The sequence below is a fragment of the Piliocolobus tephrosceles genome, chromosome 9, assembly GCF_002776525.5.
Source record: "Piliocolobus tephrosceles isolate RC106 chromosome 9, ASM277652v3, whole genome shotgun sequence".
Lineage (NCBI taxonomy): Eukaryota > Metazoa > Chordata > Mammalia > Primates > Cercopithecidae > Piliocolobus > Piliocolobus tephrosceles.
Genome location: NC_045442.1, coordinates 5,455,840 through 5,527,928, shown reverse-complemented (window position 1 = coordinate 5,527,928; position 72,089 = coordinate 5,455,840). Strand labels below are relative to the sequence as shown.

The 72,089-nt window shown below is 46.2% G+C and overlaps 1 long non-coding RNA gene across 1 annotated transcript; it reads left to right on the top strand.

Annotated features, from left to right (window-relative positions):
- The first annotated feature begins 24,224 nt into the window (after nt 1–24,224).
- LOC113225203 lies at nt 24,225–44,948 on the top strand. Its single transcript, XR_003309853.1, has 3 exons — nt 24,225–24,299; nt 25,903–26,093; nt 44,702–44,948. It is a non-coding gene; the product is annotated as an uncharacterized LOC113225203 (long non-coding RNA).
- The last annotated feature ends 27,141 nt before the right edge of the window (nt 44,949–72,089 follow it).

The window sequence follows — 72,089 nt, the reverse complement described above, 5'->3', positions numbered from 1 at the left end:
TTTTTTTCTAAGAGCTGAGTGACTGCATTCAAACTGCCTGTGGTTTTGGGTGGAATGATTTTATAGGGTTCATATGGGCGTCTCTGGGAGCAGGAGGAGGAGGAGTAACCAGGCTGGTGGAGAAAGTACTCTCCAAGGCCTGTGATTCTTATGTGGGTCTCTCAGGTGCGTTAGCCTGAGCTTAGATCCTTCCGGGCCTGACTGTTTCCCAATCTCTCTTTAATTGGACCGAGCTGTGTCTCGGTGGCTAAGGATGGCTGGGTGATAACCCTCTGTGGGACTTGGCTTTCTAGCACCTGGTAGGAAAGTATTAGATGCCTTTGGGTGCATGAGATTGGCGGTGGGGTTGAGACTCAGACCCACTGGCTGGGTCTCAGGAAGCAAGGAGTAGCAGAGGTTAAGACAATGATCCAGATAATCCTAATTCTCTCCCCTGTACGGAGGCCAAATGTGTCTTGGTTGTAGAATTAACCAGGTCTTTGTGAGCACCTCCATCTCTCCCCATTGACAGAGATGTGACTGGAGGGTCCTGGTGGTCACTTTGGATCAAGCCTGGCGACCTGTTGGTCGGTGAGCATGGCAGGCGGGGACAAACCTGTTGCCTTTTGTAGGAATTTCTCCTATGTTTTGTTTTCTATGAAACAAATAGCTGATAAGAAGACAATGCATTCCCTCACCCCTTCATCCTTTGTCTCATTAACTTGGATCTATTTATATCATGTTAACCAAAGTCTGAGCTATCTTAAAGTGGGATCGTATCACCCAGCCAAGTCGTAAGTGCAAGGGGGGGGGGGGGGGGTCTTCCAGAGGGCCATTGCATTGAGAAAGAAACACTCACTCATGTCAAGATTTATTTTTTAGAAAACCCCTCTGGCCAGGTGCAGTGGCTCACTCCTATAATCCCAGCACTTTGGGCAGCTGAGGCTGGAGGATCACTTGAGGTCTGGCGTTCGAGACCAGCCTTGGGAACATAGTGAGACCTCATCTCTCCAAAAAAATACAAAAATTAGCCAGGCAGGATGGTGCGTACCTATGGTCCCAGGTATATGGGAGGCTGAGATAGGAGGATTGCTGGAGTCCAGGAGGTAGAGGCTGCAGTGAGCCACAATTGCGCCACTGCACTCCAGCCTGGGCCGTAGGGCAAGACCTTGTCTCAAAAACAATAACAACAACGACAACAACAACAAATGCTTCTGATACTTTACCACGGCAAACCACCTGGTTTTAGTTAGGAATCTGTCTCTGAGAGGAGTTGCTGCACCCAGGCCTCGTCTGCTGTTGGTCGGGCGCAGGCTGTGTAGTTCTGGGCTCCCCTCTGGTGATGTGCCTAAGGTGAACCTCAGAGTAAAAATCGTGCCTTATGTCTGTCAGATGCTTCGAACTGTTCCAAAGCCTCTCCAGGCCTATTATTTCATTTGATCTTCGTAACATCCCCCAAACAGGGAGCCCCAGATAGGTTAATTGGCCTGCCTGGGGTCGCAGGTGGGAGCTGGGACTAGAACTAGAGTCTCCCCGGTGTTCCTCTCCCCTCATGCCTGGAAGGACTGGGTCATGCCATGTGCTTTGGGGACTCACTGAGACACTTTCTGGTCTTACTGGCTCCACGGCCACTGCAGCCTGGGTCAGGGAGAGGCAGAAAGAGGCCATGATGGGAATCAGCCCCCACAGCTCTGAGGGAGCTCCAAGGTGAGGGCCCACGCTGGACTCGTCAATTCCAGGGGGCCACCTCCAGCTCCCAGCCTTGGCAGGTTTCTGCGGAGCAAATTGCAAGGGCTCCCTGGGCTCGTTCTAGAACCTGGACTGTGCCGTGAAGTCCGTTTCCAGCTGGACTGCCCAGGACCTCTCTCCTCCTCTGTCCCTCTTCTTATTCTCCTACTGCTGGTGGCACCCTTCCTTTTCTGAGCAGAAACGGCTTTTCCTCCTGGAAGTGTTACTATTTTCCCATCCTTGTGTTTTTGCTTGAGTGTAGGAGGGTTTGTGGTCAAGGTCTGGGGCTGTTAAGGCTGGTGGGAAGTGAGCAAGTTTGAGAAAAGCCCACCGGTGAGGGCAGGAGCCAGCAGCACTGGTCCCGGCTGCAGGCAGCATCCCAGTGGGAAAAGTTAGAAAGCGTGAGTGCAAAAATAAAATATGAATGCGAAATGTTAAAAAAAGGGAGAAATTCCCAGGGCCACATTTGCCTAGTATCACACTAATACAGTGAGACAAGCAGGCTGATGGTTCCAAGCCGTCAGAAATGAGCTCTCAACGTTCAGTAGAGCCGAGATCCAGAGAATGATCCGAGCCGTGGGAAGATGGGCCACAGACTGTACCGCCAAGCTCTCCTTCCTGCTCAAATAGGAGCGTGCACGCAGCCACTTCAAAATTTACAGACTGTGTGCATGGAGCAAGGCTGGAAAGGGAAAACGGCTCAAGGACCCGCCACTTGGGGGCAGCAGTTTTGAATATTTCGAACTACAAGCCGTCTGTGGCTGAGACACCAGCATGCAAAACTTGCATATTAACAATAACAAACAATATCTCAAATTTTAAACAGCTTAGGGAAGGAATCTTATTTTATTATTAGTCCAAAGTTTCCATGTATATTAATATTCAAATTTATCTCCAGAAAATAATCCATATAGTTAAGACTCGAGCGAAAGTAATTGATACAGAATAGAAATCACAGTCAGGGTGAAATAACCCTCAGAAAATCACAGTATGTGGCCGATTTTCTGAGTGGATAAAGCTGGGCTTACAGTTTATGCTGGGAGTATTTGAGCTAAATTAAGTCATGAAAGAAGATAATACAATGTACCATCATTTTAAAGTAATTTAATCATGAAAACTAAAAATTTGGAAGAAAACAGATATTTTACTTAATAGAAACCATCTGTACCGTACAGTAGGCAAATTGTATAAAAATGAATAAAACTGTCTCTGGAGGAGAGTGGCTCAGGCACCAGCTCATATAATGAAGATGTATATGTGCCTTTTAGCATTTGCATTGTCTATTAGACGAGGTAAATCGTAGGGAGTATAAGGGAAACAGTTACAAATTTTATTACCATCATATGACTGATGACAAAGTGGCAATAGAAATAATGCATATGAGATGGGGTCTGTTCCTAAGTCCAATAGCTCTCCACTTTGGACCGGTCTTAATGGCTGAATCTCTATTGAGCGAGGGTCACTAGGATGTTTTTGTCTAGTTGCTATTGCTTTAGCGGCTCCTCCCCACAAGAACCATCTTTTAACTTGTTTAGGCTCCAAGTGTGCCATTTGATTTGATATGGCTCCACCAGGGAGGCAGCTAATTTAAACACTTCTGGAGTGGCTTTTGCACTGGACTTTTGGCTGGAAGGATGCAGGCAGATGATCAGTAAAACACCCCCTTTTTCCTGTTGACCTGCATCAAAATGCCTTTTTCTGACAGAATACTTTTGTTCTTGGTAAGAGGGGCTGGCTCGCTCCTCTATGTTGCTGAAGGTCGAGTGCCACATTTTTCAAAACAGACACTTGTTCCTAATCTGCAAATTAACTAAATAATCACAACTGCTAATTATACAGTATCAGGCCTGGAATACATAGGGCTTGAGTAATAATCAGCTTTTTAAATTAAGTTGGTGACAACCGCTATTAGCTGCTGTGATTTAATAATCCCAATAAATGTGCACATTTTAAAAAGGGGCTCTTTGTAATTTTTTTCCCCAGCATTTGCAACTGAATCTGTTAATGAAAAGAGAACACAACAGTTTTATGTTACAAACGATGCCATAATAGGTAAATAAAAGGGCTCCTCTAGACGCTATTAATGATCGATGTGCCGCGAATATGAATTGGAGATGCGAGGCAGAGCGAAATTTGAAATCAAGTTTCTATTTCTGTTTGTTATGATGAATTAAGGCCAGAAAGAGAATCGGATTCCTTTTGTATATTAAGCATTTTTGGGCAATAAGAAACAGATCCCATTAACAAATATGTAAAATAAAAATACCTCCCTTAAGATTTAGACGTTGGCAAATTTAGAACAAATGAGATGCAATTTTCCACCTCGTATGCTCGCGCTGTTTTACCTAATATTATTATAATGCCTTGGCTTCGGCAGCGGACCTGCGCGGGCGGGGAACAGGGGCGCGTGCTTTGGCGACTGGGGGCGCATCGTGGGGACTCGGCCTCTTTTTCCCACCTTCACCCTGGAGGAGCCCCCCACCATGGCATGGGGGAGCGCGTGGGAAGTTGCCCCACGGGGCAGCCGCACATCGCAGAGACCCGCGGGGGGCGCGGGGTACGAGGGGAGAGGTTGATCCAGGTTGGCGGGGGGGGGGGGGGGGGCCCACGGAGGTGGGCGCAGTGTAGCTGGCATCTAGGACCGGGGATCCTGGGAGGCTCCGTCAGGGGCTGGTGAGGACCCTTACCCTGTGGGGGCCAGCCCTCCTTCTACCTCTTTCACCCTGTTCCCTCCGCCCCTGATTGCACCACTTTTCTCTTTTTTTTTTTAGGGGTCAATTGAAATTTTATGGCTAAGTTATTTAAAAGACACTATAGAAGAACGAAACGAGGGAAGGATGATGGAAACACCGCCTTTCTTTTACAATAATTACTCTTGATAGCAATTTGAACTAATTTGCATTAAAAAACACCCATTTAACCAATCTGCTGCAAACGGGGACTTACTGTATACTGTTTTGTTAGACCTCAGGACTCCATTGTACCCTCTAAATTATGGACGGGCTATAGGACGTCATGAATACACACGTCCGCTTCAGCCCAGGTTGGGCTTGTTTTCAACTACCTGAGCAATGATATGATAAGGAATTTCATGACAAAACGGGCTCATTTCTCATCATTGTACCTTTTACATGTACTTTATAAGACAGGAGATGAGGGCAGAGACTGGAGCCAGGATTCCAGGCTGTTCTCTTTTCAGCATGACCTCAGACAAAATCCCTTCATATCCCTGGGTTCTCATGGAAGCAAGAAAGTTCGGAATGAAATACAAGGCCTTCACCCTCCAAGACCTTAGAAATAGATGTGCATATGTGAGTGGATATGATTATTAATGAGGCTTTTGATAAACAATGATAAACTCTGTGGGCGTACGGCCTTTCCATCTATTGCCTGTAACTGATCAATATGCCCTTATTCCACCCCAAAAACTGTGATTGGGGTGAGCTGGGGTGTGGATGGTTTTGTGTGTCAGTAAAGTGACCACAGCCGGCCGGATGGAGACAGCTGCCCTGTCCCCGTCTCTCTCTGCAGTATTTGGTTTCTCTGTACCACAACTGATGTTTTCCTTACATTTTTATTTCAAAAGAAAGATGAAGATCCTCGTCTGGTTACAAAACTATTTGGACCATCAGCGCTTCTCCTTTGGTTTCTTCTTTTCTTCTTTTTTTCCTACTTGAAAACATTTTAATCTAAAATTCAGAGAGGAAAAGAGTTGAAATTCAAAGCAGGCATTTTTGTGAGCCTAGCAGCAAGGTTTGGAGGCTTGGTGTGCGGGAGGGTGAAAGCAGCGTCAGGAGGTCACTGAGGTAGAATCTGATAACCCCCTAAGTCTCTCATTTTACAGATAGGGAAACTGAGGCCCCGAGGGGACGTGTTCACCCAAAACCGGCCAGGTGAAGACTTGGGGCATTTTTCAGTGTTTTCCTTTATCTGTGTCAGTCTCCAGAGGGGCCACATGTTCTGTACTCACAGAACATTCGGAATGAAAGCCAAGTGCAGACCGTGTGTTCATTTTCCTCTGGTTTTGTTCATTCCCCTTCTCTTTCCTTTCTTTCTTTTCCTTCCCCTTTCCTTCCTTTCCCTCCTCCCTTCCTCCCCCCTCCTTTCCTCTCTCCTTCCTTCTCTTCCTTCTTTCTCTCATTCACTCACTGTCTCTTGTTTTCTTGACCACAGTGCAGACCTTTTGGATCCAAGGTAGGGGTTGGGGTGGGGTCGGTGGTGGGGAGCAAGGAGCAGGCCACCCCTGCTGCAGACCCGCCGGGTGGACACAAAGCAAAGCCACCCAGGAGGGGGTGGTGGGAGCAGTCTTGCATGCCCCACCTCAAGCCAGAGAACATTCTGGCTGCAGGGGACCCTGCAGAGGCCACTAAGCCTCACTGGGCGAGAGAAAGAAAGAAGGAAAGAAAGGAGAGAAGGCAGCTCCTTCTGCTCAGCCGCTGGGAAACTGGTGTCCCGCGGTTGCTCCTGTCATGCACAAGATGGCGCTCTTAAGCTTTAAAACGAGCTGGGTGCTCAGGGCTGCGAATCCGCCGCTCCACTCTTCCCGCGGGTTCCTCCCGGAGAGGCTGCAGAGCAGGCGGGAAGAGGGAGGAAAGTTGGGGCCTTCTTTCCTGGCGCCCGCAGCGTGGTGGAGGGAGTCCAGCCTTGTTCTCCCCCTGGGCTATCAGGGCTCCCAGAGACGCCCCTGCCCTTCTGAGTTGCTGCTTTCAAACCTAGGAATTGCCCGTGGGGTCTTCATGGAGTCCCCGTGCAGCTGGACTCTCGAGCTTTGTTTCCTGAACAGGGAAGAAGGAAGCAGGTGGGGCACAGAGCGGCTCTGAGCTGGCTGACACCACCAGACCGCTCAGGCAAAGGGCCTGGGTCCTGCTGTGGGGCCCGGGTCTGAGGGAGCGTCCTGCATTTGCTTACTGGATGTTGGTTCGGAGCTGTGCTGGCGAAGGGGAGGGCGTAGGGAGGACTCTGGGCGTCTGGACAGACCCCTGGTCCTCTGCAGTGGGCTAGCACCCTGAGCACACCTGAGCCCTGTCCTTGGAGGCCTTACCAGGACCAAATGCAGGCAGGAGAGAGTGGCCTCTTGCATGTGGTCACCCCAGACACGATTAGCCACCTGTCTGCCTGTGAACCTCTGAGGGAGGGGACCCGCCAGGGCCAGAGCCAGGTGCACCGGAAAGCAGTGGGGTCAGGTCAGCCCCTTGTGACAAATCGTGTGATTCAAGATCCAAAGTGAAGGGATTTCTGATGACCTGGAGGAGCCGGGGGGGATTAGGAACCCGGGAACCCAGGCTATGGAGGCAAAGGGGGATGGGTCAGGGTGCCCGGTGTCCGCTGCTCAGCAGGACCGCAGTTCAGCTTCTGTTAAAGAAGGTGGAGGACCAACTCATGTTTCAATTTGTGGGTGCCACAGTGAAAGTGAACAGGTAAGAAAATGTGAGAATTCATAGCATGTGGTAAGAATAAGTGCTGTGTCTTGAAACTTTATTTCAGCATATTACACACACATACACACAAGACTGTGTACATATTTGTACATACATGTATATATCAGGCCACAAAGGTGGGCAGTTTGAAGAGCTCCCCCATGCCCAGTGCTGTCTAAGACAGTAGGGGACACTGGAATCAGCTGTGGTTGTATCTGGGTTCTAATATGGGCCCACTACCTGTTTGCTGCTTGACCTTGCATGTGTTGCTTAACCTCTCTGAGCTTACTAGTCAATGGGATGATAAAAGCCCTCCAAGATGCAGTTGGGCAGGTGAATGGTGCTTTGCACAGGGCAAGCGCTGTCAATGCACCTTCCTCCCCTTTCCATCTCTGATGTTTACTGGAACGTTACTAGCCTGGCCTCAGAAATCATTCTGCCCTCGAGTCCCTCTGGTATCCAAGGCCTCCTCCCATGGCACAATAGGGACCCACATCTTTTAGAGACTCATGTGGAGTGAATTAGTGGAAACTGGGGCCCACTGTAAGCCAACTTGTGTGGCTCTTGCTATGTAAGCAAGTTCTGTGGCCAAAGCTCTTGTCAGAGCCTGACTGCCCTGTCAGTTTTCAAGGGGAACCCTGACACACTTGGTGCTTTTTTTTTTTCTGATGGAGTCTTGCTCTGTCACCCAGGCTGGAGTGCAGTGGCACAATCTTGGCTCACTGCAAGCTCCGCCTCCTGGGTTCATGCCATTCTCCTGCCTCAGCCTCCTGAGTAACTGAGACCACAGGTGCCCACCACCATGCCTGGCGAATTTTTTTGTAGTTTTAGTAGAGTTGGGGTTTCACCGCGTTAGCTAGGATGGTCTTGATCTCCTGACCTTGTGATCTGCCCACATCGGCCTCCCATAGTGCTGGGATTACAGGCGTGAGCCACCGTGCCCAGTCACTTGGTGCTCTTAAAGTTACATCTGCTACTGCTAAGGCAGACTCCATGGTGGGTGGGCTCTGTTCGACGGAAGGATCCAGGAGGACAGGGTGTGAGGGGTAAGGATAGAGCAGCAAGGTCATGGCAGAACCAGGCAGGTCCAGTCTGCTCTCCTTCCTGCTCTGAATGTTAATTACATCCCTACTCTGAAAGATGAAATTGACTCCTTCTGTCATCACTCATTGATCATCTCTTGCAAGAGTCTGTATTACTGGTTTGGATAGGGGTGTAGATGTTGTCTTGTTTTGAATAAGCTGGTGTCTCCAAATGAGGCCTGCAGAAGGCATAGTCGTGGAAAGGAGGTGGCACTGCCTTCCTGGTAACCTGCCTCTCAGGCTCACACACAATCTGGATGCTGAGTCTTGAGGTTGACCTCCTGCATCCCTGAACTCTGGTCAGCCTCCTGAGGTTCCCAGCCCATGTTCCCAGTCTGTGTTACCACAGTGAAGAGCTAAAGAGAGCCCAGCTCTGGTCTTGCTGCCTAGAACACCTTGGGCACGTCTGTGCCCTGAGTCTCAGTTTTCTCATCTGAAAAGCAGCAGTTGAATTTACAAAAGCTTTGTTTTGATGATTAGGATTCTGGCTTAGACTCCATTAGCCCCTTTTCCAATCCAATGGAAAATTTTTAACCTTCAAGAATGTCATGCAATTATCTCTCCAGAGTTTCTCTATTAGTTTTATAATCAACTTCACCTGACCAACTAAGAATTGATATTCAGCCCAAATACACTCTTGTCAAACTGCATAATTTTACCTTCTGGTTTGACTACTTTGTTCTATGTTATTATAGATAACATTCAACTAGCTTTGCCTTAATTGTGTTTGCAGAGCATTACTTCTCCAAGGTGTTTGAAGGTGTCTGCAGTCAAGTGGAAAGTTTTCCATAACGCAGTCTATTTTGGGAAGCACAAGTCAAATGCATTTGAATTGATTTCATGAGTGCAGACCTTCTCAGAGCCTTATTTCTACAAAGTGTACAGGGTGGAAGTTCAAAGGCCTGGACTCTTGCAGCTGTGTCTCTGCCCTGCTAAAGGGTTATATGTCCACAGTCACTGCTGCCACAAGAGGTTGAAGTACATCATTGTTGAGGTCGTTTTCAAACTCTGCTGTTTCGTGATTTTTGATTCTGATTTCCACTTCTTCCTAACAAATAATCGAGAAGAATTTCTTGGCCTTTTACAATGTACGAGACACCGATCTATGTGCTATGGGAATACAGAGTGTCTTGGACATGGCCCCTGCCTTCAGGGAGGTTACACCGTCCTCCGGAAGGCAGGACATGCTAAGGGTTACGTAGTGATTCAAGTCCACGGAACCTCCCACATGATGGGTTAGGAGTTCAAGGGAGAAGGACAGTGTCTGGGGTGGTCGGGGGGGTTAATGGATGAAGTTGGGTCTTAAGTGGATATTGTAAGAAGGATCTTTAGGGATTTTTGAGGTGTGAGTTCAGGGCAGAGAAGGGAAAAGCATTTTGGAACAAGGAACAGTGTTTGCAAATGCCTAAGGTCAGGGAATAGGGGATTAGAGATCTGTGAGTGGTTACATCTGGTGGGTCTGCAAGGGTGTCTGGGATGGTCTGGAAGGAAGGGAACTGAGGGTTGTATAGGTCCATTGTGAGGATCTTATATGTCGGGATGGGGAATTTGTATTTCAAACTGTTGATAACATAAGTTTAATCCCCGAGGAGTTACACGAATTCTCTCCTCTTTTCCTCAGCTTTACTAAAACAGAGTCACTTGGGATTATGTGGTTGGGGGTTGCATGTTTATCTGAGGGACTCACTTCTTTGAGAGAATCACCTGTAAACCTTTCAATGGTATATAAGCAACACAGAGTCTCTCACCTCTCCTCACTGCCCCTGGCAAGCCCCATCTGCCCAGAGGAGCGCTTGTTCACAGAGCAGAGCTACCTCAGAATCTCCAACAACTCCTCGCAAAGTGAAGCATAGGATGACCATACGACCTAGCAATTCCACTGCTTGGTATATGTCCTCAAATAATTAAAAATAAGACAGATATTTGTACACAGATGTCCATAGGAGAACTATTCACAATGGCCAAAAGGTGGAAATAACCCGCATGTTTGTCAACAGATGAATGGATAACAAAAAACAGTATATTCATCTGATGGAATATTATTTGACTGTAAAAAGGAATAAAGCACTAGTACATGCTGCAACATGGATGAACCTCTGAAAGGCTGTGCTAAGTGAAAGGAGCCAGACACGAAAGGCCGCAAATTGTATGACTCCATTTATATGAAACATCCAAAATAGGCAAATCCACAGAGACAGAGAGCGGATGAATAGTTGTCAAGGGTTGCAGGGACGGGAAAGGGCCAGCTCCCTGCACCCAGCGTTTTACTCAGGGGTGATGACAATGTTTGGAGTGACAGTTGCACAACATTGAGAATGTAAGCAGTGCCACTGAGCCGCACACTTGAACGTGGTTAATATTATGTTACATGGATTCCACATCCACGAGAAAATAATCCCAATGACATGGTGCTCCCCGGTGGCTCTGCCCTTCGGCTGGCAGAGGGCAGCGTGGCCTCCAGCCCTGGGAAGGGAGGGAAGGGTTGTGCTCCCCGGTGGCTCTGCCCTTCGGCTGGCAGAGGGCAGTGTGGCCTCCAGCCCTGGGAAGGGAGGGAAGGGTTGTGCTCCCCGGTGGCTCTGCCCTTCGGCTGGCAGAGGGCAGTGTGGCCCCCGGCCCTGGGAAGGGAGGGAACCTGTTCACGGGTCCCCGAGAGCCCTCAGGGACCACAGTGCAGGTCTCCTGGGTGGGATCACTCTTTACATTTTCCAGTGGTTATTTCCAAGTGGACCCATTTGACTCTGTAAATCACTTTCTTGAAGGCAAGAGAGTAAAGGGCAAAAGTTACTTCTTTCCTATTCTTTTAATTGCCAGGATCAATAGGCACCATTGATTTGAATTGAGAAATAGTCTCCAGGTAACATTTAGGAAGAATCATTGAGATCGGCACATTGAGAGTGACCGTTTGTTGCCCTCTGAGGGGACCAGTCTTTGAGGTTCTAACCTTCTAACCACCTCGGCGGGCTGTGTGGCCAGAGTCTATGAAGCTGAGGTATCATTTGGAGAGATCGTGGCTGCTTCTGGCCATGAAAGGTCACAATTGGCCAGTCTTGTCCTCAAGCAAGCAGATGAGCCTTCATGCCCTAAACAACACTGAGGGGCAGGAGCTCCGGGAGAGTCTGGATGCAGCCCCCTTCCCTGATGGTCTTGTGCAGGGGAGGTCTTGTCTCTGAACAGTGGTCAGCTCCCAGGAGTGCTGGGGCTGCTCCGGGTCTCCTGCTTGCGTTTGTTTGTCCACCAGAAGCTCAGCTGCAAGGTAGAGCCCAGGTCCCGTGGAGCTCTGGGCTAAGGCCCCTTTCTGAGTGATCTTGCTGCCACCGCTCCTGGGGACACTTGCCTTGGAAGGGACCTGACCCTATCCTTCGAGTCTTTGTCTCTGGCATCAGGCTGAGTGATAAAAGGCAGTGAGGATGCCGTGCTCAGGGCAGTTCACGTGGATGACTCCCTGGCCTGTGTCTTTCTACTACCATTGGGAAGAATAGCTGGTCTCAGAAGAGAAGCCAATTTCCAGCCCAACACTTGCGGAAGGATATTAAAAGGAGAAAAAAAATTATGTTGACTCCAAATATCCTATTTTAGTTAGACAGCACACCAATAGGATTGGGGGACAGCATTGATCTTTTACTTATAATGCAGAACATTCAATGGATGGCAAAAATGCTTTTAAAAGGGGCCCACGGAACACTTTGAAATTATTAATTAGTGTGTTGAAGCATTCTGCATAGCATATCATAGTGAAACTGCTCCAGGGGGTTGCTCGGAATGAATTATTAATAAGAATCCTTCTCTCCCCCATGCTTCACACCCTGATTTTATGGGAGTTGGCATGGGTTGGGGTGTCTGTTAGATTCATTTGCTGCTCATTTCACACAAGTGGGGAGAGGGTTGTGTCATTGGGGTCACCCATGTTTGGGGCTCTTATGCCTGGAAAAGAAGACATACCCCAAAACACCAAAAAGACACCCTGGAGGGGCAAAGGCAAGAAGCAGCCAGTGCTGTCAATGGCTGTGCTGGGCTAGGTACTTTATATTCCAATTGGAAAACAAATGTCGTGGCTGTGGGTGTGAATGTTCCGCTTCCTAAAGATTCAAGTCCGAAGGAGGGTGGCAAAGTCCAGGAAGCAGCAGCTTTTCAGATGAATCAGAAAAAATTCAGAGGCTTCTTTCCTCTCATCCCCACTTTACCTGCACCACCCGTGGAAGAGGTCACCATTCCCTTCCCAGTGGATCTTAACTGTGTTCACTCAGCAACAGCAGGAGTTCACCAGAGCTTACCAAAGTATAACATCCCCTAAACAAGTAAGCTGTCAAACTCTAGGCTGAGTGAAACCTGCTTTTTCCTGTTTTACTAAACATAGATTTGTAGAAATAGAAACATATTAGTAAAGGCATTTTGCTTTAAAATTCTAAACTAATCCAATCAAGGATCCTAGAAACATTTATAGTTGTGCAAAATTGAACAGTGAGGATTGGGGGGTTAATCTAGTTATTATGGGCATTCCTTGCATTGGAAATAAGCCAAAGCATGCATTTACAGGGATGCCTTAGACAGCTCCTAGTTTTTCTGCTTTTGTTCCTTCCCCATCCCCCATTCATTTCACACTTAGAATTTATGGACATCATATTTTTTTCCTCTTTAAAAATAGTGTGCAGATATCTTAGGTTGCTAGGAAAAAAGCAAAAAAAAAAAACCTATTTTTGAAATGATTGAGATTTTCAACATTATGGAAATGTAGGTAATCAGATGAAATAGTAAATTTTCCACTTTAGTTTTATTGGAGTTTACTGTTTTCAGGATGTAAAAGAAATGGCCTTTCCAGTTGAAAAATGAATTAGTAGACTGGACTTCTTTGTGTAATAGGTTTTACTAGGATAACTCTGGTCTACTGGGCCATACAAATGTGTATTTCCCCCCAAAAGTTTGAGGTGTCATATTGGACTCCTTTGTTTTCCCTTCCAGGGAAAACCACAGGCCATAAGCTTAACTGGAATTTTCATGTTGACAACTTGTGCAATTATGAGAGGAGCAGGTCATTAGCAGTTGACTGTGCTCTGGCAGGGAGGGAAGCCAAGAGCTGTGCAAGTCTTCTGAATCAGCCCCAACACTGCCTCTGCTTTTTATGAAGTTAAGAGCATGACAGATCTTCCTGAGGAAACCATCCTCGCACGCTTGCGGACGTTATTGGCGCCACGTCCTCTCCAGTGGGTTCTGTAGCCAACTGATTAATATTTTCAGCATGTAGACGACCTCCAGTCCTTCTGAGGCAAATTTCTCTCTCTCCATCCTCCTTTCCCCATGTCTTCCCATCTTGGAAAAAAACACAAAACAAAAACCACAAGACTTCTTGGCAAAAGGTCTCTATAAAATTTCACATCCCTGGTGCATTATTATTATTTTATTCACTTCATTGCATCAGAATGAAGCCCGGTTTTAAAAAGACAAAAAATGAACTCTGCGAATGGCTGAAACAATATCTGACCTCCTCCCAGTGGCGTCTGATAAGGTTTCTGCTTTTTGGAGAGAGTGACATGGTCGGCCAGTGGGCAGAATCCGCTGTCGAGAGCTGAGCGAGAAAGTGAAGGGAAATGAACCTTGCCATCAGCCGCCACGGCACCCACCCCACACATGGACAAAGGAGTCTGCAGTGAGCAGTGGTGTGTGTCTTGGAAGGGGCCTGCTAGAAATTTGAAGTTTTATTTTTATTTATTGTTTGGTGATGATTTAAATACCCCATGGTGCCAAATCATAAACAGAAAGAAAGCCCACATTTGGCTTTTGTTATCAGCTACGAGAATTAAGGGTATTTTTTTCCTTGACTTTTTTTTTTTTTTTTTGAACAACCCCAGTGCCTTGGCCGGCTTCCAGTTCAGGTAATTACATTCTGTCTTCCTAAATTCCCTGGTAGCTCCAATTGGGCTAGCTGCTCTTCACTCCCTCCTGGAAGCTGATGAGCGGGTGCCTGGCATCGAATGGGGTGGCATTCCCATAGTGGGTCCCAAGGTGTTCTGCTGGAAATGCACTTCGAGCAGATTCTGCATGCAGGGCTTGTGTGCAAATGGAAGTAGGATTATTTATTACTCTTTTCCATCAGCAGCTGCCAACCCGAAACTATCTCTGAATGACATTTTAAATATGAAGGCCAGGGTCATTAGGATTATTACAGACAAGGGTCCATTTTGTTCACCTTTAAAATTACTGGGGAACTGAAATCGGAGTTCGGGAACGAGAGGAAGGGTAACACATCCCATAACAGGGACGCTTCATTTTCCACAAAACGGCACTTTTTTTCCCTAGTTACTTTTTTACTATCTCTTGATTATAATTTAGGATTTTGGGGCTTTTTGTTTTTGCTTTTCAAAGATGAATGGGAACATTTTCCATTTTTAAAAATAAAATTACATCCCTTTTTAAAAAAGTCTGAGATTCGATTCATTTAAAGTTAATCCTTCAAATACTTATTGAGCACCTACCATGCACCAAATGTTGCTGGAGGTTTATTTTGGCAACATAAGCACTTATTGATTTTATCTTTTTCATTTATATTTATTTTAATTATGGATATCAATATGTTTTTCAAAAAACAATGGAAATAATTTCTATAAAATATCATCTGTACTGGTAATCAAAGTATTAAATAACATGCTCTTGTTTATACAGTATGTAATAATGCCTTATGTAGACAGCTGATTTTTACTGAAAAATGCTTCCCAAGATTGAAATCAATATACACCACAAAATAGAATTTAGGATGTATTCTGGAAGACAAAAAAGAAGATCTGATGTATAAAAATCACTTTCATTTTACAGATGAACGTAAGTAAAGTGATCCTTTCTCTAGTTACCATTAGAGATTGAGGAAACTGCTCCTACTGTCAGTTCTGTGTATTTCATAATTTCTACCAAACAAGCCTATGAAGGTTTGGTAGCCTGTGCTTCTGAGAGAGATCAGTTTTGATACCCTGGGCATCTGCCTGGCTTGCAGTCCTATCTGAGTTCTTTCCACATACCTGACAGCAGACAGATCTTCCTAGCACCTTTAATTTTTATTTTCTATTGGCTTTCATTTTTCCAGCTCTGTATTCTTCCACCACTAGGTGCCATAAATTGATAGCACTATCCATTTATGTGGAATGACCGAAGCCACGCCGATGAAAACTACGACCACGCCTGGCGTCCGGTCTTAGCATCCTGTGTTAGATAACAATTTCTTTTTGCCCTTTTACTCCGCTATAGAGCCATTCTTTATAAAGCATCGAGTCAAGGCAGATATTAAACAACAACTCAATCCAGTGCTCTCGTTGGGGCTTGTAACTCTAGCGAACTGCATTTTTTCCTAATTACAGGAAAAATAGCAAATTGGCAAACATCAGGAAGTGGGTACACCTCCTCTGATTTACAAGGAAGAGTGTAAGGTGACTTTATAGCTCAGGAATTCAGTGAAATAAATTTATGGTTAGAAAAATTCATGTTCTTAATGTGATGAAGGTCCTTTAACTTTTAACACGCTTCTCCAGTTAAGCTGAGCAGGACTCACACGGAAATGGCTGTCTACAGCTGCCGCAAATTGATTTATCCCCAGATAATAGTCAGAGCTGCAGACCAAATTGTTGGAAAGAAACAGTTCTTTAATTTCAGTGTTTGGGGCTGTCTATATACTGTTTATTCAGATTCCCGTTGTGTATGAGCAGAGATTTGTGGTGCCCTAACTCTTCCGGGCAGTCAGGGTAATTCTCTCCAGCCCAGAGGGCCCACACTGTTGATGGCAGCCTGCCGTCACCCCACTGGGGAGTGGCCTCTGGACACCTTTCCCGCAGGATTTTGCCGCTTACTTCAACTCCTTCCTTTGTGAATTTCTTCATTTGTGAAATCCTTCAGAGACAAGTGATGTGTGAGAGAAACTGTGGAGTCAGTGTCTATGGCAATACGAATTTGTGTTTGGAAAATTATATCTTGAGAATCTGCTGAAATTGTTTGCATTGTGAGAGGGAAGGATTCACTCCATTTGAGTCACATTCCTGGGATGGCAGAGGCTTTGCCCCAACCTTGGTATTGTCATTGCCTCTCTGGGGCTTCCTGGCCCATCTCTCCAGCTCTGGAAGCTGAGTGAGACACCAGTTAATGTGGAGATGCATTCCTTTCTTCAACAAATATTTCCTGAACCTACTATGTGCAAAGCCAGGAAAATAAAGCAGACAAGTCCTCTGCCCCCTCAGAATTTATAATAGATTGAGAGAGAGAGAATATAAAATAAATGAATGATTGCATAATTAATGACCAGTTGTGATAGGCACACCGAAGGGAAAAATACAAGGAGTTTTAAAAGGGAAAACTGTCGCCTGCTGCAGGGGACTCTTTGGAGGGGGTAACAGGAAAATGATGGCATTCGGCTCCTAGAACTCTCTGCTAAGTTCTCTGGGCCATCCCCTGTTTCTTTCAGCCCAAGGAGTCTTGTGCAGACACTCCTGAAAAGGGGACGGGTCACAGGCTTGTCAGCATGAGGCTCAGCGGGGTTCAGCCCACTCTGAAGCCTGTTCCCCTTCTCAGGCCACCACGTGTCAGCGCTGGTCATCTGGGCTGTCTCCTGCTCCTGGAAAGGACTGGTCATCTGCAGCTGTGCACTCTTTGGGGGGCACCAGACCTCATGTGGAGCTGCCCCTGCCCCCAGGACGCCCCCACCACGATGCTGCTGTTCATCCCAGCTGGTTTCCACCCTCGGGGGTGGGGCGAGACTCGCCTCTTTCCTCGGTAACTAGTTGCCCAAGCTTGGACCCTCTTCTCTGGCTCCTGGCCCAGATGAAGTAATGAACTCCTCTGGTCTCTTGCATGTGAGATTTGATTGTCCACTTTTTTAGAGTTTCAACCCTAGATGTTTGCATCTGATCTTTTTCTGGGTAGTTGGGGCCAGAGGCAGGGAAGTCTAAAATGTTTTCATTTCTTAATATAGCTTTCTCCTAGAGAAAATACTTACACATGCAATCAATACCAAAATAAAAATATATTAACAAATGTGAGTTTCTAATAAAAAGGTAAAAAAAGCAAAAAATTGCTCTAATTGGGAGGCCGAGGCGGGCGGATCACAAGGTCAGGAGATCGAGACCACGGTGAAACCCCGTCTCTACTAAAAATACAAAAAATTAGCTGGGTGCGGTGGCGGGCGCCTGTAGTCCCAGCTGCTCAGAAGGCTGAGGCAGGAGAATGGCGTGAACCCGGGAGGCGGAGCTTGCAGTGAGCCAAGATCGCGCCACCGCACTCCAGCCTGGGGGACAGAGTGAGACTCCATCTCAAAAAAAAAAAAAAAAAAAAAAATTTGCTCTAAAAATAACTGAATTTTATGAATATTTTTCTTCTAATAAAGATTTAAACATTTAAGATAAAAACTCAGACACGTAGACAAATAAGAATTACATGTAACTGAGGAATAAGGAGGCTCTGTCATAAGGGACTAATTTAGTTTTTCTTTCAGTTCAGCAATGTTTATTGAGCATCTACTATGAGACAAGCCCTGTTACCTTTCTCTGTCCCTCGCTTTCCTCGTCTCTCCTTGAAGACCGAGTGGGATTTTACTGGAAGGAAAGCTGGGGAGAAAAGCACTCCAGCTAAGGAGTTGCTGTACCAAATGCTGAGGGCCAGGGTCTGGGATAACTGGGGGACAGTGAGCCGTTTGCCACATGGTTCCCTGGGCAGCCCTTAGAGGCGAATGTTTCTGAAGACTTCCTAGAATCTTCAACACTCACCAGTCCCTTGTATCACTGCCCCTGGGCTCATCTGCTGTAGGCTGGGTGCAGGACAATTCTGTAAAGAAATGCCAGTGCATGTTGGCATCTTCAGGGTGCTGACCACACAGTGACTGTGGCCTTAGATGTAGGAGATGCTTCAGAGCAAGTGACCGTGGTGGCACCTGCCTACCCGCCTTGTATGGGACTGCCCTTCTGCTGGGCACACTTGATCCATGCCTGTACCGGGCAGGGAGCCATCGTGGAGACTCAGCCACTCACTCAGTAAAGGTTTGTGGGACCGCGTATGACCATGGAAGACACATCACACCATCCTGTTGTCCTGAGCAAATTCACGCCTAACAGAGAAAACACTGAAATCTTCGTGAATGTTTGCTTGGCTTTTTATTATTTAGTGTATTTATATTGGACTTCTCTGGGAGATCTGTAGTTGAAATTGCTTGGCACCCAATAAAAAATTATTTGCACCTTAGTTCACATTTAAAAAATCATTTTCACCTTAGTTGTTCACTTTTATACCAAAGCTCATGTGAATTGCTATTTCTGTGATAATTTGAAATATATTTCATTTTTCTTTCTTACCTAATGTCGAGAGGTTCATCGTTTGATGCAAACTTAATATCATTGATACCTTTCAACAGTGTCTAAAGGCTTTCCTTGTTGGATGCATTCACATATTTATCCAGGGAATTCTTTTTAAAGATATTTTAGATTATTTTATTTTAAAGTTTTTATGGATTTGGGAGATACAGGTGCAGCTGTGTTACATGGATATACTGCATGGTGGTGGAGCCTGGGCGTTTAGTGTGTCTATCACTCAAATAGTGCACATCCTACCCACTAGGGTATTTCTCATCCCTCACCCCTCCCACCCTCTCACTTCTCTGAGTCTCCAGTGTCCGTTCCACCCTCCATGCCCACGTGTGCACATTATTTAGCTCCCACTTAATAAGTAAGAACATGAGGTATTCGACATTTCATTTCTGAGTTATTTCACTAAGATAATGGCCTCCAGTTCCATCCATGTTGCTGGGAAAGACATGATTTCATTCTTTTTTATGGCTGAGTAGTATTCCATGGTGTGTATTTACCATATTTTCTTTATCCAATTATCCCTTGATGGATACTTAGGTTAATTGCATAGCTTTGCTCTTATGAAGTATGTATTCAGCAATTTTTAACTGAGACCTGGGGTGCTAAGTAATCAGAGTACCTGGTCCCTGCCCACAGGAGCTGACAGTCCAGTGAGGGTGCCTTAGAAAATCCCACAGATAATTGCAATAGGAGACTGGCTCTAAGAGCCAACTAGCTGATGAGCAGGGTTCGGCTCGGGAGGTGAGGTCCTGCTGGGGACACTAGGCCAGCCCTTTCAGAGGAAGTGGTGCTTGCAGGCTGTGTAGGACAACAAGGGGTAGAGAGAGGAGGGCAGACGGGCTTGTGGGGAGGGAATGGGGTGGGGCAGGGCAAGGCGCTGAACTGCCTGGACCTGGTATGGTCTAGGCTGGGCAGGACCGGGAGGCTCTGCTGCAGGCCAGGCACAAAAGATGGCTTTGGGCCAGACTGGGGACCACCCCACGCCCACGCTAGGGCCATGGCTTTATTTATTTAACCCTAACTTTATGAATCCCTGGGACCGGAGAAAAAGATAAGAAGCAGAAAACCGAGAGTCATTAGGGCTTGAGAAGAGGATTCCAGGAGAGAACTTTGATGCAGGGACACAGCTGACATTTACAAAAGGGAGGCACAAAAATGGGCCAAGGAGACTGTCTCCCCATATGTGTGTGTGCGCACACACGTGCACGCACTGAAACACACGCACACACACACGTGCACACACATGCACTCACCCAGTGTCACACACATGCAAGCATGCACACACACTTGGGCACACACTCTCACACATGCACACACATGCACATGTACACTCATGCATGCATGCACACACACATTCTCTCTCACACACAAACATGCACACTTTTACACACACATGCACACACGCGCACAAACACACTTACACCTGGTCAGAGAAGGGAAAGGCCCTGAGTTGGGGTTCCCAGTCTGTTCACTGCACTGCTGAGAGCGGCCTGGTGCCCACACTACAAGGGGGCAGTTGGAGCCCGGGACAGCCCCACCCTGGGATGGCTATAGACAGTGCATACTGGCTGCTGTGGTCGCTGAGACGTGAGGTCCACTTCTACACCCCAGGGAACCCGCCGGCTAGTGATGGGGGAGGGAGATTACCCCAGGGCGGTGGCAGAGCCTCCTTTAGGTTTGCACTTCTCCAGTTTCTAATCTGCTTTGTGCGGCGGCTGCACTGCCTCTTGCTTGCTGGTGCGTCTTCCAGCAGTTACATGTAAGCCTTGAGGCTTTATTCACCTCGATTTATCTTATACAGTCATGCATCGCTTAACAACAGGGATACATTCTGAGAAACGCGCTGTTAGGCTACAGAGTCGCTGTGTGAACATCACAGAGTGTACTTACACAAGCCTCGATGGCACAGCCTACTGCACACCTAGGCTAAATGTATGGCCTGCTGCTCCTGGGCCACACGCCGGCACTACATGTGATTGTACTGAATACTGCAGGCCGTTGTAACACAATGGTATTCGTTTACACGTAGCTAAATGTAGAAAAGGTATAGTAAAAATATCATACAACAGATAAAATGGTGCACCTGTGTAGGGCACTTACCATGAATGGGGCTTGCAGTACTGGAGACTGGAAGTAGTTCTGGGTAAGTGAGTGAACGGTGAGCGAATGTGAAGGCCTAGGACATGACTATACACTACTGTAGACTTTACACTCTACACTCAGCCTACACTAAATGTCTAAGAATATTTTTCTTTCTTCAATAAGAAATTAAGCTCACTGTAAATTTTTACTATAGTTTCTATATATTTTTCACTTTATACATTTTAAAATTTTTGTTAGCTTTTGGACTCTTGTAATACAGTTTAAAACACAAACACATTGTATAGCTATACAAAAACATTTTCTTTATCTCCTTAAGATTTTTTTATTTTTAAATTAAACATTTTTGTAACTTTAAAATGGTTTTGTTAAAAACAAAGACACAAAGACACCCATTAGCCTAGGCCAACACCGGGTCAGGAGCCCCATAGCCCTGTCTCCCACCTCCACATCTTGTCCCACTGGAAGGTCTTCAGGGGCAATAACACACATGGGGCTCCTATCTTCTAGGACAGCAATGCCTTCTTCTGGATGCCTCCTGATGGACCTGCCTGAGGCTGTTTCACAGTTAACCTAAAAAAAAAAAAAAAAAAAAAAGGCCGGGCGTGGTGGCTCCCTCCTGTAATCCCAGCACTTTGGGAGGCCGAGGCAGACAGATCACCTGAGATCAGGAGTTCAAGACCAGACTGGTCCAACATAGTGAAACCCCGTCTCTACTAAAAATACAAAAATTAACCAGGCATGGTGGTGGGTGCCTGTAATCCCAGCTACTCAGGCGACTGAGGCAGGAAAATTGCTTGAACCTGGGAGGCCGAGGTTGCAGTGAGCTGAGATTGCGCCACTGCACTCCAGCCTGGGCCACAGAGGGAGTCTCCGTCTCAAAAAAAAAAAAAAAAAAATGTAGGAGTACACTTTAAGATAACAATAAAACATGTAGCGTAGTAAGTCATTTATTATTCTTATCAAGTATTATGTCCTGAACATAACTGCATGTGCTAGATGAGCTATGACTGGTAGTGCAGTTACCCTGGCATCGCTGCAAACACATGAATAATGTGCTCGTGTATACTGGTGTGACGGTTACTGTGTTACCAGGTGATAGGAATTTTGCAGCTCCATTATAATCTTATGGGACCATCATGGTGTACGGGGTCCATCACTGACCGAAGCATTGCTATGTGGTGCGTGGTACATGACTGTATTTGGGGTTCTGGGTCATACCTGGGCCACACAGAAGCCTGAGTTGATCCTGACTCATTCAGCCACAATCATGAGATTGCAGAGAAGCAGCTGAGACCCTCTCCCTGTAACATGACAGCAGCAGCACTGCCACCAGGAGCAATGGGCACAGTGTGTTTTAGAAAAGCACGCTCTGTGTCATGGGGTCCCCCATTCTGCAGACATTCTCTGGGTCTCTCTGTCTTTCTGTTCCACAGAACCAGAGCTGATGACCATGATGAAGGTCTCTGTACCTACCCTAAGCCAAGCTCCAGTTTGAATAATTTCCAGCCTCAAAGTGGGTTCAATCAATCAACAGGCAGATTCATGAGACTTCACACTTGTATTCAGCACCTCCTGGCTCTACTCGCCACGAGTACTCCTGACTCACAGGCTGGGCCTCCTCCCATAGGAATGGCCTATGGGACAGAGACAAGGACACATTAATGAATGCCCACTGAGTGCTGCTCTGTGCTTGCACTGACTACAGAAAGAGGGTGGGCATGGATGTGTGTACTCCAAGTTCTGGGCCCCAGAGGAAGTTATATGACAGACTTGTGCCTGGTCAGCAATGGTGAGTAGCTGAAAGTGCTGTGTGCCAGTGCTGAGGGCACATGCAGTGGTATTAAGACTCCCAAGTGTGCCGAAGATGAGTGTTTGAGCCTGGCTTTCAAGAATGGGCAGGATGGGGATTGACTGAGAGAGGAGAGGAGCCTGTCCCTGGTAGGGAAGCCTGGGACGGCCTTCTCAAACAAGGGTTCATCTAGGAGAGACAATGAAGACAGGGTTACTGGGGCAGCCGTGTGAAGCTTAACCTTAACACCAGCTCTAGACGCTAGCTGTGGACTCTGCAGGCTGCCGAGTAGGGCAGGGCACTGGGGAAAGGCAGACAGGAACACAGACAGGAAGTTTTGCCCTTACTGAGCAAAACCCTTTGGAAACAGTTATGCCCTGCTCTCTGATGTCTGCCTTTTGGGGACAGGGGCCTGCTGATAGCATGTGGCTCTTCTGCCTGTTGGTCTGGGCAAGGGTGACTCTCTCATCTCAGGAGCCTGAGGGTCAGTGGGTTCCCATTTGTGCCATTCTGGTGTGTGTTGGGGTGGTTCTGAATGGGAGCCGGCTGGGCCAGCTTGTGTGTGTCACTGGGGTCTGTTGGCCACAGAGCAAACCAGAGCAGATCAGGCCAATCCCCGCCCACTGAGTGCTCAATGACTGAGCCCATGGGACACCAAAGAGTCACCCAACCTGGTGAAGTATGGAGTTGGGCAGAGCTGACCCCACTACAGTGTCGTTGCTGCAGCGAGGGTCTACATGCTTGACAGAGGAGGGTGCGGTGGTGGGGTGGGGGGGGTGCATCTCAGGGTCCCTGCCTTGCCCTGAAGACAGGGACAGGGCTGCAGGGCCACCCTCTCATGGGTTTGTTAAAGTAGCTCTTGACTCTTGGAGAAGAAATGGCTGACATGAACAGCCCTGAGATAAAGTGAGTGGGTTTTCCCAGTGTTTCTGATGGTCTTCTTCAAAGAAGCTCAGGGTGGTTGACTTCTGAAGAACGCGTGCATCTAGCCATGGGGCCTGGCTAGGTCACCAAGGGCCTGTGTGCCAGGAAGAGCGTCCGGCAGAGGGGCTGAGTATCAGCTACTTCCAGGAGCCAGCACAGAATGTCAATGACCAGGAGATGCTTGTTCCCTTATCCTCCTGGGTACTCAGAGGAGTCCCTTGCAGGGCAAGGAAGGGAATAGTGGCTGCTCAGGGCAAGTGGGGAGAGGTTGGAAGCCTGAGGGCATACTGGCCTCCTGGCCAATCTTTAGGGTTACTGGGAGGTCTACAGCTCCAGGGGTCCAGGTAGCCCATGGGGAAGGGGAGGACAGAAGAAAATGAGAAACTCATGGGGACCATTAGCAGGTTAGGAGGCTCAGAAAAAACAAACACGGTCAGAGTTTACCCAGTAAAAGCTGGCTTGAAAAAGAGATCATGTTAGACTGACCTTCAAGTCTGCACAAGGTAGAAGGCTTGCAACACTACCCTAGAAGAAGTCAAAGTAAGAAGGAGCAGCTTGGTCCATCAGGATCCATGTCAAGAGCACACCCACTTCAGGCTGAATTAAGTTCCTAATGTATTGTTAGACCTGCATGTGTTGGGGGAGAGGTTCAAGTCAATATACTCAGCCTAATGTATTTACCATGATCCTTGAAACTGTAACATACTTGAAAACAGGGAAGGCAGCCCTTGACGGCAGGAGCAGAAATAAGCCGGTAAACAGAAGTCCTGCTTATGTGGTAGTCTTCAAGTGAGTCAAGCGATTTGGTCTTGTGAACAGATTCATTTTCCAAAGTATTCTGAATTTTCTGAATCCACTCAAGTTCCCTTTTTACCAGGTAGCATGGTAACCAGTGGCTGTATCCTGGATGCCCGGAGGCCATCCATCTGTCCTGAAGGATTTTGGAACACAAGTAGTATTGTCTTTTCCAATTCAGGCAGTTAGGAGAGCAGCACCCATTTCTCGTTGATCATTTCTGAACTGCGAGACAAAGAACTTTAATCTTGGGGCTAGAATTTAATTTGTTTTCAAGAATACCAAATATTACCAAGCAAGGCCAGCACGGGTATAATAGTGGTGTGAGGTTTGTGCACACGCAGCTGAAATGGTAAATTTAAAATAGGAGACACTGAGTGCACCTATAGCGTGTGCACACAGTATCAAGACATTCTTTGCTCCTGGAGTTTTCTCTGCTTTGCCAAACTTCATGCCCTTTTTGGAAAAAGGGGGAGTGAATTTTCCAAGTTGTGACGATACCTTTCCTCCATCCAGTCACACCCTCTTCCGGGCCAGTCTTTGGTGAAACCTGGGCGATGTGGAGTCACTGGAGGATGTGAGTGTGTGTGTTTTTGCTCATCTCAACCCAGGTCTCTGGGAGAGCCTTTAGGAGCTCTTGCATTTAGAGGAGGCTCCGTCCTGGGCCGGGAGCTGGGGCTCTCTGGATAAACACTAAACAGCTCTCACTTATCGGTGTCCAATAGTCCTTATATAAAGTACCAAAGTGCCCCAACAAGGCTCGACCAGCACGTGGGCCCTAGTTGTCTCCAGGCTCCTGGGATCCGCGGAGCTCTAGATGTACCTGCAGCTCCTCCTGAGTCCTGCAAGCCACCCTTGTCCCTCTTCTCCCGCTCACCCCCCATCTCTTTTGCTATTCCGGGGAAGGCCACGTAGGGTGCACCTCGGACGCGTCCCCGGGGGAAGCCCGCGACCCAGCAGCCACACCCCCAGCCTGCACCGGGGACCGCTCCCTGACTTCGCCTTCCTGGTCGCGGGCAGGGAGCGCGCGTTTCCATCGGTGACATGGATGCAGCTGGAAACCATCATTCTTAGCAAACTTTCACAAGAAGAGAAAACCAAACACCGCGTGTTCTCACTCATCGGTGGGAACTGAACAATGAGATCACTTGGACTCGGGAAGGGGAACATCACACACTGGGGCCTATCATGGGGAGGGGGGAGGGGGGAGGGATTGCATTGGGTAGTTATACCTGATATAAATGATGAATTGATGGGTGCTGACGAGTTGATGGGTGCAGCACACCAACATGGCACAAGTATACATATGCAACAAACCTGCACGTTATGCACATGTACCCTAGAACTTAAAGTATAAAAAAAAAAAAAAAAAGAAGAAGCGGGAGTCGGAGGAGACCCCGCCCGCTGGCCGCCCGGGCACCGCCCGCCAGGGGCGCCCTCCCTGCCGCCTGCCGGCCCTTTGATCGCCCGCGGCCCGCAGCCCGCGCTGTGCCGGGCAGGTGGCGGCAGCGGGGCGCGGCGCGCTCAGGCGCATGGGTCCCCCGGCCGCGGCGCGCTCCCCGCCACGCCGCACATCAAGGCCCGGCCGGCCGGCGGGCGCCTTCATTAGCAGCCTGAAATTATAATATTATGTTAAAGAACAAAGCTGCTTCCCGGAAAAATATGTGCTGCATATCTGACAAAGATAAATTGGATTATTCAAAATATTCTTGATGAAATGTTACATTTTGCAACTAATTATCAATCTGTTTTATCTGCAGACCAGCTGGGCATTTTTGTGCATGCACGACCTGCCTTCGCAATGATCTTAAGATGTCACTGTAGCGTTTACATCTTTTATTTCAAGATTTAAATAACTAGGAAGTAGCTAATGTAATTCACTGCTGAGAAGAAAGGCGAGCTCCTCGATTCCTTTCCAAAGCGATCTCCTCCTAATGAACTTCTCTGGACTGTGAGTAATGAGGCTTTATTCAAATAATGTTTAAGGAAGGCTCTGTCAGTGTAATTTCTAAAAAAGGGACCAATGTTTAATACATTTAAAACATCTCTATTCGTACGATATTAGCTCAGGCAAGCCCACAGTAGCACTTGCCAAGGAGAATTCTGTGTTGCTCTTTCAGAGGAGAGAGCCCTGAACTTGGCCTGGGTCAAGCCCCCAGTTCCCCTGCAAAGTAGGGAGCTTGGCCCTCCTTTTTATCTAGTGTTTTCCAGAGCGAATGCGTTTAAGGTACTCTGGGTTGATATAACCCTCAGCATTAAGGAGTTTCAGCATTCTGCCCCTCTCCCCATCAGAATCTCTCTCTGCTCTATCTCGGGGATTGTGTCAATATAGTTTTCCTGTTTTGTGAGCTCTATCTGGTTTGCAGCAGCAGAAAAACGGAATGGGACATATTCAAGGCCCTTCACATTTTCCTTGCGGGGCGGGGGTGTGTGGTGGGGGCTAGAAAATGCGAGTCATCTCTATGCATGGAGCAGTCAACCCTTTGCTTCATGTGAATGTATTTTCCTTTTAGATGAAGGAGAAAGACTGTGTGCCCTTGTGCACAAACACACACAGAAGTGCTTTCCAGCATGTTCTGGTCATCATTTTGTGAAGCTCAGTGACAAATATATGGCTTCCATTTGTTTAGCTCTCTTTGCTTTTTCGGTCTCAATAGACTCTTGATCATACTAGAAGGAAAAGGCAAGGCTGGGCATCATTCCCATTGTGCAGATGAGGATGGGGAGGTTGAGGGAAGGAGGTGATGTGGCTTGCTCAGGGGTGCCCTGCCAGCTATGGGGCAGGTAGGGCTCCAAGGCTTTCCACACCCAGTACCCACACACGTGCTGAGTGGGTCACTGGGTAGAGGATGGAAGATGAAGTTATTACTGACGGGAGGAATTGTGGAGGAACCTGTCAGAATGTGAATTTCCCTTCTCAGTAGAGAGGTCTTCAAAGTGGCTACAAGGAAAATCAAGCAGATATTTTCCCGCTAAAAATGACAGAACATACATTCTTCTTGCTTTTCCAATTGATATCACTGTGACTGCTTTTCCATAAAATGATCCCCAGACAGGTTCTCAGGGCTGTCACTAAGCCTTTTGAAATTTTGCATGAAGGGAGCACTTCTGTGAGTGCTTTTCTCTATTTATCCATGTCATTTTTTTCTTCTGCTTTTTTGGCTTTGGTTATAAAATGTCTTTTGTTCAGATTGCACAAGAAAATTACATCTGACCTAACTCTCTGCCTGATTTGGCCCCTGAGTATTCCATGTTGGTATTCCTATGTTAATGGTCAAATTACAGAGATCAAATAGAAAGCTTTTCAAGAAAGACGGACTGGACTTTGCTAACACTGTGCTCTTTGATGACAATGTAATCTTCTGTTCTTAAACTGCTTGTTTTCTGCCCAGATGTTTCTTGGGTGGGAGTCCACGGCGGTCAGGACCCAGAGGCGCTGTGGCCCCTTGGAGTTGGGAGGAGACCCTTCAGTCGTCGTCCTTTTCCACTCAACCTCCTGGGGCTTCTGCCCAAAGTGACTTTTGGGCTCTCACCAGATGATGCCAAAAGCTCTGCGTGGGTAGTCAAATCTCTCTGTCACAGAGACCACAAGTTACAGAGTGCCAGATATTGGGGGTCCTGTGGTTTTATTCTAAAATAATTTCTAATCTAAAAATTAGTTCATTTTTCTAGAAGTCATAAAATAGTTTTTTACTGTTGTTTCCTTAGAGGAGTTATAGTGCATGTGTGTAAATTATTTACGCACACAACCTGACAGTATGTGGCAAAGAAGACATGAGAAGTCTCCTGCATGAGTTTGCTGTCCATGCTTGTCCACCCAGAGGCCGCCCAGAACTCTGTCCTCCATTGGTTGCTGCCTAGCGTATCTGGGTCCACAATGATGCTTTGAAAAGTTCTAGTGATCATGGGTGGGCAAACTTTCTTTATGAAGGGCCAGACAATAAGTTTTTTTAGACTTGCAAGCTATGCTACTCTTTGCAACTACTCAAAGAGTAGTTGCATCTAGAAAGCAGCTGTAGATGATCTGTAAATCAATGAGCTGTATTGTGATACAACTTGATTTATAGGCATTGAAATTTGAATTTCATATAATTTTCATGTGTTGTGAAATACTGTTCTTTTTTATTTTTTTCCAACCATTTACAAACATAATAACCATTCTTAGTTGGTGGGCTGTACAAGAACAGTTGATGCCTCAATTTGGCCCACAGGCTGCATTTGGCCTACTCTGCCTGAGGGTTTAGCATACACCACTCCAGCTGTTCTTAACTCTCTTGTTGCTCTTGCTGGAGTGAGCGAATAATTTTTTTTTTTTTTTAACAGATCTGTCTCTTCTTACAAAATATTAGGCTTTCTATTACTTTTCTATAGTTGTTTAACAAATTACCACACATATAGTGACTTCAAATAACACTTATTTATTATCTCACAGTTTAGTAGGTCACAAGTCTGGTGAGCTTGGCTGGATCCTCTGCTTGGGGTCTCATGAGGCCAAAATCAAGGTACTGGAGTGGCTCATTTCTTATCCTGAGGCTCTGGGGAAGAATCTGCTTCTGAGCCCATCCAAGTTGTCATCAGCCATCAGCTCCCTGCAGCTGTAGGACTGAGATCTGTTTCCTTGCTGGCTCTTGGCTGGGGGCTGCTCTCAGCTGCTAGATGTCATCTATATCCCTTGCCATGTGGGCCTTCGATCCTCAGGACAGCAAGGGTGCCCCCATCCTACTCACAGTTGTAACCTCTCTGACTTCCTCTTCTGCTGCCAGCCTTAGAAAGTTCTCTGCTTTTAAAGGCCTTGTCTGATTAGATCATTCTCACTCAGATAATCTGTCTGTGTTAAGGTCAACTGATTAGTAACTGTAATCACATCTGCAAAATCCCCTCTGCCCCATAATGTAATATAATCACCAGTTCCACATCTCACTGTATTCACAATTCCCCCCACACTCAAAGTTGAGGGGTTATATGGGGTGTGGACTGCTGGGAATTGTTTTCAAAATTCTGCCTATCTTAGGCTGCAAAGATCCCTTATCTGTTAGGATGATTCAAGTCACAAGTTTAAATTATATGGCTTCAGCTAGTGGAGAGACTCTAATAAATTAAAAGGATTCACTGAATTCTGGATCCTAAACTAAAGAACAGAAAGGGATCTGGACTAACCTCCCTCCTCAGCTGCTGGGATAGACTGTGACTAGATAAGGAGGAAGGAGAGACTGAAGGACAGGAAAAGTGAAAAGGCAGGAGACCTGGTAAGGAGAGGCACAGGTCTTTCCTAAGGACTGTCTGTGCTGACAAGTTTTGAGACAGACTCCACACTGCAAAGCCTTCAAAAGCACCTATTAACCCTGAGGAGTTTTTGTATAAAATCACACATATTTTCTCTCTCTCATGCACACATACTTATCCATTCCACAAATATTTACTGAGCACCTACCCTACACCAGGGAAGGGCCAGATGCTATAAAGGTGAAAGTGAAGGGGGCAGAAGCCCAGGCTGAGGTTACAGCTTAATGGGGCAGTACGTTGGCTTCCTGGAGCTGTTGTAACAAATTGGCACAAATGAAGATGGCTCAGAATAACAGAAATGTATTGTCTCACATTTCTGGAGGTTGAAAGTCTGTAATCAAGGTTTCTGCAGGGCTGAGTTCTCTAGGAAGGCTCTAGGGGCAAATCTGTTCCATGCCTGTCTGTTTCTGTTGTGGCTGGCATTCCTTGGCTTGCGGCCACATCATGGCAATCTCTGCCTCTATCTCTGCTTGGCATTCTTTCTGTGTTCAAATCTCTCTTTTGTTATATGGACACCAGTCGTTGAATTAGGCCCCACCTTAATGCAATATGACCTCATTTTGATTACTCCGCAGAAACTCTATTTCCAAATAAGGTCACATTTATATATCCTAGGGGTTGGAACGTAGACACATCTTTCTGGGAGACACACTGGAACCTACAACAGGCAGACCATTGAGTAAATAAGCTATTTGAAGCAGTACCCATTTGTCAGCTGTTTCTTCATGGTGAGGCTCCTGTACCTAGACTTGTCCCTGTTTCTTCCTTGTAGGCATTTGCTACCACCTCAAGATCTTCAGAATAATCTGTTACCATACAATCATTGATAAATGATATGGATATTACTGAAGATTTCATCAGGAGCTTGCTTTGCTCACCTCATGGGAAACAACATTGTATTCCCCAAAGCCATTCCTGCCACCCCATCCTGAGGGTTCTTCTCTGGACTCTCCTGCATGCAGCTGCCCCTCCTCCTCCTTCAGTGGCTTTTCCTTGGGAATTTGGGTTACTCTCTTTGTAATCAGTGCAGTTCTGCTCTGCCCCATCCCCGTTCCAAACTTTGCAGATGCCCCCAAGACCACCCCTCTGCCTTGCCCACACCTCAGTGTAAGGAAGGCCCCTTTGTCACTGGAACCTGCTGTGTTAGGGACCTCACCTGTCCGTCCCAAGCAGCTTAGCAGTGTGTTCAACCTGTAGATGTAAAGGTTGTCCCTAAGAGGAATTTTGGTAAGTAAGATTGGCCCAGGTGATAAGAGAGAGCCAGGGAAGTGAGGAGGGGAACAGAAAATTTGTGTGAGGATACACTTCAGAGGGACTGCAAGACCAGGGGGCAACCCCTGCCTTCCTGTAGGCTCTGAAATGGTCAGGACGTGTCAGAGCACATGGGTCTCCTGGGAGGAGCAAGGCCGGGCAGGTCAGAGCTGCCAGCTCACCCAGTGCTGAGAGCTACAAGCAAGGGATGGGGCATCTAAGCATCAGGGCAGCGCACCTGGATGGGCTGTGTGGCCTCAGGGGAGGGTGAGAGCATCTCAGCTCTGGCCAGGGACTTCTGCCAAGGGCCACTGGTGGGAGGTGATTGCATTTTCTCCAAATCCTTCTCTGTGTTTTTCATCACACTGTTGATGTTAACTTGTGCTAGATTTGCTGTCCTTTGAAATTCAACTTTTTTTTTTGAGCTTTCACCTTATCTTAGTCCATTTTGCTGCTGTAAAAAAGTACCATAAACTGAGTGGCTTATAAACAACAGAAATTTATTTCTCACAATTCTGGAAGCTGGGAAGTCCAAGTTCAAGGCACCCACAGCTTCATTGCCTGCTGAGGGCCTACTTCTTGGCTTGTCATTGTGGCCTCACATGGTGGATGGGACTAGCTAGCTCTCTGGGCCTTCTTTTATAAGGACATTAATCCTAATCACAAGGGCTCCACCCTCATGATTTAATCACTTCCCAAAAGGTCCTACCTCCTAGTATCATCACCTTTGGGGCTTTGGATTACAACATATGAATTTTGGGGAAACACAAACATCAGGTCATGGCAGCACTGTGTAGCCAGTCTCAGAATTTGGGGTGGGGAGGATGTCCTAGCTGAAAATTGTGGTTTCTAGGAGTTTCAGCTAAAGGGCCCTTTCCGCAGGGACCTGCTTTCGACCTGTAGCTTCTTGAGTGGAGGCTCCATGAAGGCAGGGCCAGGTTCTGGTTGTCTGAGCCTCAGGTACTGGCCAGATGCAGGGTTGAGTCCCAGTCAATGATGTCCCAGTGAATGACTGAGTGGCAAATCGTGCATATTCTTTGGGTTGTTAGGAATAGGGGCCGTCCTGAGGCACACAGAGCAGGTCTCAGCTCCTACTCTTCTCTTTGGCTTTGCCCAGGTGAGCAGTGCTCAGAGCTGCCTGTCAACAAGGGGCATGCTCTCTGCAGATGGAAAATTTTCCTCTTCAGATGGTGAGTAGTCATAGTTCTGCTAGGGGCTTGGTTTCTGGTTGGCTGGGAAATTGGAAACCAGGCAAGACACCTGGAATTGTAAGTTACCCTTGGACTCGAGTGGTGCTCAGCCGTACACTTGGAACAGCTGGTGAGCAGGCACATATTACTTCTGCATTAAGTCTTTTTAAGGATACTGGGAAATAGGTATAGAGTTTCCTTTTCATATTACAGATCAGAAATGGAGGCTCAGAGATGACAAATGATTTTTCCAAGATTATCTCCCTAGAAAGTAGAGATGGGTGTGTAATGATGTGAGGTCTGGGCTTGGAGCTCAGACAAGCCTGGGGTACTCACACTAGCCCACTTGCCAGCTGGGTGGGTCTCTACTTCTTCCTCTTCAGAGCAGAGATAATGGTCTTGCCTGATTGGGTTGTTGAGAGTTGTTGATGAGCGCAGATATCGTTCACCCACCCATCATTCCCCAGGTGTGAGTGCAGGGACTGAGTACAGAAGTGGCCATGATAAACTCAACCTCTGGCTCGGAGTGCTGTGTCCACTTGATGATGACTATTATCACCATGAGACTTAAATTCTGGTCTTTAGGCTCCAAATGGCCAGTGACCTTCCTCCCCCCTCCCCCCTGCCTCTGAGGAGTGTTCATATTGTTTCCTGAACTTCCTCTAAATTAGACCCTGTGATATATCAGATGCTGGAAACTTGCAGAGGACAAACAGGCCCAGGGAGAAAGTTGGAAGAACCATTATGGTGGGCTTCGAAGGGTGCTCAGCTGGGATTCACCATTCCTCCTCCTCCACTCCCAACGCTGTGTCCTCCACACCATCATAGCAACCACCAGCGCTTTCCACATCCCGTTATTTTATTTAATGCTCATAATAGCCCGACTTCCTCCTCCTCCACTCCCAACGTTGTGTCCTCCACACCATCACAGAAACCACCAGCGCTTTCCATGTCCCCTTATTTTATTTAATGCTCATAATAGCCCGACTAGGTAAGCATGATGATGATTATTAATGAATTTACAGTTTTCACATGGGGAAGTTGAAGCTTAGGATAAGTACTGGTCTCCATGCTACTGCTGTAGGGACTTGCCTTCTCCTGGGATCTGTGTGCATGTATGTCATATATGTATTGTACATGTGTGTGTGTACATGTGTGTCTGTGCATATGTATGGGTGTGTTTGTATGTGGGGGTTTTTTGGGCCTGGAGAAGCAGTCTCAGTGGTGCTGTGGTTCGCCTCTACCACCCGAACCCACAGAGAGGCCCAGAACATTGGAGCCACATCCTTTCTTCAAGCACAGCAGGGATTTTGGGGGGTAAACTGCACAGGCCAGAAACAAGGCTGGCCTTAGCTTTGTTCATCTTCTTGGGGCCTATGGCGACCATCCTGAGGTCCCTCCTCCCAGTTTGCCTGTGTTGGCCCAGACAGGCCCTTTGGTTGGCAGCACCCGGTACTGTGCTGAGCCAGGCTGCCTCTGGTTCGTGTGGCAGGAGGGGCTGGGAGTCCACTGTCCCCAGCAACCTCTGTGTGCAGGAGTCAAGGCCAGAGGTGGAGATCTGCTCCTCGGTGACAGGAGAGCAGAGGACAGAAACATCCCAGGACCTTCATGCATCCTCTGACCACCCTGGGCTGGGTCTAACTGCCAGCGCGCCAGGCAACAGTCCACTATGGTTTTAGAACTACGACATCCAGTACGGTATCAATCAGCCACATGTAGCCATTTAAATGGAATCAATTAATTGATTGTCAATAAACCCATTAAGCTAATTAATTAAAATGAGATTAAACCTCCATTTCCTCAGTGGCAGTTACCACATTCAAGTGCTCAGCACAAACAGAATATTTTTCTTATTGCAGGAAGTTCCGTTGAATGTTGTTGCTCTAGAGGGCAGCTCCAAGCACATCCCTGTCACCTGGGTCAGATGAGTGACTGTGGCGGAGGTTTCAGGGACCTTCATGTCTCCTGTAACCCCTGGCTTTGTTCTTGAGCCCCATCTATACTGACCACAGGGTCAAGGCCTCCACGCTGTGCCCATCATCCAAAGCCTTCACGGGCAAGGCCAGGCTGTTAGATTTCATCTGACATGCGGGAGAAGACAGGCTGAGGACAGGGGCCACCTTTGTTCCTTTTTGTTTTCCAATATGCCAGCCACTGTGCTGCACGTTTTACATGAGAGGAACAATAGTAAATAATCTTCACAGCCATTTGTCGGATGCTTAACATGTGCTGGACACTGGGATTTCCCCTTGTGAGCCCTCAGTGCCCACCCAGGAGCTGGGGCTACCATGGTTCTCACTGAGAGACTAAAATCCCCCAGACTGGGAATCACACCCAAGCTTCCCCCGTCAGTAACGGCGGGATGTGATCCTGGTTGCATTCTGTCTGTAAAACCCACTGCCAAGCAATCCCCACAGTCTCATGTTCCCCTTTTTATTGGAATAATGATAACCCTTTAGCCTGTACCTTAACATATATACTTTCCCCTGTTGAACATCACTTAGGGGTGATTTTGCAGGAAATCTAGACATGGACTTTGTCGGCTTGTGTCGATATCCTCCACATCCCCTGTCTTGTTTTTGCTTTCCTTGGTGGACTCTCAGATGCTCTTAATTTAAAATCTTATAATTTCCATTTGTAAAGCTGTCATCTTTTGGAAAGTTAAGACCGTTTGTCTTCAGGTGATTATGCAGGTTCTTTCCCCTCTGAAGGACAAACAGTTTACGTTGAGTATTAGCACCCTTAGAGAAACCAGGACCAGCTAACTTAATTGTACACATCAAGATAAACTCCAAGTACGGTTTTCCTTCACAGGAACCATCAATGGTATTTTCTGGAGAGAGGTTTCTGTTTAAAATCCCCAATCAGTGCTTCACTCTCAGGAGGAAATTAAAGAAACCACTTGAAAATGGCTGAGAAATAGAAACAAACAAACAACAAAACAAACCCAAACTCTCTTGGCTCCAGCAGGCATTCTGAAAAGGTGGACAGAAGGTCAGCTGAGTGCTAAATGCTGTTCCCACTCTCTGGTTGTCCCTGGGCACAGCGGGCCCAGTGGCTCTGTGGTGAGGGAGACGGAGTGGCTGCTTTAAAGATGACTTTTGGCGGGCCACTGCAGTCTCTTAAGATTGTAAAATACATGCAGCAAGCACAGGCGGGGAAAAGGACACTCGCTTGGGCTGGTCTTTAGAAAATGGAAACAAACTCACTATCTACGAAGAGATCAGTTTGTGCCCGATTTGGTTTTAATGCTAACCCCTATGAAATGATCTTAAGCAGAAAAATCAATTTCCCAGAAGTCTCAGATGTACACTGTAACTCTTGTATTTGAACTGAATCTTGGTAGAGTTAAATAATTGAGCTTGCTTTCTTTAAGTGATACAGATGTATTTCATGCTAGGAATCACGCGTGAACCAGAGGGTGCTGATAGGAGGCGGGACAGGAGCCGCTTGAGGTCACGCCTACCAAAAGGGGTGGGGCCAGGGTGGCACCAAATCCCAGTCATCTTTCCATCCAGAATAAATCAGGAAGGGTGGGAACCAGCTGCAGGATCACAGCTGGAATAGGCTGTGTTGATGCAAAGGAAAGTCAGCACAGGCTTTGAGAGGATAGGGAGATGGCCTGACACATGCCGGTTCTGAAGGGAAGGAAAGGAAGGGACACGTGTGTGACCTCATCACAGTTTATCCTGATTCCCTATCTCCTGCTTGGGTTGATCTGGGATCTGCAACTTTTCAGAGTCTCAGTTTTCCATCTGCAAAATGGGAGTTCATTTTCTCCGTCAGTAGCATTTGTTGACTGTATTGGGCGCTGGGAGGCGGCAGCGGACAAGATAGATAAAGCCCTGGTGGTGGAGGCAGACAGGAAGCCAACAAGTATGCAGATGTGTTTGGTGTGGAAAGTGCTAGAAGGAAGAACGCGGTTAACAACTGTATCTGATTCCTAGCGTCCTTGCGGGGATGGAATATGTGAACACAGCAAGGAGCCCAGTGAAGTGCTCTGGAAATGTTAGCTTTCCCTACTCTGGGTTGTAACCATACCATTGCCATTCTTATCAGTGTCATCAGCACTGTCTTCATTAAGTAAGGAAGAGGGTGGAGAAACAGCAGGAAAATCAGAAGCGAGGGGAAAGAAATGAAGGTAGAAACATGAGGGGTGGTGGGGGTAGGAGGGTTCTGGGTTTATACCCGCTGAGACATGGGCACATTGCGCTTGCTTTCTTCCTTTCTAAGCCTGGCCTTCAGCCCGTGGCCAAGCGCCCCCACCTCAGCTTGTCTGGGGGTGCTGTCAGCGAAGCTCTTGGGCCAGGGACATAGCTTGGACCCTGTGGCTCTGCACATGAATATAAGAGGCATTTACAACTGGTTTGGGCACAACTCTGGTGTGGGCACTGCCCTGTTGCCGAGAGGCCAGTGAAAGGTGAGGTTTGTTCATTGGACAGTTTGCTCAAGTTGAGAGCAGGGAGAACCCCTAAATGCAGAGAGACAGCCATGCATGTTAATTTTGTCCTTGCCTTTCCAAAGCTGGCCCTGGGGGTGCATTCATACTGAAGCCATGGTCCCTATGGGCCTAGGCATCTGGACGGCCCTCCTGGCCTGCCTTCAGGTTGGAAAATGGCTGTTAGTGATCCAGCCTTCTTTAGAGTGTTTTTAACAGCTGAATGTTTGCTTTGCCAATTTAGAATACAAGGTCCGTAAGGAAGGCATCGATAACCCCCGTTGTAAGGGATGATGTGACGGGTGTAGATAGAAAGCAGATGAGGGTTACTTGGAGGTGAAATGTGGTTTTCCATGCTCACAATTGAGGCCCTGAAATCCAAGCTCCCCCTGAGTTTCAATGGCCTGTATTTGTTTGCTTATTTTGGCTGCTCTCTCTCTGCTGTTGGAATCTCCTCTCGCTCCCCTCTAGCAGGGCCAAATGACACACATCTAATCTAAGGTTCCAGGGCCGCTGCTGTCACCAAGCAGCTGTGTGACCTGGGCAGCCTGCTCAGATTCTCTGGAGTGCTAGCGGTTTCCTCCTCTTAAAGGCAGGGAGTCGTGCCCAATGTACGAAGTCAACTTTCCCCACTGCAGAATTCTGTGATTCCATGGTAGCTGGCTTCATTTGGAGAACTTGGTCAACACACGATGAGATCACTGGAGATCACTCAGGGTTGTGAACTGAGGCAGGGAACTAGTGGGTTAATTTTTTTTTTTTTTTTTTTCCCAGTCTATATTTGGACAGAAGCACATTGGGCGTACTTTGGTCTCTGGCTGTCAAGTCCTCGTTACATTTATTTTATTTAATTCCTCCAGAAAGTCCTGGTTAAAATACGTTCATTAACTTCCATCTGTAAGTAAAGCCTTTGTGTGAAGAGGACTCCATTCACCAAAGAGGGCCTGACCTTCAGAGGTGAACTGTTGTTACCAAGCAGGCTCCAATCTAGTGGCTTGGCTGACCTTGGTTGACCTCAGGGTGATGAGAAGGGTTCTCTTGTCCTCATTGTGCTGCAGCCCACAGGGGACATTGCTTTTGGCTTTTATCTAGAAAGAATGAACAGTAAACAAATGAAGAAGTACATTAGGCTGAACCGCTGACGTTTGTATGCAGGGTAGTAAATGTTTGTAGATGAAGAGCAGCAAAAGATTTTTTAATAAATGCTTGTGTGATGGATTTTGTACTAAATCATTTCTTTACATTTCGACTAAAACCGACCGCTTAGATAATGGATCTGATGTTCATACCATGCATATACTCTGGTTTGATAAATCTTCAGCTAAGAGGACCTCCATGAAGCTGGATTCCCTCCGGACCGGGAGAAGATTGTACGTGGAATAAATTAACATGAGGGAAGTCTGGGGAGACCTGGGAAGGTCCAGATCCCGGCCGTGCTCCGACTCACGCCCTGCTCAGCTCTGTGCTGAGGCTGAATTGACGGTCTCCTTGGGTTTTCAGTTTGGGGCTGGACTGTGTTAAATAAACCTAGTGGCAGAAATGGCTTTATGATGGTTCTATTTTCTGAATATTTACTCAAGAAAGCAAGATACAGCCTGGGAGGAAAATGAAGGGGCTAACGAGTCAGCGTGTGGAGGGCCATTGTGAATGAAGTGTCCTTTCTTCCCCTCTTCCTGGTCATCCCCCTCTTCTCATCGAAAACACTAAATGGGGACAAGAGTGCTGATCCCTCTGGCCCCTGGACTCAGCGTGGTGTTTGCGTCTGTTGCCGGCAAGCCCAGGTTGAGTGGTGGATTCTTGCTTCCTTGTTCTGGCCTTTGTGGCCTGGGCTAGTCTCTCTAGCTGTGGACCACGTGGGGTCTCCCCACCACACTCTGGGCAGTTTCCTCCCGTCCTTTGCCCACTTCGCATCTTCTGCATGCAGAAAACTCTTCTTCTTCCTAAAAGATGCTCAAATACTGCTTCCTCCTGGAGCCTCCCTCTCCTCCCTTTGCTGCAGGCAGAGACGGGTACTCTTGACTGTGTCTGGCCCTCATTTTCTGTCTTCTTGGACAGCATCACCTGCAGTGTCAAGGAATTTCTTGCAGTAGAGTCTGTGTATCGCCAGCCATCACCAGGAGTGCAGTGCCACATAATACAGACTCCTGAATCCGAATCTCTAAACAGGAGCCCAGGAATCTGCATATCTAACAAATGTCTGTTATAATTTGGTGGTAAGCTCCTTGGGGGCAGGGGCTGTCACGGTCATTTTCATCCTGGTGCCTAGCACCTATGAAGCACCCAGAGGGTGGGTGTGGAATGAATGAAGAAAGGAACAAATGAGGAAAGCAAGCTGCGAATCAGAACGAAGCCCTCATCTCACATTTTATTGTGACTTTGTAAGTGTCATGTAGCCTTCCGAATGATGAGTGGTCTCCATCCTGGTCCATTATGGTGTAATAGATTAAGCCATCCTTCAGAAAAAAATTAAGGAGCCTTGACAATGATAATTGCCGTTAATATCACTCTGGACATACGTTTACTGACTGATGAGTTTAGAAAATTTGCTTCTAAAACAACATTAAGTAATGTGAAAAATAGCCGACGGGAAGGTCAGAGAGGTGGGCGTGGCCTCGTGTTCAGAGGCATGTGTGGGGAGAGAAATTGCATCTGTGGGACCAGACGGGAGTTCCTCAGTAAGGCCACCCCGCTGGGCCAGGCCTGGGCTGTGCATTCACTGTAGAGCCTGGGGCCATGCCCAAACATGGTGGGGCCCAGACCCCAGTGCATGGTGAGACACCATACAGGCTGTGACAGCCTGCCAGCACCTTCTTGCTCTGATTTTCCTCTTCCCGTTTTACATACTCACTCTCTCTGGTGAATAGTCCTTGGCAGGTTTCCCGAGATATCAAATTCCAGGAGAGAAAATACACAGGTCATGTGTACGGACTAAATAGAACTCTTAGTTGGAAACGACTTTTGTCAAGTGTCTGGGAATCTGCTCTGCCTTCAGCTACAAGTTAATCAGACATAGAGCAGCATGTCCGGAACTTGGGCAGGGGGCCCTCTTCTGCCCTCTGTCACCTGCCTGACTCACCCTGGGCAGGTTACAACCTTTCTTGGGGCTGCAGGTTTCTCATCTCTCTAATTAGGGCCTTGGACGAGCTAGGCCAGGTTCCTTCCAGGTCTAAGAGCATGTAATTCTATCCACCTGCCTTCAGTCCCAAGCCACCACCCTCTACAGATGGGATTCATAATTCCGGGCTGCACTTAAAATACTTAGCTGGGTTGTGTGGCTGCTGTAAAATAACCTTTAGCTTGCCTTGCAACTTGTTTGGACTTTTATCTAATCACAGAAACAGTGGAGGTGAGTGCTTTAAAAAACGTTTACTATGTAGGAAAGCTTACACTGGAGTGCTTTCTGTGCTGACTGTGGTGACTTACTGGGCATGTTTGCAGGTCTGGGAGATGTTACACAGATGACTGGGGAAGTGTTTCCACATGGGGTCATGGACAAGCAGCAGGGAGACGGGAGTGGCAAATGCTTTGTGGGCCAGGGTGATGTGTCAGGAGGGGTTTGGCTCCCAGCTTTGGTTTTCTCATCTGTAATACAGGATCACACATTTTTTCTAGGGTTGTGTGAGTAGCAAATGCAGCAATAGTTCTTGCATATGTGTGCAGAGCACTTAGAGTGGAGCTGGGACATAGTGAGAGCTCTATGAATATCAGATGTTCTTATCACCACGAGCTATACTAATATTCTTCGCCTACTTTCCTCTCGTCACAAACATTTTCTTTAGTATTGGGAGGAAAGTCGTTTCTGATTTCAAAGCCCTGGTGACCTGATTCTCCTGGGGAACTCTGGCATCAAGATATGGTGCTGATCCCCAAAGGCAGAGGCAGTGTATTAGTTCATTTTCACGCTGCTGGTGAAGACATATCTGAGACTGGGCAATTTACGAAAGAAAGAGGTTTAATGGACTTACAGTTCCACGTGGCTGGGGAGGCCTCACAGTCATGGTAGAAGACAAGGAGGAGCAAGTCACGTCTTTCATGGATGGCAGCAGGCAAAGAGAGGGAGCTTGTGCGGAGAAACTCTCCCTTATAAAACCGTCGGATCTCTTGAGACTTATTCACTATTACGAGACAGCATGGGAAAGACTTGCTCCCATGATTCAGTTACCTCCCACCAGATTCCTCTCACAACACATGGGAATTTAAGATGAGATTTGGGTGAGGATACAACCAAATCAAATCAGGCAGAAAGAAGATAGCAGGAAGGGAGGCTCAGGAGCTTCTGACTCCTGGATATTTGATTAGGGACTACCTGGACTCAACCTTTGTTTGGCCCTGAGTCCACCATGGTTTCAGCACGGGAAGTTTTATAGCTCACAACAACCCAAGGTACCAAGAATGAAACAAACTCTCCTGTGGGCTGGGGTGGTCCTGGGTATTACTGGCTTTTCCAGGGGCCCTGGCTGTGCTCGGGATGAGTTTCCACTGGGGCAGTTGTGTCCTGTAAGGCACTCTCTGTGTGGGTGCATCCACCCTGGCCCATCAGCACCTTGGGGACAGGGCCTGGGCTGGGACCTGCAAGTTCTCAGGAGCTTTGTTGGATGAGTGAAAGGGCGAGGGCTACACCTGCCACTCTCCAGGAGATACATGGTCTGGTGCAGCTCTTTCTGAGTGTGGGGCCTGGAAGGTCTTGCCCAGTGCCCCCCACGTAGCTGCACCAGCCCCATCCTGAGTTTATGACTCCTGGGGAGGAGGGTGGGCTTACTGTGAGCAAAGTGCTCCCCACTGTTTGTGCAGCCATTGTGTGATCCCCTGACCCTTGACTCTTGTTGCCTGCAGTGTCATCTGGCAGCAGTATTTTTTAGGCAGCTCTATCGAGGTACAATTAACATACCATAAAATGTGTCTGTTTTAAGTACATGTCAATGATTTTTAGTAAATTCACAGAGTTGTGTATCCATCACCATCATCTAAATTTAGGACTTTCTCATCAACCTGAAAAGATCCCTTGTGCCTATTTGCAGCTCCTCTCCATTCCCATCCCAGCCCCAGGGAACCACCCTCTACTTTCTTCCTCTATAGATTTGCCTTTCCTGGATATTTCATATCAACGGAATCATGCGATATGTGGTCTTTTTTCAGCAGTATTATTGATTAATCTCCCTCCTGGTTCTTGGCAGGAAACAATTTGTATTTATGTTTGGAAAGGACCTGGGTCAGGGAGACACAGCTGCTCTTGCTGATATCGGCTGTGACCACACACTTGCCTGGATGGCCCCATCCAGCCCCTCCTGCTCACCTGCCACTCAGGGGCCATTTGTTCTTGCATCTCTTTCTCCATCCTTGATCTTGCTGCTGAGAATTGGACCCCTGTTTCTGTTTGGTGATGCACAGGTGCCTTCACTCCATGCATCTAGATCAGAACTCATCTGCCCTCTCCTCCTTCTGCATTAGTGAAGAGCATGGTCTTCCTTGGAGGGCAGATTTTTAGGTGGCCCTGTGCTCCTTGGTGGCCCTCTGTGGCTTGCTTCTAAACAGTAGTGGGGTCTGTGACTTGCTTCTAAACAACAGAACACAGGGTAGGTGACGGGATGTATGCGATTGTATGACTATGTGATATAGACTATAGTGTCAGTCTTGCTGGGTCTCTCTCTCCCTGCTGGCTCTGAGGAAGCAAGTAGACACATCACTGGACTGAAACTGCACCTCAGCCTGTTGAAGCTGAGGGTGGCCCCCAGGCAGCAGCCAGCAGAAAAGTCAAAGCTGTTTACAGCTGTGAGGAGCCAAATCCTGCCAACAACCACGAGCATGGGCACATGAGTCCTTCCAGTGAAGCCCTGAGATGAGACCCCTGATCCAGTTGACACTTCATTTGCAGCCTGGTGAGACCCTAAGCAGTACACCCAGCTGGGCTATGCCTGGACTCCTAACCCACAGAAATGGTGAGATAATAATAATATAAAATAGTGGGCTCTTTTTAGTATCCCTGCCCACAGTCTCTCCCAACTCACCTTCCCCCTTCAGTGCCAGCTCCACCCTGATGCCCTGCACACCACCACCTGCAGGAAAGGACAAGGCCCTCACCCTGATGCCCTGCACACCACCACCTGCAGGAAAGGACAAGGCCCTCACTGTGGCCTATAAGGATGTAGCAGCCTAGTCCCAATATCCTCCTCCAGTTTTATCTCTGCTCCTCCTGACCACATCCCCATGCTCCGGCCACCCCGAACCACTTGGTCATCCTAAGACAATCTGGGCTTACCCCACCTCTGTGATGTGGCATCTGCTGTTCTCTCTGCCTAGGATGCTTTTCCGTCTCTTCTCAGCCTGAAAAGCGTGTTCATTCTTCACAACCTCGGGTCCAATATCATTTCTTTTCGAAAGCTTCTGTGGATGCCTTAGACAGAAAGAATTTGGACTTTAGTTGGTATATTGCTCTTTCCTTGCGTCCACTGATGCTGACATTGTATTTCAGTCTGTCCTCCAGTGCCCCCACTGGAGTACGGACAGTGGTTTAGACATGTTCTTCCAATGTGTCTTCTTTCCCTGGTTCCCCCACTCTGGTGCCAAGCACCTCTGATGTTCAATAAACATCTTTGGAATGAGTCCTGCAGTGAATAGCCGGCTGACCACTTCAATACGGGAGACAGAACCCCCAGGTGAACCGTGGGCCATGGGCTTCCTAACGACCCTCGGTTTGTAGGGAGTTAGGTGTGCAGGTCGAGTGGATGGGGGCAGCATGGGAGGTGAGTTTCGAACGTCGGGGTTCACTGGGGTCAGCTTTACAGATCTGAAGGTCATGGTCCCTCTCTTACTGAGGCTGTTGCTCTCCCAAGCACAGTGGCCATGAGACCTACAGCCCCTGCTTTTCTTTCTGCTTCAGTGCCCTCCTCCATCCACTGCTGGTGGCCCCAACACGTGGATGACAACTTGATAAAAGTCTCAAACTATATGGAAAGGGTCTGAGATACTGATGAGCACTATCATTAAAATTGTGCCCACTCACCCGATAGATCCCCTTCCCCTCCCTGCATATTTTCCTCCCCAGCACTCTGGTGTACATGCTTTCTTCATTAATTTGCTTGTTTTCAGTCTCCCCCAGTTAGACTGTAAGCCCTGTGAGGGCAGGCATCTCTCTGTTCCAGTAATTTCTGTATCCTTGTGCCTGGAATGATGTGGAGGGTGCCCATCCCACTGCATAGCCCTCCCTACACCTGGCTGCCTCCCTTCTTGATCTTTCTAAAATTCAAACATATCATGTCATCCCTTTGCTTAAATGATTTTATTGTCTTCCCATTCACTTTAGGATGAAGAAAAATAATCTTTACCTCTAAATATATTTCATTTTATTAACTTATCCCACCCAGATTAAGGTTAAAAAAAAGAAAAAAAACCAAACTCTCCTTTTGTCAATTATACTCTAACTCAAATTATCATTCTAGCCCTAACCTAAAGTCTGAGAGAGAGATTTTTGAATTTTTCTTCCTAGAGTTTTTGTTTGTTTGTTTGTTTTTGAGACAGAGTCTCGCTCTGTTGCCCAGGCTGGAGTGCAGTGGTACAATCTCAGATCACTGCAACCTCCGTCTCCTGGGTTCAAGTGATTCTTCAGCATCAGCTTCCTGAGTAGCTGGGATTACAGACACCTGCCACTACACCAAAGTAATTTTTGTATTTTTAGTAGAGATGGGGTTTTACTATGTTGGCCAGGTCCTGGTCTCAAACTCCTGACCTCAGGTGATCCACTCGTCTTGGCTTCCCAAAATGCTCAGATTACATGTGTGAGCCACTGTCCCCGGCCTTCCTAGAGCATTTTTATTTTAGAAAATAATTTCAGTTTATTTTCGTAGGTGATATAACGATTATCCTTAAAGCCTTCTGACAGATTCATTTCTGGTTATTATAATTTTAGGGATGAAGAACTAAGAGTGTGGGGATAGGGAGTCTGAAAACCAGGTGGTGTTCAAGCAAACTGGGATTTCTTAAATTGGGTGGGATGGGGGGTGGTGGCAGAGCTGGTCATGGGTCTGGCTGTATAATCCTTCACATGATTGGGTGGCATGGGGGGCGGTGGCAGAGGCGGCCATGCGTCTGGCTGTATAATCCTTCACGTGATTGGCTGGCATGGGGGGTGGTGGCAGAGGTAGCTGTGGGTCTGGCTGTATAATCCTTCACATGATTGGGTGGGACGGGGGAAGGTGGCAGAGGCGGCCGTGGGTCTGGCTGTATAATCCTTCACGTGATTGGGTGGCATGGGGGGCGGTGGCAGAGGCGGCCGTGGGTCTGGCTGTATAAACCTTCACATGGGTCATGATCCTTTGTCAGCCCATTCCTGTGTAATGATGGATATGGGTGGGCGTGAATGACTTCCCAATATAATTTCTATCCATTTCATTTTCTTTGCAGAGGGAAGAGAGAAGCCCCTCCCATTCGCTTCTACTGGGGCTTGTTAAGCCATTGCCTTGGGGGCCGGCTGATCAGCCGCAGCCAGCAGCCGGCGGCTTCGGCAGGCAGGAGCAAGGACAGCCTGTGGCTACTGCAGCCCCACTGCCGGCCAGGCTTCATGACAGGAGAGTGCCTTGGGAGGAATGTAAAGGTAAACCACGTTAGCATCATAGAGCCCACTTAATTCTGTGTGGGTTGATATTTGGGGAAGAAATTGAGGACAAATTGGTGTTGGACCCTATAACTGGGCAGTGACCAGTATGCATGGCAAAGTCTTTAAGTCAGTGGGTTTTTCAGGATGATTTTCTTTTCTGTCCCTGAGTCAGTGGGAAAGAATGGAAACGCCTTGTCTAGCTACTTTAGGGAGACAGTGTGAAGAAGACAGCCTCCCCTAAGCTAGCACTGCTTGTGTAATTTGTGGTCCTTAGACATTAAAGTGAAATCCTTTGTCACCAACTGTAGAGCCCCCACCAAAACACCCTCATTTGGGGTTTTTATTCCATTTTAAACCATGAATTGCATGCACTCCCTCTAGTACTGATGTGAGGTTTTTCTGTGTTGGATCAAAACCAAATGCTGCTTTATGTCAACTTAAGGAAGGAAACTGGCAAATGCATGAAGTCAATCTCCATGGTGCACTTCCACTCCAGGGACTGTACGAGAGGAAAAAAAGGTGCTTCATATCCCAACCAAAAATATTCTCTGTCTGAGGACCACTGCCCAAGTGTGAACTAGGAGACTTGTGCAATTCAAAGGCACCCATGCGATGCTCGTGTGGAGCCCTTTTCTTAGCCAGGCTCGACAGGTGTGGAGCCGGCCCTGGGAAGTGGGATCTAGAATAACAACCCCTGTCACAGGGCTAAGGAGCTTTAGGAGTGGTGAAATCTCATCGTACCACTGCAAACAGAAGCTGCATCCCTGCATGGGAAGCATTGGGTCGCCTCCCAGGCAGGAGCAAACATTTGGTGGGAAGGACTAGGAGGCTGGCTGCTTGCTCTTCTCTTTCAGCAGTGACATCTCCACACTGCTTGTCCCACGTCTCCAGAAAGGTGGTTCCAGGTACAAAAGCTCAAGTGGACTGGAGGCTCCCAAAGCTTCTCCCCGTGCCATCTCCCCACTGGCTGCTGGGTCTAGTGGTGGCTGCCCCTTGGGTACTAGGAACTCCTAGTTCTACAATGAGAGCTGCAGGGTACAGCTATAAGTTTTGTCGTCATGCTCACCCCCTTATGCTGTCTCCTCCAATATTGCATGTGATTTGGTTTCTACAGGACTCCCAGAGGCCCATGGACTGGAGCTGTTAATGTCCTGCAGATGGGAGCCACTCTCTCACTGTGATCACCAAGGTACCCAGGGCCTCCAGAGGCCACAAAGAATGGATAATTGCAACCTACAGGTCTTCTTCAGATTTCCTCCAAGCCCTTCTGGTCAGCAAATACTCCATGGCAAGTCTCGGGTTTGGTCTTTACTTCTGGTGCCAATTAACTTCATCTTCCTTTTCTCTTTGGTCCGTGGAATTACTCTGCGCTCTTTGCAATGATGTTTAGTAATTCTTATCAACTATGGAGCAGCCTGCTGGGACCCTGCCAGCTGATCTTAAAAAGCCACTTACTGCAGGATTCCCACTGCTTTCCTGGGCTAGGAATTCCTTAACCAAAGGCAAGTTTCACAAGAGATCCTTGAGAAGGTGCCTCATTATTAATATTTTGATGTTGAAAATGTTCATTGTGGAAGTTGCTTGCAAGGTGGGCCAGTGTGTTTGGGAAGAACAGGGTGGACCTCGAACAAACTGGGGGGCAGGGTGGGATTCAGACTCCACTCCCTCTACCTTTGTCCTTCCCTCTTCTTCTTGCTCACCTTCAGAACCCCCGGGCCCCCTTCCTGGCTGCAGCCCCTCGTGTCTTCTTCCTGCGTTGACACTCAAAGCTCTCTTGTGCTAATTGCTGACTAGGCATGAATGCATGGCAATCGTTGGCTTGTTTCCTCTCCTGGATCACTTTTTCCTCCTTTCATATTAGGTAGAGCCTTTCATGTCTTAACAAGAGGGGGCCGCTCACATGAGGTTTTGGGTGCACCAGTTGGGTGGGTTCTGAACTTCTGGTCCCCTTCCAAGTCTCAAAGTCTGGTTGACCATGTGTGTTGGGCCAAGCTGTGCCTGGCTCTGGAACTGCCTCCAAGGAGGGGCATCAGGCTGTGTGGTGGAGACGGGCAGTGACTCCTCTAGCCCCTGCTGCTCCAGCTGTAGCTGCAGAGTGTACAAGGGGAGAGTCTCTGGAGGTCACGGGGCTCCATGGGTGGAGGTGAAGCAACCTGTGTGATGCACCTGCACCTAGGCTGATGGGGACACCTGCAAGGACAGACTGGGGCATTAAATAGGTGGAGGGAGCTTTGCTTTAGAAAACACACACTCGGAAAGTGGAATTTGCCATCAGGCAGGCTAAGGGGTGTTCCGCTTACTATACTTGGAGTCTATCACCCAAGAACTGATGAAGCAGTTCAGGAACAAAACCAGCCAGATACGTTAAGAAGAATGATGCTTACAAACATAGTATGGGGTTTGATGTTGACAACGATTCACTGATGTCTTCCCAGATTCCCTAGATGTAGGAGAAGAACTACCAGGGGAGAGACCATGCTTCTTTGGAGAGATTGAATGGTATTCTCTAGGTCTGGAGCAGCACTGTCCAGGGAACGTCACACTGGGAATGTTCTTCATCTGTGCTGTCCAAGATGGTAGCTGAGCATGCAGTGTGGTTATTGCAACAGAAGAACTGAATGTTTGATTTCATTTACTTTTAATTAATTTAAATTTAAATCTGAATGCCCACATGTGGCTAGTGGCTACATGGTGGACAGTGCTGTCTAGACCAGTGTGCAGAGGTCATAGTGGGGGAGGAGCGTTGGAGGAAAATGGAGAGGTGACCCTGGAGAGGTGGTGGGAACAGATCGAGAGGACCTTGTAAGGTGTGTGAGCAATTCGAGACTTGTCCCTGGGGATGACGGGAAGCCACTGAAAGGTCTAAGCAGATGAATGAGTACTCAGATTGATAGCTTAAAAGACTTGGCTGGGTGCCTGTAATCCCAGCACTTTGGGAGGCCGAGGCGTGCAGATGATGAGGTCAGGAGTTTGAGACCAGCCTGGCCAACATGGTAAAACCCCATCTCTGCTAAAAATACAAAAAGTAGCCAGGCATGTTGGTGGGTGCCTGTAATCCAGCTACTTGGGAGGCTGAGGCAGGAGAATCGCTTGAAACTGGAAGGCTGAGGTTGCAGTGAGCTGAGACTGTGCCACTGCACTCCAGCCTGGGCGAAAGAGCAGAACTCCTTCTCAAAACAAAAACAAAAACAAAAAACAAAACAAAAAAAACAAACCTCCCACTCCCCACCCCAACCTGGAGTCCAGGTAGAGAAAGAGTGGGGGCAGGAGGGCAGCCAGAGAATGCTGTCGTGCGTGGAAACATCCATCCGTCTACATGCACACTTCACACATGTGTATGCCAATAGGTACAGAATTGTGGGGAATACGTATTACCAGGAGCCATGCCAAGCACTCTGCATGCCAGATAATCACACCACCAGCTCCAGGAAAATATTCTGAAGGGACAGTTGTAGGGGTTTGTGGCCAAGCTATTGATTGGTGAAAGAGGCAGAGAGAGGCACAGGGAGAGACTGAAGATGTCCCTAATGCCCGAAGACGCCTCGAACGCCTGGCTTGCAGGTCTGGGCAGCATCCCTCAGAGAGATGGGGAGGCCATGGAGAGACGCAGGTTGAGCTACACTGAGTTTGGGTTTCACACCCCCCACCTGTGCCACCTTAAGTAAAGCTCAAGAGCCCACCCGCCTTGAGCAGACCCCACCCCCAGGTTCCGTATCTCCACCAGGAGATGGGAGGGCAGGCTTCCCAGAACAGGGGGAGGCTGACCCTGGACAGAGGCCGTAACGGCTGGCAGAGGTGTTTCTTCCTACCCAGAAGGAGTGCTCCTCTGCCCCCGGCATTAGAGAGGAGATGCTGTAAGCAAAGCAGACATGCTGTAAGCAAAGTGGTCGCTCTGCTCAGGGTGATGCTGGGTGGTGGTTCTTGCAGAGGCCACACTGAGAAGCAGAAACAGTGCCAGCCACACTCATGGCCCCTGAGAACGGTGGTGTTAACAGCACAGAGGGGAGATCAAGGAGCCCCTGTGGGAGCGTGTTTCAAAAAACAGTGTGGCAAGTTTCTAACTTATGAGGTTGCCATTTTATTTATTCACTTACTTTGTTTTTTCAGACAGTGTCTTGCTCTGTTGCCCAGGCTGGAGTGCAGTGGGACAATCTCAGCTCAGTGCAACCTCTGTCTCCCAGGTTCAAGAGATTCTCAGTCTCAGCCTCCCGAGGAGGAAGGATTACAATTGTGCACCAACACGGTCAGCTAATTTTTGTAGTTTTAGTAGAGACAAGGTTTTGCCGTGTTGGCCAGGCTGGTCTCGAACTCTTGACCTCAAGCGATCCTCCTGCTATGACCTCCTAAAGTGCTAAGATTATAGATGTGAACTACCGCTCTCAGCTGCCACTTATTTTATGTATTTATCTTTTTTAAAAGCATTTTCCTGCTTAAAAAAAAAATGCGTGTCAGTTGAACTAAACCAGTTCTGTCTGAATGTATCCTTCTTTATGAATTTTGAAGAAATAATCATGGGCTGGTAAGGATGTTCCTCATGGCGTGACTTATCTCAATACATGGCATTTGTTTGGGCAAACACACAGTGCTACAACTCTGCCCCCTTTCAATGCCATGAAAAGAAAATATTTAAGGGCTTGAAAGTCATTCAGACTGTGTTCATAACCGAAAAAAGACATGTAGGGTATAATTGTGTTTTTGTTTTAAAAAACAAAAATATATATTATATTCATGGAAAAAATTAGAATAATATACCAAAAATTGTGGTTATTCTGGGAAGAAGAATTAGAATTATAAATGTCTTAGAATTTTCTTCTCTTTCTTCTTTTTTATGAATTTCCTACCAAAAGTATGTATTACTATGAAATTAGAAAAAAACAAAAAACAAAAAACAAAACCCATGGTTTTGTTTTTTGAAGGACAAGCCAGAAGGAGGCTGTGGTGGAGGTGGGGTGGTGGGGAGGGTTCTGCCCTGGAATTTGGCTGCGTCTGGTGAAGCTCATTGTTTTCAAGGTTTGTTTTTTTTTTTTGTTTTTGTTTTTTGTTTTTACATGTGAAAACACAGGAAGGCTATTTTCAGCGGATCTTTTGTCCTCAATCCAAAAAGTGTTTTTCTCCTCTAAGAAGGCAAAGTGCAGGTTCTGCCTGGTCCCCAGTGTGGAGCTGGCCCAGCATGGAGGGCTTAACTGGACCAAGTTGCTGTGAGCAGCCGGCCACACTGCAGCTCCCGCTCACTCAGCCAGGAGAGGCTATGGGGACCCAAGCCTGGCTTGGGGAGAGACTGTCTGAGGTGGCTATACAGAGCCCAGGGCCCTGCTGGTGGCAGTGACATGGCTGAAAGGGGATTGCCACTCAATTAGGTCACAGGATTCTGCCCCCAGGGGTCCTGACTCTGTCAGAAGAGTTCACTGGAGTGTGACGAGGGATGCCTGTCATCAGGACCCAGCCTGGGCAGGGCCTTCTGTCAATACCGCTCATAAGCAGAGCAAACACTGGGCCACAGAACTGGGACCTCACGAATGGGACAGGCAAGACAGGTAAATGGTTTGTAATTGGATGCTCGCTGTCTTCTGGCACACTCATTTGGCGGCGGGTTGGTTCACAGTTGGAGAAACAGAAGAATTTTTCAGATGTTTGGGTGTTTCTGATAAGCTCTGACTTTCAGGTCAAGGCAGAGAGGTGACTTTGCAAACAGCTAGGCCGGAGCTCCTCGACACCTGTAACCTTTTCCAGAATCACTTTGGAAGCCTAAGTGACCCCACCAAAGTGGAGCATTGCTCAAACATTCAAACTCACTTTTTGGAACAGCCTTCAAAGCTCGATGCTCATTTGTTGACTGTTCTTATAATGGCTGATTTTCTCTTTCTTTGGAAGTAGACAGAAACCTTCTGGAGCTGAGAGTGTGACGAAGAATACAAATGCCGATGGAGGGGCGTGGCCTTTTAGAGCATCCTGGGGGCTGTTCTGAGGGCCAAAAGGTTACTGGGTAGGAGACAGAATCTCCATTTGTAGTGGAGGTGACAGAGGTGTGCAGAAATTCGAGGGCTTGTCACTTGAGCAGAAGATGACAGAGCCACAGTTCAGAGCCAGGACTGTGACTCTTAACTGCCCTTCAGTTCTGCTTGGAAGGGGAGGGAAGTCTGACAGATCCCATAGATGGCCCTCTGTTGGGGGTGGTGTGCAGTGACTGGGTAGATGGGTTCTAGTCAGTCCCAGGGCGGATGCTGTTCCTGTCCTGTGCCCCAGGCTGATTCTGGGCATGTGGGGGCCTTTCTAAATCAAAGTACTCAGGAATGATCCGAACAGCTGTTTTCAAATGTCTAGATGCATGAAGATAAATCATATGCGGACTAACTTTTTTGTATCTCATCTGAAAGTTCTGGTATTACTTTCCAACTATTGTTTCCCATTTTGTGCTGAGATCACACCTTCTTCTGGGTTGGGAGATTTATATTTCCCTTCCAATAAGACAGCCCGCCATTTAAAACCAGGCCTATGTGGATGCAATGTGAGCATAATCCATTTAGCACCTCCTTCCCCAGGGCTCTGTCCCCTCAGTGGGGACCAGTGGCTCCCGCATCCACCTAGAAGTTAGACTGGTGTTTTTCTGCCTTTTATGACGTACTTAGACTTTATCTTTAATATATATTCAGATATTGATCTTTTCATGAATTCAAAAAGGGCTTTTACCTTCTGGAGCCTCATCCATTCGGTTGCAGTAAGCTAAATGCATGCTTCATGGCAGCAGAGAGGGTTTTATGTCCTTTGTTAAATATTTTAAAATTTTTGCTGTAATAAACAGGTGGTTATTGTTACTATTTCTTTCTAGGAATTCTCTATTTCTTCTAGAATTAGAAGCCTTAAGAATTTTGTGTCCATGTTTTCATAGTATTTCTTTTCTTCCCCTCTTTCTCTCTGTCTCTTGTTAGAAGGGACCGGGAAGAAAGACATAAAAAGGTCGGGATTGGTGCACACTCTTGCAAGGCTGTTAGGAAGAATAGGGCAGTTGTGGCCTGTTCCGAGAGGCAGTAGGGCAGTTTGGGGCCAGCTGTTGGATAAGCATGAGGCTTATCCAAGGCCCCTGTATTGCTGTGGGCAAGGAATTAGTGATTCCAGGCATTTCTTTCTGTTTGGCAGAAAAATGGAAAGTTAGGATCATGTCAGTTAGCCAAATTAGGGTGCAGGGAACACAATCATTACCTCTGAGAGTATTCCTTTTGTGTTTAGAACCATTGCATTATCCCCAAACCCCAGACGTATATTTGACTGGGCAGCACCTCTTCTTGAGCTGTAGAAGTCACGAAACATTGACCTGCAGAGTTCCTGGCGGCGCCAGGTTCTGGTCGTGGGTGACATTGGATGTGTGCTGAAAATGACTCCCCATGGCTGGTGCTGTAGCAACAAGTCCACGAGCTTCCTGCTCATCTTTTCTCTGGCAATCCACGGGCTTCCCACCGGGCTCTGCTAACATCCCCTTCTCTTCTGCCTTCCACTTATCCCCCCAACCCCGAGTTGTGCAGAAAGCTGTTCTTTCTTGTTTTAATATTTTAAAAAAGAAAGCAGTGGCATTTTCTAAGACAGGGATTGTTGGCTGATTTACTCATGCTAGGAATCAAACCCTTCTTAAAAAGCTGCCTTCTCTGCACGGTGGGTTTTAGATACTTGGACCGACAAAGCTGGCGTTGTTTTGAGAGGGTTAACTAAGATTAATGAGGAAAGAAACGTGAAGCCATAAAGGATCAGCGTTTCCAATCAATGATGGAATAAATTTAATGTGTATTCCATCTGCAGTTTCCTTGGCACAAATGTCCAGATGCCAATTCCAAAAGGTTTTGCCTTTTTATGCTTCTAAGTAACCTACTAAGACAAGAACAGTGCGTACTTCAAGTGTAATAGTGCTTTATTTAAGGTTTATACTGCAGTCGATGTATTGATCAAGAGGAATTTGTAGAATACAGAGGCGTGTTTTAATAAGAGCTGGATAGAGTACCGCAAACCTTGCTATTCCCAGGACTTTAACAATTGTGAATTGCAGCTTCAGCATCTTATTTGGGAGAGGAAGGAAAAGGAAAAAAAGTAATTAATTGTGATAGAGTAATGGGGACCACAAAATGGGGGCTCTAATCCCCACCAAATGCATGGGTAATGAAATCATGAGTTTCTCTGTAGGTGTTCTGAAATAACTCAGAAAGCAGCTCTGTGCATGAGCTTTTTAGAGATTGTGTATTTAAGCTGCGTGTAATTCCTTTTTCAGGTGGGGAGTGGCGTGAGGCCTTGGTCCATTTCATTGCTGACATTAGCCCTGCACCAGTGGGAGAACATTTCTTCCTTTAATCACCCCAAGATTAGCCTGCAGTTGCCTCTTTCTGTTGGATATTTGAATAACAAGCTTGATGAAGCCACTTAACTCCCTCCAATTACAAGTGCCAAATGGGGGTACAAAAAAGAGAGGCCTTTTACATGTGTGAATGATTTCACAGTCCAGTGTCATAATCAGATTCTAGAAATTGAACTTGCAGAAAGTTTGTGCTAGCCTTGTGGATTTTCATTTCAGATGTTGTCAACTCAAGGGCATTTGGACCAATCAATATCTGTCTGTCTTCTCGCACATAGAAAGTTGGCTATTAGAAAAGAGAGGCTTACAGCAGGGCTGAGCCAATACCATTAGCCCTAGCCTAAGGGCAGTTCTGTCCATGTGCCCGGGTAGGCACCTGCCCCCTCCCCTCCCCCACCATTAGGGAGGCCACTTGGGATGTCATTTGGACAGAGCGGGCAAAGAGCACTTCTTTATTCTCTCTCTTTTTTACACCCAGACTCCCCCAAAATCAATAAATCTGTTCTTTGCTTATTTTCAGAACTTTACTTCAATATAAGCAAGGACTTTCCTTCCAGCAACAAACTCAAGTAACACCATGTCAGGCTTATGTGTGTGTGTGTTTTCTTTCTCTGTTCCAATTTGAAAAATAATTGGAAATAATATCTGATTGATGTTCTCTCTCTCTCTCTCTCTTTTTAGCTAAAGATTTCCTAGATGAAAGACCTTGATCCACTGCCTTTCATGATTCAGCACTGGATTTTCTGTTCCATGCAGCCTTCTATTGGAATACTTTTGTGAAATGAAGGCAACAAAATATTGTTTTCTTAATCAGAGAGAGCTTCATACAAATTATGCTCATCGATGGCTAATTTGTCCTGCATTGTTACCGAAGCTCTTCTTATGATTTTTGTTTTGTACTGAACAGCTCCCTGGCTGAGAGAAAACCCCGAAGCAGTTAAGATACCAGGAAAGGAAGACTTGAAAATTGGTTAGTGAAGATTCTGAGTATTTGCTGGTGCGTCTCAGAATTTTGTTTGTTTTTTATGGTGATATTTCTTTCTCTCTGTATGTCTCTGTCTCTCTGTCTCTATCTGCATCTCTACCTCTTGTTAGAAGGGACTAGTTAGAATGGCACAAAGAAGTTAGAATTGGAGATCATCGTTGCAAAGGCCCTTAAGAAGAGGGGGCAGTTGTGGTCTATTCTGAGGGCTACCAAGGTGGTTTCCAGCTTGCTCTTGGCACGAAGAAGAATGACCAGGGCCATTTTAATGCAATGGGCAGGGAAAACATGATGCAAAGCCTTTGGAGGGGCCACCGCGTTAACAACAGGAGAACACCAGAACCCAGGGAGATAGCAGAGGTTGAGGAAACCTGGCACCCCGTGACAAAGTTGTGTCCCTGACAAAAGAAAGAAAGACTCAATCTTGGAAACAGAAACATGAAGTGAATGTTTAATACCATCGTCCAAGAAGATGGCATTTTCTGTGACTGGAACAATGCAGAATTAATGTGTATCTGCAAGAAATATCATTAAGATTAAGTATTCTTCAGAGAGATTGGAGAATCTGGGAATTCAAGTGCATTTGTTGGCTTGAGCCAGCCCTCCGCCACCTGACCCATCTGCAGGCAGAAAGGACATCCTCCAAGGTAAAGACATCTGCCGGCAGACAAAAGTAAAGATGTGATTTTTCTTTCAATTTCCTGAGAGAGCACAATACTTTCAGTTCTCTCTTTTAATGCGACTCTGGATTGCTTTTTCCCTGACAGTTGCTGTAGAGATAGCATAGGCTTGCTGCTTGGCACAGAAGTACTCTTTATTTCATTGTAATTAGCAAGGGTAATTTTCTGGCATGGCTCCGGAATGGTCCATGAGGGGTTTTCATGTCTGAAAGCAGAGGAGAGCTCAAGGTCAGATCCTGAGCTTCAGCAACGAGGACAAGTTGGAATCCAGAGCTGGAATTGTGGTGCTGGAGCACAGGGTGAGGACCAAAGGTTGCTCAGTCCTCAGGGCCAAAGTCCTAACTGGGCTCCTGCCGATCGTCTCTCCTGGGGTCCTGTTCGGGATGGACCCACAAGATCACCAGAACGAGGCAGCACTGTCTTGCTATACAAGCTCTTTAGAGGGCTCCACTGAACAGGTTTTCTGTTTTGAATGAAATCATAGATCCTTCATTCAGGGGTTTGCCATGATTACCTTGATCTTATGCTCATCAGCCATTATTGCACTATGTTTTTTTGTGTATATGCCCTTCTCTCTTGCCAGATTATCTGAAATGGGGTGTGTGTGTGTGCGCGCGCGCGTGCGTGAGATTTATTTCTGCATCTCCAGTACCTTTCAGGGTACTGTGCAGAAGCATCACTCAAAAGCACGAAGCCAAATAGGTCTCTGAACACAGTTTTTGGTTGAACTAATTTTTTTTCTTTTTTTTTGAGAGTGAGACTTCCTCAATAGAGGAGGCAGTGTGCTGATTTACATGCTGGTGAAGCTCCTTGTCTTGGCATGGACTCATGGCTGACAGAACAGCATGCAGACCTCACTGCTCCTTGGACTTTGAGTGGCACTACTCTAATGCTGAGTCCTGACCTGGATCCCTGTTTGTTTGCCTAGACCTAAGGCGGTGGTACAGACCTTCCCTGACCCCACATACCATCTCCTTCTGGAATGTGGGTTGGTGGAACTGAGGCTGAGTCAATCACAGTGCCCCATTTTTCTGGTCATGTGACAAGTCTGGACCTGGGGCATGTGGCAAAGTTGAATCTAAGTCACCTCAAAGCAGGGAGAGTTAAAGCAAATCTTTTCTCTCTTGTTGTGGAGCTGGAATGTGAGCCCAGAAGCTTCCAGAAGCCATGGTCCTGCCCTCCTAGAGAAGCTCAACTGAGGGAACAAAATCGACCTAGGTAGCAGTGAGCATGGAAGGGGCCTGGCTGCATCCAGTTCTCAGATCCCGTTGTCCCCACCCACCCCCTATAACTTGCCAGTTTTATTTATCAAGCATCCTCTCCTGTCTCCCAGCTTGTTTGAGTTCTGTTTCTGTCATTGTCACCAAGAGAGTTTTGATGAGTGAGAAATCCCAACATTCCATGGGAGTCTTGGCGGTTTAAATTTTTAAGTGAGTCCTCGCTTGTTAAAGTCTTATTCCTATTAGAGGGCACTTTCAGAGTCCAGAAGGTGGGGAATTCCTATAGGTGACGTGTGGTCTCTCTAAGCAATTTGACCAGGACTGTTTCATAAAATATTTAAAAAATGATTCCTTTTAATTATTTATTTTTAAATGTATACGTGTTCTTGGCAAACAAAAGATGACTTGTGTTAATCGGTGATCTCTAAGCAAATTCCTTGCAATACTTTATCTCGATATAAACTTGAAACTTCTTAAACAAAACAGGAGAATCAGTACTTGTGTATTTATGGCTTCCTCTTCTATAAATAAAATGAATGGACTTGGGAACAAAATAGAATTTTTTTTTCCAGGAACTATAGGACTGAAATCTTTTTATCCATGGCAGTTGGATCTCACAGTACATTTTCACTGTAACAGACACTGAGGTTGAGTCTATAAATAAATAAATAAAGTCACCAACGTGTCCAGAAGCCTCCATTTAAAACTTAAAGCAAGTGGTTTTGGGTTTCACCTTTTCCTTTAAGATGAAATTCCCTGAAACCATATTTTTAAAATGCAATCTGAATGGGAACTGCCGAACTGGGAAACTTTAAGTTTAAAAATAGAACTACATCTGAATTATCTTATAGAAATTTGTCTTCCAACCAGCCGTCAGTAATTGTAGGCATGCTTCATAGATCTACATATTTCAGCACTTTTTACATTCTGAAAGAATCTTGCTTAGATACGAAGGTTAACTGGACACCTCCTTTTTCTGCATTCACCTTTAATCCTAGATGCCCCTCTATCTGCACTCCCAAGCTGGGAGGCCCCAGAGTGGGCTCTTGGCCCCTGATGGCCAACTGAAGTCCTCCATCTCTGCAGCCTCCGTGATCACCTTAAGAATAGGCTCGCGACCTCCTTTGGGCCATACAGAGTCCTTCTCGGGGCTTGCACTGGAGCTCTCAGGAGGGATGCTCGCTTTCTCACCAATCAGGAACTCTAAGGACCAAAGCCTGGAGCGATGGAGTGATCTGCTTGCCAGTGAGCCAGGCAGGAGGCAGCTGGCCTGGAGGGCACAACGTGACCTGGCAGGGCTGAACCTCAGACTCCAATGCGGCTGGCTCCTGACTCCACCCCTGGACTCTCTCAGTTATTTCAGGCCTTGGATTATCCTTAGTGCTTAAGCTAGTTTGAGCTGCGTTTCTGTCACTTATAATTCAGAGAATCCTCGTGCCTTCAGTGTGATCAGGAAGACATTGGGAGCCATTTTAGTTTTTACTTAACTTCTGCCAAAGTTGCTAGACAGGCTGATTATGGGTCTGTGCTAGTCTGGGAACCTGTTTGCTCTCTTAAGCCATGGGTCTTAGACTCATTTCCTGTTGCAAACAGGATGCACTGCACATTTTTACTGTGTTTTTGCTGCCCATAAGCAGGAGACAGATTCAAACGATAGGATTGGAAAGGTTCCAAAAGCACCAGCCATGGTAGGGGCCCTGAAGATTGCAAGACAAACAAAAGCATTCAGAACTTGTGATGGGAATGTGAGAGGATTGAGCATCGAAGTCAGCCTGACAGAGGCCGTCGTTTACCCGGTGAAATCCTCAAGTTACAAACAGCTGTTTTGCAATTGGAAGTCACAGTCTTCGGTTAGGCCTGATTTGTCATTTGCTTTATAAACAGTTTTATTTTGTCTTTTTAAAATTTTTTTTAAAGGTCTGGCAATGTGGTGTCTCCTCCTTGCAGGATTTGGGAAGCTGGGAATATGTGTGACCCACACTACCTGAGGGTGATAGACTTTGACAGTGTCCCCAGCATTTTTACGTTGAAATCTGTTTTATCCTAATTTCCAGTCTTGGTCTTGTCTGTCACAGGCTGGGGAGAAGAGCACCGCCCAGAGAAGGACCTAATGAGGGACCTTTCCACTCTGCTTAGTGGGTTGAGGGCTGGGCTTTGGGTTTGAGATGTGGAGAGAAAGAAGCTACACGGAAGAGAAAGAAGGAAGAAGGTACAGGGATGCCTTCCAGCTGGCTACACTTCTGAAACTAAAACGTACAAAACTCAGTGGCTTTTCCTCTACTCCTATGATGGGTGTGCAAGGACGCCGTCCAGCTGGCTTCATTTCTGATGCTAAAAATACAAAACTCAGAAGCTTTGCCGTACTCCTATGATGCCTGCTTTTTAAGATTGAAGAATGCAGGCCGGGCGCGGTGGCTCAAGCCTGTAATCCCAGCACTTTGGGAGGCCGAGACGGGCGGATCACGAGGTCAGGAGATCGAGACCATCCTGGCTAACACGGTGAAACCCCGTCTCTACTAAAAAATACAAAAAACTAGCCGGGCGAGGTGGCGGGCGCCTGTAGTCCCAGCTACTCGGGAGGCTGAGGCAGGAGAATGGCATAAACCCCGGAGGCGGAGCTTGCAGTAAGCTGAGATCCGGCCACTGCACTCCAGCCTGGGCGACAGAGCGAGACTCCGTCTAAAAAAAAAAAAAAAAAAAAAAAGATTGAAGAATGCAGTATGCAGAAGTCCTCCCATTCCCACCATGCCTGACCTGGTGCATCACAGGCTGCCCAGATGCAGAGGAAGGCTCTGCCATTTCGGCCTCGGCCTGGGCTGTCGGTGGTCCGCTCTCAGGGAACTACGTCTGACTACAGAGCAGTGCCGTGGGAAGGAAAGGTCTGGGAAGGTGTAAATGGGAGTCCCAGCACAGAGCACAGCAAAACAATTTTTTGGCTGTGACATTGCAAATGCCGTGACCACACAACTCAGCCAACTGGTTACCTCTCACAATGGTGCCTGGTACATCCAGAATCTTAATCTGAGTAATGACTAGTTTTTCAGAAAAATGTGTTTTATCCTGAGTTCACTATAGTGTCACATCCATGGTAAGGAACAATGCAGAGAGATCCTGTATCTGCTTTACCCTTGCTTAACCACAGTACATATCATAGCCAGGATACTGACGCTCATACAGCCCACTGACTGTATTCAGATTTTACATGTACTTACTTGTGTGTGTGTTTAGTTCTATGCCATTTTGTATATTTGTGTGATCACCATCACAGTCAAATATAGAACAGTTTTATCACAGGGATCCCACTACACCTAAAAATTTAAATTTTAAAAGTTTTCATTGTGATTTTTTCTTTTTTCTTTTTCTTTTTGAGATGGAGTATCACTCTGTTGCCCAGGCTGGAGTGCAGTGGTGCAGTCTCGGCTCACTGCTGTCTCTGTCTCCAGGCTCAAGCTATTCTCCTGTCTCAGCCTCCTGATTAGCTGGGATTACAGGCGTGCGCCACCACGCCCAGATAATTTTTGTATTTTTAGTAGAGACGGGGTTTCAGGGTTTCACCATGTTGGCTAAGCTGGTCTCGAACTCCTGACCTCAAATGGTCCTCCTGCCTTGACCTCCCAAAGTGCTGGGATTACAGGTGTGAACCACCACACCTGGTCTGTTGTGATCTTAATTGTTATTTGTCATTGTTTGGGGCCTAACTTTTTCATGAACTATAATGGGAAAATAGGATCCCAGGTGCCAAGATTTGCTTTCCAGCTCCACTTCCTCACCCAGAACCCATGTGGGCCACCCACTGAAGCAGGCCTGCCTGTGGATTCCACAATGAGGCTATTCAAGAAGGATGTGGAGAGAATCCCATGTCTGGGAAGAGCTGTCCCTTGGATTTCTCTGCACTGAGCTTCCTATCCACTGGCATTATCTTGAGATGAAACCGTGGAGCTCTTCATGTTGAAATGCCAATACCTTTCCCCTCCACCACCTGTCAGTTGGTTTGGCTGAAGCCTGCTCACATTTACTTAACATGACATATAGTAATAATGGAATATAATAAAAATTCTTTGCAAACTATTGATTTTTTTCTGCATGCACCCAAATGGTCCGCAGAATGGAGTTATTTTTTAGTTTGCACTATTCTCTGGCCATCCTTTCAGCATAATGTATTATTAAAAAAAGTTCATGGATTTAGTCAGAGATTGTGAAAAATCAGTGCAGCTGTAAGAAGGAAGTAGGCAGTTCTGTGACAGGCCTTTTTTAGAACCCTGTCTTCTAGCTTCTTTCTTTGCACTTGGTAGCCACCCTGGCCTCTTAATCTTGGCTCCCTGTGGGCACCAGCTCTAACAACCCTGTCAAAGTGTTTTAACTTTCTGAACCCCAGTTTTTTTGTACATAAACTCATATAAATCTTATATGTTGTTATTATGAAGATTGGATGAGTTAATATAATATAATAGGCCCTTAGTAAATGCTAGTTTTATTTTCAGCCATTTGTCAATTATTTAGCACTTCCCTTGGACCAGGCATTTGTTGGATGCTAAGTGTAGAAAAAAAATAAAAGCTATCTTTACCCTCAAGAGAATCACAGTCTTGTCAGTCCTGCAGTTAGAATTCAGCGCAGTGCTCATCATTCCCCTACAGAGAATCCATGCTTGCCAGGAGCTAGGGAGGTATGAGGTGTCAGGAAAGCCTTCCTAGAGAAGGTCACATTTTACTTTTTGGATGTTGATGTAGACTTGGAAGGACCCAGGCTGTGCAGAGAGAAAAAGACATTCAAGTAGAGAGGCATGTGTGAGCTAGGTGCAGAAACAGGAAGGATCATTGAGTGTTCAGAGACTCTTATGTGGATCAGAGACAGCATGGGAATGGGAAAGTGGAGGAGACACATGAAGAGGTCAGCAGGGCCAGAGCCTGGGACCACGCAACCTTCCGAAGCTTCCCTGTCCAACATGGTGGGCAGAGTTCTGGGTGGCAGAAGGTTGCACAGCTGAGATCAATGTCAAGGCCGATTGGGTTTGGAGCCAAGAGTGTAGGTGTCTTCTGAAATGCGGTTATAAGGTCCTGGGTGTCCAAAGCCTTCCTGGTTGTGCCAGGCAGGGAGGATCCCAGTTCCAGACACCAGTGACAACCTCTACTCTGCCTCCAACCAGCTCTTGGAACCTTGGGCAAGTCCTTTTGTTAACTAAAGGAACTGGGTTGACTAGCTTCTAACATTCTTTCCAGAGCTAAGATTCGTCGATTCTCTATGGTTTTACAATACCACAAAATGAAAAGATCAAGAATGAAATGACAGTAGGTGCATTCTGTTGTGAAAATTTTATTCCATCCAAAAAGTTCTATGCGCAATGGAATCCCTTCAGGATCTTGAAATCTAGCTACCTTCTTGGCCAAGACAAACTCTATATGGTCACAGCTTCTTAGATTCATTCAATTCTTAATTAACTTGCCATTAAAGTGGGACTAGGGGCTCACATGAGTGAGAAATCAGAAGAGAGAGTCTCCATTGCATGCCCTAAGTGTGGGTTTGTGGCTGGGAATTCCTGGCTCCTGTATTATTTGATCCATTTCTTTCTGGTTGGGAAGGGACATTCTTTAGTTACCAGGTGCACAAGGGACCCACTCTTGTGGTGTCCACCTCACCTGTTTTGGGCACCTCCAACAATGACCCTTGAACTGAACTTTGGCTGGTCTTGGTCCAGGTGTGGGGAGGTACCACTACAGCCTGTCCTGTAGATGTCCTGTGACTCATCTTCACATGTCCAGGAGGGTGCTTCCCTGACTCAGCTTGGGAAGTTGGCACAGGAGTCTCTGGGTTCTCTTCCATCACTGTCTTGCTGTGGCCTTTGTATCCTCTTCCACTGGGTATCCATTTACCTGCATGCCACTCCTTCTGATAAGACCAAGCCTGTACCTTGATGGTTGCCGCTAGTCAACTGAGCAATGTCCCAGGCTGCAGAATATATTGAAGAGAGGAAAGAGAGAATCCTAAGGAGGACGAGGGGCCCGTTCAGTGGCCTTCAACATCTACCCTGTCTTTCCAGGCCAGCATGGGCAGGGATGTGTGGCTTGCAGCTGGTGAGAGGAGCCCAGGCAGGCTGGCTCATCCTAACTGGCATTCATCTCGCTGAGCTGGGATCAGGAGACTGCCCCTCTGCAAAACCCAGAGCAACTCTCTTCACTATTGCATGACCAAGCATCTCCTGGTTTGCAAGGACTGCTTTTGGATAGATTATTTCCTCTAATTAGCCTTGTGACATTTGGCGTGTGATCACAAACTGTAAGTCTATTGTAGACTCTGATGCCGTGTTCTCTGTGGACTGAGAGCCCCCCCTGCACTAGGTCTGAGATGATGTATCTCTGCACACAGGAGGACTCATGAGTTCTGTGGTCACCTAGGAGCCCAGGGACACACAGAATCCTGGGTCATTTTGAGCTTTAGCAGATGGGAATCTAATTGTGCAGTGGGGCTTTGTATCATAGATTTGGACCAACAAGGGGGTTTACCTGGCTCATTGCACTAGAAGGAGTGCGGAGAATGCAAATTTCCCCAGACAGTTTAGGCTCCTGAGGGCAGAGATCTGGCCTTGCACTCTTGCAGCCCCCACTCCCCACCCCACGAGCTCCCATGCCCGGCTCAGCACTAGGCACGTGAAGATGCTCTGCATAGACCACAAACCTGAAACTGACTTCCGCTTTCCATATGTTGATTAGAAACACCGCACACGCCACCAACTTCATCCTTTCCAATGTTCATTTGTGTCCCTGCTCTCTGCAGCAGGGTGGACAGAGCCCAAGTCACTCAGTGGCAGCCATAGGGTGGTGGCTTTGGAATGAGCTGGAGCTACAAGAGGACAAGACTCAGAGCCTTGCCACGTGGGGGCTCCCTGACCCTTGCAATGCTGAGCCTGCCTCTGGGAAAGCCTGTGGCTGTGCTGTGACCCCTCCCTCTGACTCTCCAGGCCTCCTACGTCTGGTGGCAGCTGCCTCTTGACCTCACACTTGTTCTTCTATGGAGCTGAATGTGCCCATTCACAGTTTGTGTAGTTTTTTTCCATAAACTTATATTTCTCATTCTGAGTAATATATGTGCATTATAGAAAACTTACAAAAGGAGAAAAACACACATACTAAAGAGCTCAGTCATGGGTTTCTCTTTCCATATTTTGATCCGTCCTGCTCCGTGGGTGTGTGATCTTTGCTGATAAGTTTGGGAACACCCTCTATGTACTATCTAATGCCCTCCTCAGGTGCTCCTGGCCCCACAGCTCAGCTTGCTCTGTGCTAGCACTTGGAGCCTTTCCCATCCTCTGCTTACTCCTAAGCGTGCTCTGCTTTGCCCACGTGCTCACCACTTGTCCTCCCTGATCATCTCAGCACCCAGGACTCCCCTTGTGAGGATCCACAGCCCTACTTGTCTCTCATACTTGGTTCCTAATCACAGACATGCTGGCCCACAATATTCTCTGACTTTGTCAGAACCGCTGAGGTCAGGAGTCCCTCCTTGTATTTCTTGGCAAGTTCAGTGGTATCTTACATTGAGCTAAAGAAAGGGCTCCTAAGCTAGATATGTAAGGATCTTATTAAGAAATAAAAATTTAATTAATATATTCATAAGAAGGCTCATCTTCATTCATAATGGCCAGCTCAGCCCCCACTATCTTTTACGCTCTATCGGTAAAGGTTAATGCCCTTAATGATGTTGGATCCTGAGAAAGTTGAACGTGGTCTTCACTAAACTCGATGCTTCCCAACTTGCTTTTCAGGTGCCCTGGAAAGAAACACCGGCATGATTTTGAATGTGCACACGCCAGGGCTTACAACTGCAGGGGCTTCTGGGGCCACCAGCCCAGGTCTTTTGGGTTCTTTTTCTCTCCTTCTGCTAAACACACGAAGAGGGGCTGGAAGCATACAGGGTGGGTTTTGGGTGTGTGTGGTGATTTTGTGGGGTGACCACTTTTAAAGACCTTTCTGCTCCTGTAGGAAAAGCTGACAAAGAGAATGTGGTTGTCAGTCGTTTTCCAGAGATCACTGTTCCCTCACGCGGCAGGGGCCAATCCACACCCATATTTTTAATGATCTGACCCAATGTAAATCTCCCAGTTACAAAGATGCTGCCTTAGAATTTTAAAAAACCTAATAAATAATTTGTTATAACCGCAGGGTATCACGTTACCATGTTACTTATTATGGAACTAGGATAATATTTAAATTGCTTATTTACAGCGTTAAAATAAATAGCGGTTTGGGCATTTCTGCAAAGCATGGGACATGCGTTGTCACTCCCTGCCCCCTCCCCGCCGCCTGCGTTTCCCAGCCTCGGTGCGCTCACCCTTCCTGCTGGGTCTGAGTTCTTTTCCCAGCTGCAATTACTCCATTATGCTATTAAAGTTCAGAATGTGCAACATGCTCGACCCCTGAAGGCATTCGACAGTCATTTTTTTTTTTATCTTGTCTAATACCTGTGGCTCCCTTTCTGTGCTGACATTTGACTGCAAGCATTCTATGGGATCTGCCGGTTAGCTGTCCCTTGAAGGCCACTGGCCTCAGCACCTCTTATGGCCGCTCATCTGGCCCCTGTCAGATCTCCGAGGGGGGTGGCGAGCAACACAGTGAATGAAATATCAAGTGCGTCAGATCAAATGGCAGCCTGGCCCCCCAGGTAAGAGCAGACTCAGGGTGCAGGGCATTGGATCAGGCCTTCAGCTTTCCCTGGTTCACACGGGGCTCGGACCCTTGTTCCATCAAGTGCCCCTCGCTTAAGCCTCACTAATTGGGTAGGATTGCTGCCGTCTGATGAGTCATAATTAGGACGAGGCGGCTCCGGTAGGAGCCTTCTTATCCGGCAAAGGGTCAGGGACTAATGACTAGCAGAAGGTAACGGTTTTGTTGATGCCTGTAGTCTCTGTTGGAAAAAAAATTCCAGTCCTGCTGCATTTCTTCCGGCGGCAGGCACTGAATCTTCCCTCATTTGATTCAGTGACCTCTCAAGTGCATCCTCGCCCCGAGGGCTCTGGGCAGTCCGGCAACTGTGAAGCCCCTTGGGTTGATAATCTTCTCCCACACTTGCCCTTAACACCAGACGCACCACCATTAGCCGCAGCTGCACGGGCGCTCATTAGAGGCGATCGATAGGAGTGAGATCAAGAATGCCGCTGCCCCCACTCTCCGGGTCCTGCAGATTTGCAGGCGTTCCCACGCAACGCCTTCCTGCCAGCCACGCAAAACAGGGGCTTCTTAACACACAAAAGGGGAAAATGAGAGAGGACAAGGAGAAAGTACATATTTACCTTCCTGCTCTCAGGGTGTTGCTGTTGACTGTCTAGAGGAAATTTTATTTTCACTGTGATGTGAAAGTCACTCGTCTTTGCCTTCTGTTGCTCCTTGAGTCAGAGAGACCAACATAAAAATGTTTCTTAATCAAAGAATCCCCAGTTCTCCCTACAGAGAGAGGGAAAACCTTGTTGATGCAGCGAGCTGGGCTGGGGGAGCTGCAATGAGTACTGGGGTCCCGAGTCGGGCCGGAAGGCCTTGCCAGAGAGCCTGGTCACTCCCACCCTCCTTCCTTCCGAGTTGGGGAACTTGGGCCCCAGGGGACAGTGGAAGCAGGAATGGTCTCAGTGGTAGAGGCTGGAGTCAGCCCTCCTTCTCAGGCCCCACAGGTCAGCTCCTTTAGGAGAGCTGGCCCACGTTGCCCACAGGGCCCTTCTTCCCCTGTGCTGGGCTGGGTGGGCTCAGGATCCTCCTGGGGTTGAGGAGCAGCAGCCTGTCTTACATATTGGGGGCAGGAGCAGGCAGCGAGGCACTTCCCCTCCCCTCAACCTGGCCCCTCCTCCTCATTCTCAGGTGGGTTTGGGCACTGGTGGCTTTGGTGGGCTCATGGTTGCCATCTCTCTCCATCCTTACTACCAAGCTTCCCATGGAAAAGACTAGAGACATGAAAAAGTCGTGAAAACCCAAAGTTGGAGCTGCACCCTACAGTAGCATCCTCAGAACAGGAAACTCAAGATTTTGTGATTTTTTTGGCACACAGGACAACAAGGAAGGAAGGATCGACCCTAACCATGTCTTCCCATCAAAGAAGGAAAGTGCATTTGAGAACTCTCTCGGAAAGACCCCAGAGACCTGCAGTGTTGTTCCCCAGCTAGAAGGGCTAGACTGGGGACTGAGGTGGCAGGAGAGCACATGAGGACCCTGCCAGCAGCCACACCTTGCAGAGAAGGGAAAGTCTGCTCCCAGAAGTGTGGAGAGACACTCTCAGACAGAGGAGAGCACCTCCACAGAAGGGCTCCGGCCCTGCTCCCTCCACAGCCACACTGCTGGGCAAGCAATCTCACAGAGCAAGTATAGAGCCTTAAACTTTTCCTATATCCTTTAGTCTCTGCCTGAAATATTGATCTAGCTACAGAAACCATGATAACTCAAAAACGGGCAAAAGAAACCTTTCTTTATAAAGATAAGCAAATAATGGTGACTTATCATAAGACAATCAGAAGTTTTAAGGACTCAGAACAAATGTTGCTCTGTGAAATGAGGTAGCAGCAAGAAGCAGAAAATTCTAGAAAGTTCCTCTTTTCTATTTTTCACAAAATTTTGGGTGGCACTGCACCTATGAAATCAGAACTGGCATTTATTTTTGCAGGGGAAAAAGCAAGACCCTCAAAGGCTGTTTCCAAATAATTGCTAAATTTAAACTGCAACGTGGGCAGTTAATTGTAGACAATTGATTCATCGACATAGAAGATAAACCTGAGAATATAGAGAAGCTCAGAGAAAAGTGGCAAATAAATAAAAAAAATTAAGTAGGAGACCTGGAAGGTCAAGAGATCCAAGGTATGTATAATGGGAATTCCTGAGGAAGAGAGTACAGTGACTAGAGAAGCCAGTGTTATCTCTGAGGAATCAAAAGGGCTTTATGAGTACCAAACACAACCAATGGAACTTGACTTTTAATGTTGAAAACAAATATGCATGCAGGCTAAAAAAAATCAGCCTAAGAAGAAGTAAAAATCAAACTGCTATGAGTTTCTTCTACCTACAAAAAGACCAAATCCATTTTCACTTTTATTGGAACACAGGGCTCATATTCTGTTCTGCTTGAGATTATGAATGGTTTTGTTTATTTTGTTATTTACCTGAACACTGTACCTGAAAAAAATTCAATTCCAATATCCCCCATCTCACATGATCATCTGTACCTTGAGACAAATTGGATAGTGGGTAAATTTTTCTGCAATGATAAAGCCTAGACAACAATGAGTAAGTGTTCACAGAGTTTTTTTTTTTAGAACGATATTTTGATGCAAGTCTTCTCTACCCTGACAATGTGTCATTTTTAGGTAGCATCCAGTTAGTCTGCAAACTGCATAAGGTAAGGACTGTAAAGATTTATGCTATCTCATTAATTCTCTCTTCCTTGGACCTAGCAACATGCCAGATACATGGAAGGTGCACACTATGTGTATGTTGATTAGAATTGGCTACAGCAAAGGACATTCTCAGATATGCAAAGAGTCTAAAAAATATAACACTCATGTACCCTTCTTTAAAATTGTATTGAAGATGCTCTGCAGCCAGCTATGGAAGGATGGGGAAGTCATAGTTAAAAGAAAAGAGGTAAACAGCAAAACCAGCAAGGTATGTAGAGTTGAAATAACTGTGACTCATATGATTAAAAAGCAACCCAAGTACAAAATATAATTTTTAAGAGCCAAATGCGTGTTATGCAAATAATTAAGTATTGATTGTCTACTCTAGCTATTAGATAATAAAAACAAAAGTTGACAAATGAGATAGGGAAAGAAAAAGTAAATATGCGTTTAAGTTTTGTTTTCCTTGGGAAGAGATATTGGGTAATATCACAGTGTTAACGGTAACTAAAAAAAAAGTGATTATAAAAAGGAGTGTAGAAATAACCACACATGGAATAAAAACAGGAGTTACTCTTTGAAAATTACCGAAGGAAAAAAGAGCTAAGGAAATAATTCTTTAGTAAAAGATGAATAAAGGGAAGCAACAAGAACGTATTAAAAAATAAGGCACAATAGAAATAAGTCCAGTGATAAATGTGAAGAGGCCAAATTCCTCAAATGACAGACTTGCAGGCTTGATTGAAAAGCAGAGTTGAATTAAAGTCTATTGACAAAAGATGCATATAAAATAAAAAGACATGGAAAGATTGGAAAATAGGGGTTGGACAAAGACATGTCAAGTAAATACAAGTAACTGAAAAGTAGAAGCAATATCAAATTAAGAGTTGAAACAGTTTCAATGATTTTCATATAAACAAAAAGCAAAATGTGCCATGAATGTATATATGAATAATAAACCCATATGTGTGAAATATAATTATAGGAATATATAAAGTAAAAATAAAAATATAAGAAGAAATTGACAAAAATATGATTAACCCAGTGAGTGATTTTTATATGCCACAGTCAGTATAGGACAAGATGAATGAACAAAATTAAACAGAGAGATTAAAAACTGAATAACTTATAATAAATAGAATTAATTTGTGTTTAATAAGGGGTAGTAAACTTTGTACCATGCAAAGAATGAGGATAATGTCCATAATATGTTTGTAAAAATTGATGATCAAAATGTCTTAATTACAAAGAAAAACATAATGAAATCTCTTAAGTAACAAACTGTACAGACCATATTTGTAGCTACAACAAAATGGACACAAATTTTAATAACAAAAATTACCACCAACTGTAATACATTTAAAAATTAAAATAATACTCCCCCAGTATTAGATTAAATAAAGTCTCTAATTCAAGGATACTTAAAAAACAAAGACATATAAAAATTAAAGATGAAGCCCAAAGTCAATTAAACACATCAGATTAAATATATTTGTTAGTAAATAAGAATAAACAACAATAAAAACTTCTAATAACCACTTATTTTTATAGTTTTAGAAAATCCAAGATACTAAGTTCAAGGATGTTTAAAAAATAATAAACACTACAAAAGGAAAATTTATGAACCAAAACATGGAAAAAGTAAACTTGATAAATTCAAGAACTTTAAAAACAAACAAATACACCTTAAAATAGTTTAACCACTGAAAGACCTATTTGGGATAAAAAGAAAAAACTGTAAATATGGAGAAGTGAGGAATTTAATAACCATGATTGAGGAAATAAAGGAAGAGAATAGAATTAATAAAACTATAAATAATGGTGATAAAAACTATAAAGAAATTCTACATATTAAAACAGTGGTAATAAACTATCAGTGAAATGTAACATTTTTCTGAAGGGAATATAAATTTTCATGTATTTCTACAGGGTAATAACCACGGAGAAAAATTTCGAAAGTTGTCTTAGGTTTAATAGTTATAGTTTTGCAATATTTTCATATTAATTTCTTGTGTTGATCCCTCTATGTTCAGTATTTTGGTCTTTCAGATTGATTTTAGAATCCGTCAGAGTTTGGAAGTGAGGGATTTCTTTTGTAAGAACAAATAATTATCCTGCTATATGAATGATTGCAAAGCACAGGGAGAGAATGCTTCCTGGTACATTTCACAGAACGATCTGGGGCTTGAATCTAAAATTTGAAAAAGTGTCAGAAAACTCCAGACCCAGCTCCCTGGAGGATGAAGTAAGAGTAGTGCACGGCACTGGCTCCTGGTGAGATGTGTCCATAGCTGTTGAATCAAAAACCAAAAAGTCCTAAATAATATATAGCAAATAGCAAGTGGAAAACAACATTTTCATATACCATATAGGTCTATTCTAGGAATATAATAATGTTTTAATATTCAGAAATCTATTAATAAAATATATCACATCCATAGATTAAAAGAAGTAAAACCTCAATAGATTCCCAGAAGGCGTCTGATAAAATTCAACATCAATTTCTGATAAAAACTTAATAAGTTAGGAATAGAACAGTTCCTTGACATAAAAGAGAACAATAACAACAATAGAAAATCAGCAGCTACATTGCATTTAATGAAGATCCTTCAAAGACTCTGCAGTTAATGTCAAGATCGGGGTAAGGATGCTACGATCACCATCATTACGATCGTTGTTCTGAAAGTTCTAGCAGGTGTGATAAGACAGTAAGGAGAAATAAAATTAAGGAAGAGATAAAAAAAAAACTGCACCCATATCTAGAAACTCTAAGAGAATATTTTAAAGAAAGTAGTTAATAGTTTCTTTTTGAAGAAAAGTAGCACGCACAAATCAAAAATTTTCTTATCTTCCATTAATAGCTGGAAAATGAGAAGATAAAATATTTTCAATACACAAGATCAATGTAGGACACTAAATTCTAGGAGTAAACCTAGTGAGATATACCAGGAACCCACGTGAAGAAAAGAACAGCAGGTCTTAAGGGGTGTCAAGGAAGTGTTGAATAAATAGAGATATAGCCCTTGGTTCTGAATAATGCACAGAGGTCAAATATGCACAATGTAACTTGTATTAGGGCAATTCCAATCTCAATTCAAATTTGGGATTGGCTTCAGCCTGTTCTAGAAGAATAGCAAAAATATCGATTCCTAATGGAGGAGGAGAACAGTGGAGAGGACAAGGACATCTCATTTTACTGGGCTTTGCAGATATTGCTTTTTTTTTTTTTTTTTTTTTTTTCAACAAATGGAAGGTTTGTGGCCACCCTGCATGGAGCAAGTCTATTGGTGCCATTTTTTTCCAAGAGCATGTGCTCCCTTCCTATCTGTATTACATTTTGGTGATGCTTTGTAATATTTCAAACTTTTTCATTGCTATTAAATCTGTTATGATGACTTGTGATCAGTGATCTTAAATGAAACTCTTCTAATTATTGTGGGGTGTCATGAAATGCACCTGTGTGAGGCAATGAACTTAACTGATGAATGTATGTGTTGTGACTGCTCCAGTGATCAGCCATTCTTTTGTCTCTCCCTCCTTTTGGGCTTCCCTAAGACACAAAAAGATTGAAATTAGACCAAGTGATAATCCTACAATGGCCTCTAAGTGTTCAAGTGAAAGGAAGAGTTGAATATCTCACATTTTAAATCAAAAGTTAGAAATGATTAAGATGTGTTAAAAGATGACTTAGGCTGAAAGTCAGGCCTCTTGTGCTAAACTTAGCCAAATTGTCAATGCAAAGGAAAATGTAAGTTGAAGGAAATTAAAAGTGCTACTCTAGTGAACACACAAATGATAAGAAAGTGAAACAACCTTATTGCTGATATGGAGAAAGTTTGAGTGGTCTGGATAGAAGATCAATCCAGCCACAACATTCTTTTAAGCCAAAGCCTAATCCACCATGGGACCCTAACTCTCTTCAATTCTATGAAGGTTGAAAGGGTAAAGAAGCTGCAGAAGAAAAGTTTGAAGCCTGTAAGAAAGATTGGTTCATGAGATTTAAGAAAAGAAGCCATCTCCATGACATAAAAGTGCAAGGTAAAACAGCAATGCTGATGGAGAAGCTGCAGCAAGTTATCCAGAAGATCTAGCTAAGATTACTGGGGTGGCTGCTTTAAACAACAGATTTTCAATGTAGGCATAACAGGGTTATACTAGAAGATACCCTCTAGGACTTCCATAGCTGCAGAGAAGTCAATGCCTGGCTTCAAAGTTTCAAAGGGCAGACTGACTCAGTTTCAAAGGGCAGACTGGTGACTTTAAGTTGAAGCCAATGCTCCTTTACCATTCTAAAAATCCTAGAGCCCTTAAGAATTAAGCTGAATCTATTCTGTCTGTGCTCTATAAATAGGACAACAAAGCCTGGATGACAGCACATCTGTTTACAGCATGGTTTGCTGAATATTTAAAGCCCATTTGTTGAGATCTACTGTACATACACACAAAAGATTGCTTTCAAAATATTACTGCTCATTGACAATGCATCTGGCCACCCTAAAGCTCTGTTGGAGATGTACAAGGAGATGAGTGTTGCTTCCCTGCCTGCTAACACAAGATCCATTCTGTAGCCAATGTATCAAGGAGTAATTTTGATTTTCAAGTCTTATTTAGGAAATATTTA